Here is a 72,089-nt window from a genome sequence, read left to right as displayed (position 1 = left end):
ACTGAATCATTTGGATTCTTTGAAGGCAGGTTTAGTATTTGTGATTTGTCCATAGCCTGCTTCATGGTTTGCTCAATTCGTTTTCCAGTTCCAAACCTTCTCTTTTTCTGAGCTTCGCCAACACACTATTCTTTATCATCAAACTTTTGACTGTTACGGTTGCCTATAGTTTCTGCTGCTTCATTCAGCTTTTCCAAAAATTCGGAGAACTAATTCGTAGATTGGGGTGTTTTTCAGAAACTTCACATTCGAAGTATGTAAGTCTAGGAGATAGATGTTGTATGTACGCCTATAACTGTTGGCGTAGACACTATGCAAAATTTCAAAATACTGTTTGCTGATTTCCAGTAATTGGCATGAAAATTCTTGCTACTAGATACGGATGAGTAAATGATGGGGTTTCGATAAATATAATGATTTTCTGGAAAGTCAAAGATCAGTGAAGTTGTTGGTAAGTTTATTGCTAATATGGTGGAACATAAACGGTTCCCAGGTAACGTTGACAAAAGGGCAACGTATATATCGAGGTTATGATAAGAATGTTTCGACTTAAATGTCAAAGTTGTCTTGCTGGAATTGTGACAAAACTGTCTATTTTGAAAAGAGATCGAAAAGTTATTTTAGCTAATAAATGCCAAAGGGTTTGACATGGATACGTGTTTGAAATGTCCCGTTCATATTGATTATAAACTTTCCATATTAATTGATTTCGTCGCGAGGTTTTGACCTCTATATGAGACGTTTTTCAAAGACTGCATTCATTTTTAAAACAACCATAACCTTTATTTTATCAATAAAGGTTTAAAAAGTATTACGTAGATTATCAAATAATGATAATCTAAAATATACCATTTACACACGACCATTACATAATGGTTTACAATAAGAATATATTACATCAAAAATAAGTTTCTTGAATGCAGTTTTTACATAATATCATACAAGCATGGACTCCAAATCTTGTCCTTATTTTAGTATGCAACAGCGGAAGCTCTTAATAATCACCTGGGAATAAACATGCTTAAAACGTCAACAAAAATGTTGGTGAGTTATAAGTTTAACCTATATATTATCAAATCATAATAATAGACCACAAGATTTAATATTTCAATACATCCCATACATAGAGATAAAAATCATTCATACGGTGAACACCTGGTAACCGACATTAACAAGATGCATATAGAATATCCCCATCATTCTGGGACACCCATCGAACATGATAAAATCGAAGTACTAAAGCATTCCAAATTCCAGAATGGGGCTTGTTGGGCCTGATAGATCTATCTTTAGGATTCACGTCAATTTGGGGGTCTGTTCCCAAATTCTTAGGCTACCAAGCTAAAAAGGGGCATATTCGGCTTCGATCATTCACCCATATAAAGTAGTTTCATTTACTTGTGTCTATTTCGTAAAATATTTATAAAATTGCATGTATTCTCATCCCAAAATATTAGATTTTAAAAGTGGGACTATAACTCACTTTCACAGATTTTTACTTTGTTGGGAAGTAAGACTTGGCCACTGGTCGATTCATGAACCTATAACAAATATGTACATATATATCAAAGTATGTTCAAAATATATTTACAACATTTTTAATACGTTTTACTGTTTTAAGTTTATTAAGTCAGCTGTCCTCGTTAGTAACCTACAACTAGTTATCCACAGTTAGATATACAGAAATAAATCGATATATATTATCTTGAATCAATCCACGACCCAGTGTATACACGTCTCAGGCTAGATCACAACTCAAAGTATATATATTTTTGAAATCAACCTCAACCCTGTATAGCTAACTCCAACATTACTGCATATAGAGTGTCTATGGTTGTTCCAAATAACATATATACATGGGTCGATATGATATGTCAAAACATTTGCATACGTGTCTATGGTATCCCAAGGTTACATAATATATTAGAATACATGTATAATACAATATGAGTTAGCTAGGATATGATTAATATAGATTTGTTACCAATTTTCACGTAGCTACAACAAGCAAAAATATCCAATCTTGTTTTACCCATAACTTCTTCATTTTAAATCCATTTTGAGTGAATCCAATTGCTATGTGATGTCGTAGCGTGGGGGTACGTGATAGTACTATATTTTACTACGAAATACGTTACAAATTACACAAGTTTTTATTATTTACAGATGAGATATACCTAAACCTTGCTACAACACTATAGGCAGTGTACCTAATCGTAGAGTAGTATAGTTTTTAGTAAGTCCAGTTCGTTCCACAGGGAGACGACTTATTTTACACTATATTTTTAAACAACTATATTTGTACAAAATATATATTTTTATATATATTAATAATATAAAAGGGGGTTTTACCGTTTAATGACCGGTTTGTCGATTTTATATTTTAAGTGAAGCGTAAAGTAAATGATGATATTTAACTAACAATATAAAATAAATAACAATAATTAAAATGACAATAAATAAAAGTACGAGGAAATATGAAATAAAATATATTATGCTTATTTAAACTTCCGTAATCATGATGGTTGACATGTTGATTTTAGTTTTATGCCCATGGGTTAATTGTCCTTTGTCCTGGATTATTTAATATGTCCGTCTAGTTTTTGTCCATAACAGTCCATCGGTCATAAATTTAAAGTGCGAATGTCCTCGTCAAATTATCCTTATATCCGAAGTTAAATATTCCAACTAATTGGGGACTTAAACTGTAACAAGGTTTTAATACTTTGTTTAATAACTACACCAGGATATCGACTGCGTGTAATCCAAGGTTTAATACTTTGTTAACAATTACGCCAAGTGTCCTTGTACATAATTTCACCCCTGTTTTAATAATTCCATAGACTATTAATCCATTCCCGTGTCCGGTTAAATGAACGATTATTCGTACATATAAATATCCCGCCCATCGTGTCCGATCGAGTGTATATGGTTATTTATAGGGACGTCCAATTGTAAATCTTTATATTAAAATTAACAAACTATCATTTAGTTAAACAAACAAAAAGCCCATTAATATCCCATAGTCTAATTTCCACAAGTGTCGTTCTTTTGTCCAAACCCCAATTATGGTACAAAGTCCAATTACCCAATTTTAATATTTTTAGCCCAACATCATGATTACTTCGTCTTAAATAAGCATAATAATAACTTAAGTACGAGACATTAATTTAAAAAGGGAGAACATAACTTACATTGATTATTTAACGCGTAGTGTTACACGGACAGAGTTCCGGCTTAAAAACCCGTAAATAACCGTTACATAACCCAAACTAATCTAATATAAAACTAAACTAATTTATATTATAAATATATATATATATATATATATATATATATATATATATATATATATATATATATATATATATATATATATATATATATATATATATATATTATATATAAGAGAGAGATTGATATTGGGGATGGTTGAACTTGGCAGAAGCTCGTTCATTTTATAGGCCTTTTCTGAATTTTCAAACTCCGCGAGTCGTGGAGTTTTAAGCCTGCAAACTCCGCGAGTCGTGGAGTTTGAAAATCCAGCTCACACATTTTTGGAACCTTGTTTGTCGACATTATTAAATAATAATATAATATATAAATAATTTTAAGAATTATTTAAATATTATATTTTATTTATGTGCATAGTTGACTTGTAATTTTTGCACTGTTGCATCGCGCGTTGAGAGTAGACTCATGTCCCGGTTTCGGATTTTCGAACGTCCTTTCGTATAATTTAATATCTTGTACTTTGTGTTCCGCCACTTGTACTTTTGTCATTTTTAGACGTTTCTTATCAATAAATTGAACCACTTGGATTGTATCTTGTACATTTGAGTTTTTTGGACGTTGTCTTCAAATCTTCGTTTTCGCCTTTTGTCTTCGCACTTATTTATTTAAACAATTACAATGAAAATATAATACAATTACATATGAAAACCTATTATTTAGGAGGGAAATTGCTATGAAATATATGTTCCTTTTTAGCCTTATCAAATATCCCCACACTTGAGCGTTGCTTATCCTCAAGCAATACAGAACTTGAAATAAAAACATACATGAATCACTTTTTTATTCATCACACTTTGTACATCAGTGATTTTGATATGGCGGTATAAATAATGATAGTAACGATAGAACCATGGTTAAAGGTGGGTGTGTCATCTACAGTTGCCTCGGGTTTAGGTCAACGACATTTGCAATCAAATAGCCGATTTACTTTCGGTTTTCAAAGCAAAGTGCACATTTGAAAGGCGGTTTACAGTCCCACATGACTATGAAAATGTAGATCCTTAAGGAAATTGTATCTTTATGAAAACATTTGATCTTTTGAAAATTCAATCTAGCTTTTACCCTAGATAAGTTTTCCGGAATAACCCTTCACCGGTGTTTGCAAAATGATTTTTTTGTGGGTTTTGTGGGTTTCAGATTTGAAAATTTTAGCTCAAAACTTATGGTTTTGTGTTACCCACTTGCTAACCTTGTATTTGGAAAGCAACACGTCCAGTTTACTTGTCCCGTATATTACCTTTCGGTAAACTACCGTCCGGTTGTAAAGGAAAGTGATGAACAAGCAACTGTTAAGGCAATGTCCAGTGACTTGCTTTTGATTATGGTCTATAAACGTGTCGGATGCTAGTACTATCCTTTGTAGGAGCAATAGTAAATATCATCCTATGATTTTTCGGTCTGGCACAAGGTCCTGTCTCCGACCATGCTATGCAACCACCGTTCTTACGGTTGACACCTGATTTGGTTCAGGTGACCTAATGAATTCTAGGTGAATTCCTAGGATTTTACGTTCAATGGTAATGAACGCATTGAAAATAGGTTTTCAGAAAACAAATCAGTTTTAATTTGATCAAAATATTTTCTCGTTCAAGCTCGAGTTTAGATATCATCGAATTCCATGAGTTTGTAATTCTCAATCTTTAAGGTCAATCTCAAGGATTGAGTAATATCAGGCTTAAAAGCCGATTTTTAATCTTTAAGGAGATTATCCTTTCTGGGGGTCTGATTTATTAGTCTTATCAAGCTAATTTGCACGGTGCCCCCCCATTGTACGAGATAAATCCTTCTCATGGTTAGGATAAATCTGAACACCTGGCGACCCTGTTTGATGCTGAGGTCCGTGGATTTTCTGCTAATTTTAGTGATGACTTTTCTAGATTTTTCGTCAACCTACAGCTGGTCTGGATGACAATTTCTTGACCTAAATCAAGAAGCGCGTGTCTTTTTCGAAAGACTTTACTTTCTTTTAATGATGGAATTGATTCATCGTGTAGATCCATCTTTTCTTTTCTTTCATCGGGTAAAACAGTTAATTTTGTCCAAAACAAAAGCACCTGCAATAAACTTTACAGAAACATGTGCTAGATAGTTTTTAATTGAATAACTAGGTACATTCTCCCCACACTTAGTTTCTTTCTTTGCCTTTTTATCCTCCTTTATTCCATTTTAAATGAATTCAAGTGTTTTAGGGTGTTTCTCAATTTATGTCATTTCCGAGGTAACGATAATTTCGGTATTAACACCTAGTTTTCATTGTTCATAAATATGTATAAACATGATTTTGAATTCATTTAGTTGAAAATTTTTTCAAATTTTCACAAAATTTGGCAAATAAAAACAAGTGTAAACCCGAGAGAATTTATAACCCTTCCCCACACTTAAGATCATGCAATGCCCTCATTTGCATGAAATCAGACTATAATTATAAATTCATGAGGGTGATTAGTGTACAAAGTAGTTAAAGATACCATAAAATTGCAGGATGATAGATGGTGCACCTCATCGTTCATTCCTTCTTGTTTTATCACACATGTTTTTCTTCAAAAACGGTTGCTTTTCTGAACTGTTTGATAATTTTTGAAAATGCGTCTTTTACCCTAATCGTGCATTTTTATTAACGAGTTATGCACTAACCCGAACCCCTAATTTAACGTTAAGTGGGGTTAAACTTCCCCACACTTAGCTGACTACATGTGAAATCGGTAGAATAAGTTCCACGAATTAGAGTAGTGAGCCAGTTATTTACATCTCGGGTGGTATAAAATATATAAATGGGTTTAAAGTTTAGAACCACCCGATCGTCACTACTTAATTCTTTTTTAAGTGTAGCTTTTAGTAAATGGATATGTCTCTTTTCTGGTTCTTGGTCAAATGGATCGATATACACCGACATATATATTATAGGATGGACAATTCCTAACATTTCCTTCCTTTTATTCTCGGGATTAAAGGTTTCACCTCTATTACCCAATTGGGTGAAATCCGAGGTGTCATTATCTATTACAGCTCGTAGTTCATCTTTGGTGGATGACTCGTCTATTGAGAATATTGGGTTGGAAAGTTGTGGAATAGTAAATTTCGGGATCGAAGTAGATTCTTCTTCATTAACGGTACTTATCGGTCCCACTATTTTGATCTCGGGGGTAAAATTTTCAACGTTATCGTTTTTCCAAGAGTACCAATTTGTCACCCTTACTTCTTCTTCATTCATTGATTGGTCGATGATTTCGTCGGTAGAGGCTAATGTGTCGATATGTTGTGAAATTGGTAAAGCTGAATAAAAAGTATCATCGGGATAGTTGGTGATTTCGGAGCTCTCGAATTCATCAAAATTCGATGATATGAGATTTTCTTGCACACGACTCCTCAGATCAACAGGTGTGTAATCTGATAGAGTTTCAGCTTGCCTATTTACAAATTCTCTCATTTGTTCATTTTGAGCATCAAGTTCTTCGAGTTTGATTTTCATATAATCTAAAGAATTTTCAGGCACATAATTTTCCTCGTCTACTGGTTGTTGAGTTTGGATATATTCTTGGGAATAATCCCAATTAAAATTGTATTCCTCATAATCATTCCATTCAGGTTCCATGGGTGCGTAATTTTCCATAGGAACGTAATAATAACATTCCCATGTTGAATGATAATCTCCACAGATTTTACAACCAGTTATTGTTTCGTCATTCGTGATCCAAGATTGACTGAACGAATTGTCATCAACACCCGTTTGAGAGTATTGATTAAATTGATTTCGGATGTCATAAAGAGTTTCCAAAATATTCTCGAGATTTTCCATAATGCGCTTATTACCAAATTTTAGCTACAATGTGGTGCATTTACTTAATTATCCTATTAGTTATAAAAGAATAAAAATTATATAAGTTATCAAATTAATAGACTTTTCTGATTTTGCCCACGTTTCGAATAGCCAATAGATGCAGCAGGGAGCCAGAACCCTTTAAATCGGAAGCTCACAACTCAGCCACTAACAAATTCAACTATTACTACGAACCAGAAAATTTGAATGTCTATCAATTTAACCACTTAAAATAAATTTTCGTAATTTTAAGAAATTTAGGTAAGAAGTAGAATAAAAATCTATGTCCTAAAACTAGAATTGCGAGAAATAAGAAAGAAAAAGAGTGCGCGTCGAAAAAACGTCGAAAAATAAAAATAAGAAAGAAAAACGTCGAAACTTAAAAGTCTAAAAACTATATCTAAAAAGTTGCGCCTAAAGGTCTAAAGGTAAATGCAATTTTATTCAGAAAATGGCAATTACTTAAAGGCACTAAAATCTATTTAAAACTAAAGCGAAAAACGGCGTCACAAAATTCTAAAGCACCTAAATCTTAGTCTAAGGAATAAGCACTTAAGGGATTTTACGGCAAAGCCTAAGAATCTAGAAATAAAAATAAGCTACGGCAAAATACTAAATTTAAAACTAGCTACGAACAATAAAAATACAAATATTATGCTAAAAACAAATAAAAATAAACAAAAAATAAAAATAAACTTAAAGTTGTAAAAAGTACAATTTTTATAAAAATATTATTTTTATCTTTATTATTTTATAAAAGTATTAATTTTTATTTATAATAAAACTAATTAAAATACAAAATACAAAATACAAATTAATTTAAAAACTAAAACTAAATATTAATAATAATAAATTAAATAGGGTTTATAAATAATAACAATTAATAATATTCCGTAATTAATGCGAAATAGGGTTTCTGGTCAGGCTGGTCAGGGCGGCTCCGCGAGTCCCGGTTCCACGTACCAGCAATTCTCGGCGAGTCGCGGAGTTTGCAAAACGTTTTTTTATATTGTTTTTCTAAAAATATATATAAATATATTTATACAAAAATAAATTAAAAATATAGCGTTTCGCCGAGTTCCCCGGCAGCGGCGCCAAAAACTTGATGTCGTAGCGTGGGGGTACGTGATAGTACTATATTTTACTACGAAATACGTTACAAATTACAAAAGTTTTTATTATTTACAGATGAGATATACCTAAACCTTGCTACAACACTATAGGCAGTGTACCTAATCGTAGAGTAGTATGGTTTTTAGTAAGTCCAGTTCGTTCCACAGGGAGACGACTTATTTTACACTATATTTTTAAACAACTATATTTGTACAAAATATATATTTTTATATATAATAATAATATAAAAGGGGGTTTTACCGTTTAATGACCGGTTTGTCGATTTTATATTTTAAGCGAAGTGTAAAGTAAATGATGATATTTAACTAACAATATAAAATAAATAACAATAATTAAAATGACAATAAATAAAAGTACGAGGAAATATGAAATAAAATATATTATGCTTATTTAAACTTCCGTAATCATGATGGTTGACGTGTTGATTTTAGTTTTATGCCCATGGGTTAATTGTCCTTTGTCCTGGATTATTTAATATGTCCGTCTGGTTTTTGTCCATAACAGTCCATCGGTCATAAATTTAAAGTGCGAGTGTCCTCGTCAAATTATCCTTATATCCGAAGTTAAATATTCCAACTAATTGGGGACTTAAACTGTAACAAGGTTTTAATACTTTGTTTAATAATTACACCAGGATATCGACTGCGTGTAATCCAAGGTTTAATACTTTGTTAACAATTACGCCAAGTGTCCTTGTACATAATTTCACCCCTGTTTTAATAATTCCATAGACTATTAATCCATTCCCGTGTCCGGTTAAATGAACAATTATTCGTACATATAAATATCCCACCCATCGTGTCCGATCGAGTGTATATGGTTATTTATAGGGACGTCCAATTGTAAATCTTTATATTAAAATTAACAAACTATCATTTAGTTAAACAAATATAAAGCCCATTAATAGCCCATAGTCTAATTTCCACAAGTGTCGTTCTTTTGTCCAAACTCCAATTATGGTACAAAGCCCAATTACCCAATTTTAATATTTTTAGCCCAACATCATGATTACTTCGTCTTAAATAAGCATAATAATAACTTAAGTACGAGACATTAATTTAAAAAGGGAGAACATAACTTACATTGATTATTTAACGCGTAGTGTTACACGGACAGAGTTCCGGCTTAAAAACCCGTAAATAACCGTTACATAACCCAAACTAATCTAATATAAAACTAAACTAATTTATATTATATTATATTATATATATATATATATATATATATATATATATATATATATATATATATATATATATATATATATTATATATCAGAGAGAGATTGATATTGGGGATGGTTGAACTCGGCAGAAGCTCGTTCATTTTATAGGCCTTTTCTGAATTTTCAAACTCCGCGAGTCGTGGATTTTTAAGCCTGCAAACTCCGAGAGTCGTGGAGTTTGAAAATCCAGCTCACACATTTTTGGAACCTTGCTTGTCGACGTTATTAAATAATAATATAATATATAAATAATTTTAAGAATTATTTAAATATTATATTTTATTTATGTGCATAGTTGACTTGTAATTTTTGCACTGTTGCATCGCGCGTTGAGAGTAGACTCATGTCCCGGTTTCGGATTTTCGAACGTCCTTTCGTATAATTTAATATCTTGTACTTTGTGTTTCGCAACTTGTACTTTTGTCATTTTTAGACGTTTCTTATCAATAAATTGAACCACTTGGATTGTATCTTGTACATTTGAGTTTTTTGGACGTTGTCTTCAAATCTTCGTTTTCGCCTTTTGTCTTCGCACTTATTTATTTAAACAATTACAATGAAAATATAATACAATTACATATGAAAACCTATTATTTAGGAGGGAAATTGCTATGAAATATATGTTCCTTTTTAGCCTTATCACTATGGTTTCATATTGATCTTAAGTTTATGAATCTATACAAAAAAAAGTATAAGTTTATAGTCGGAAATACAGGTTACAAGTCGTTTTTGTAAAGGTAGTCATTTCAGTCGAAAGAACGACGTCTAGATGACCATTTTGGAAAACATACTTCCACTTTGAGTTTAACCATGATTTTTGGATATAGTTTCATGTTCATAAGAAAAATAATTTTCCCAGAAGAACAACTTTTAAATCAAAGTTTATCATAGTTTTTAATTAACTAACCCAAAACAGCCCGCGGTGTTACTACGAAGGCGTATATCCAGTTTTACGGTATTTTTCGTGTTTTCAGGTTTTAAATCATTAAGTTAGCATATCATATAGATATAGAACATGTGTTTAGTTGATTTTAAAAGTCAAGTTAGAAGGATTAACTTTTGTTTGCGAACAAGTTTAGATTTAACTAAACTATGTTATAGTGATTACAAGTTTAAACCTTCGAATAAGTTAGTTTTATATATATGAATTGAATAATGTTATGAACATCATTACTACCTCAGGTTTTGTGGATAAACCTACTGGAAATGAGAAAAATAGATCTAGCTTCAAAGGATCCTTGGATGGCTTGAAAGTTCTTGAAGCAAAATCATGACACGAAAACAAGTTCAAGTAAGATTGTTATAGTTATAGAAATTGAATGAATATGAGTATTACCTTGTATTAGAAAGATATCTTACTATAAATAAGAAAGATTTCTTGAGGTTGGATGATTACTTTACAAGATTGGAAGTAAGCTAGCAAACTTGGAAGTATTCTTGATTTTATGAAACTAGAACTTATAGAATTTATGAAGAACACTTAGAACTTGAAGATAGAACTTGAGAGAGATTAATTAGATGAATAAACTTGAAGAATGAAAGTGTTTGTAGGTATTTTTGGTCGTTGGTATATGGATTAGATATAAAGGATGTGTAATTTTGTTTACTTGTAAATAAGTCATGAATGATTATTAATATTTTTGTAATTTTATGAGATATTTCATGCTAGTTGCCAAATGATGGTTCCTACATGTGTTAGGTGACTCACAAGGGCTGTTAAGAGCTAATCATTGGAGTGTATATACCAATAGTAAATACATTTAGAAGCTGGGTATTGTACGAGTACGAATACGAGTGCATACGAGTAGAATTGTTGATGAAAATGAATGAGGATGTAATTGTAAGCATTTTTGTTAAGTAGAAGTAATTTGATAAGTGTCTTGAAGTCTTTCAAAAGTGTATGAATACATATTAAAACACTACATGTATATACATTTTAACTGAGTCGTTAAGTCATCGTTAGTCGTTACATGTAAGTGTTGTTTTGAAACCTTTAGGTTAACGATCTTGTTAAATGTTGTTAACCCATTATTTATTATATCTAAAGAGATGTTAAATTATTACATTATCATGATATTATGATGTATTAATATATCTTAATATGATATATATATACAATTAAATATCGTTACAACGATAATCATTACGTATATGCCTCGTTTCGGAATCCTTAAGTTAGTAGTCTTGTTTTTACATATGTAGTTCATTGTTAATATACTTAATGATATGTTTACTTATCATAATACCATGTTAACTATATATATATCCATATATATATATGACATCATATAGTTTTTACAATTTTTAACGTTCGTGAATCACCAGTCAACTTGGGTGGTCAATTGTCTATATGAAACCTATTTCAATTAATCAAGTCTTAACAAGTTTGATTGCTTAACATATTGGAAATACTTAATCATGTAAATAACAATTTCATTTAATATATATAAACATGGAAAAGTTTAAGTCACTACAGTACCTACCCGTTAAATAAATTTCGTCCCGAAATTTTAAGTAGTTGGAGGTGTTGACGTATCTTCTGGAAATAAGTGCGGGTATTTCTTCTTCATGTGATCTTCTCGTTCCTAGGTGAACTCAGGTCCTCTACGAGCATTCCATTGAACTTTAATAATTGGTATCTTGTTTTGCTTAAGTCTTTTATCCTCACGATCCATTATTTCGACAGGTTCTTTGATGAATTGAAGTTTTTCGTTGATTTAGATTTCATCTAACGGAATAGTGAGATCTTCTTTAGCAAAACATTTCTTCAAATTTGAGACGTGGAAAGTGTTATGTACAGCCACGAGTTGTTGAGGTAACTCAAGTCGGTAAGCTACTGGTCCGACACGATCAATAATCTTGAATGGTCCAATATACCTTGGATTTAATTTCCCTCGTTTACCAAATTGAACAACACCTTTCCAAGGTGCAACCTTAAGCATGACCATCTATCCAATTTCAAATTATATATCTTTTCTTTTAATGTCGGCGTAGCTCTTTTGTCGACTTTGGGCGGTTTTCAACCGTTGTTGAATTTGGATGATCTTCTGGGTAGTTTCTTGTATTATCTCCGGACTCGTAATCTGTCTATCCCCCACTTCACTCCAACAAATTGGAGACCTGCTCTTTCTACCATAAAGTGCTTCAAACGGCGCCATCTCAATGCTTGAATGGTAGCTGTTGTTGTAAGAAAATTCTGCTAACGGTAGATGTCGATCCCAACTGTTTCTGAAATCAATAATACATGCCCGTAGCATGTCTTCAAGCATTTGTATCGTCCTTTCGCTCTGCCCATCAGTGTGTGAATGATAGGAAGTACTCATGTCTAGACGAGTTCCTAATGCTTGCTGTAATGTCTGCTAGAATCTTGAAATAAATCTGCCATCCCTATCAGAGATAATAGAGATTGGTATTCCATGTCTGGAGACGACTTCCTTCAAATACAGTCGTGCTAACTTCTCCATCTTGTCATCTTCTCTTATTGGCAGGAAGTGTGCTGATTTGGTGAGACGATCAACTATTACCCAAATAGTATCAAAACCACTTGCAGTCCTTGGCAATTTAGTGATGAAATCCATGATAATGTTTTCCCATTTCCATTCCGGGATTTCGAGTTGTTGAAGTAGACCTGATGGTTTCTGATGCTCAGCATTGACCTTAGAACACGTCAAACATTCCCCTACGTATTTAGCAACATCGGCTTTCATACGTGGCCACCAAAAATGTTTCTTGAGATCTTTGTACATCTTCCCCGTTCCAGGATGTATTGAGTATCTGGTTTTATGAGCTTCTCTAAGTACCATTTCTCTCATATCTCCAAATTTTGGTACCCAAATTCTTTCAGCCCTGTACCGGGTTCCGTCTTCCCGAATATTAAGATGATTCTCCGATAATTTGGGTATTTCATCCCTTAAGTTTCCCTCTTTTAAAACTCCTTGTTGCGCCTCCTTTATTTGAGTAGTAAGGTTAGTGTGAATCATTATATTCATAGCTTTTACTCGAATAGGTTCTCTGTCCTTTCTGCTCAAGGCGTCGGCTACCACATTTGCCTTCCCCGGTGTAGTGACCCGAACTTTTCCATGTTTATATATATTAATTGAGATTGATATTTACATGACTAAATGTTTCCAACGTGTTAAGCAATCAAACTTGGTAAGACTTGATTAAATGAAATAAGTTTCATATAGACAATTGATCACCCAAGTTGACCGGCGATTCACGAACGTTACAAAATTGTAAAGCCTACATGTTGTGGTATATATAGACATATTTATATGGTTGACATGAGATTATGATGAGTAAGTATCTCACTAAGTATATTAACAATGTGTGATATACATAAGAAATGAGATTACTAAGTTAAGAAACTCGAAATGATATATATAATGATTATCGTTATGATAACGTCTACTAAATATATATGTATCATATTAAGATATTGATACACTATATTTAACATGATAAAATGAAATTTAAATATATCATTAAGTGTGTTAACAATGAACTACATATGTAAAAACAAGACTACTAACTCAAGAATTACGAAACGAGACTTATATGTAACGATTATCGTTGTAACGATATTTTAATGTATATATCATATTAAGAGATATTCATACATCATAATATCATGATAATATTATAATTTAACATCTCATTTGATATAATAAACATTGGGTTAACAACATTAATTGAGATCATTAACTTAAAGGTTTCAAAACAACACTTACATGTAACGACTAACGAAGACTTAACGACTACAATAGAATGTATATACATGTTGTGTTTTAATATGTATTCTTACACTTTTGAAAGACTTCAAGACACATATCAAAGTACTTCTACTAAAAAAAAATGCTTACAATTACATCCTCGTTCAGTTTCATCAACAATTCTACTCGTATGCACCCGTATTCGTACTCGTACAATACACAGCTTTTAGATGTATGTACTATTGGTATATACACTCCAATGATAAGCTCTTAGCAGCCCATGTGAGTCACCTAACACATGTGGGAACCATCATTTGGCAACTAGCATGAAATATCTCCTAAAATTACAAAAATATTAGTAATCATTCATGACTTATTTACATGAAACAAAATTACATATCCTTTATATCTAATCCATATACCAACGACCAAAAATACCTACTAACACTTTCATTCTTTAATTTTCTTCATCTAATTGATCTCTCTCAAGTTCTATCTTCAAGTTCTAAGTGTTCTTCATAAATTTCATTAGTATAGTTTCATAAAAATCAAGAATACTTCCAAGTTTGCAAGTCTACTTCCAAGCTTTCTAATCCATTCCAAGTAATCATCTAAGATCAAGGAACCTTTGTTATTTACAGTAGGTTATCTTTCTAATTCAAGAACTTTCAAGCCATCCAAGGATCCTTTGAAGCAAGATCCATTTTTCTCATTTCCAGTAGTTTTATACAGAAAACTTGAGGTTCGTGAATCGATCCGTGGTCAAGTCTTATTTCTGAGGAAGGAAATATCTGTGAAAGTGAGTTATAGTCCCACTTTTAAAATCTAATATTTTTGGGATGAGAATACATGTAGGTTTTATAAATGATTTACAAAATAGACACAAGTACGTGAAACTACATTCTATGGTTGAATTATCGAAATCGAATATGCCCCTTTTTATTAAGTCTGGTAATCTAAGAATTAGGGAACAGACATCTTAATTGACGCGAATCCTAAAGGTAGATCTATTGGGCCTAACAAACCCCATCCAAAGTACCGAATGCTTTAGTACTTTAAAATTTATATCATATCCGAAGGGTGTCCCGGAATGATGGGGATATACTTATATATGCATCTTGTTAATGTCGGTTACCAGGTGTTCACCATATGAATGATTTTTATCTCTATGTATGGGATGTGTATTGAAATATGAAATCTTGTGGTCTATTGTAACGATTTGATATATATAGGTTAAAGCTATAACTCATCAACATTTTTGTTGACGTTTAAAGCATGTTTATTCTCAGGTGAATACTAAGAGCTTCCGCTGTTGCATACCAAAATAAGGACAAGATTTGGAGTCCATGTTTGTATGATATTGTGTAAAAACTGCATTCAAGAAACATATGTTGATGTAATATATTTCTATTGTAAACCATTATGTAATGGTCGTGTGTAAACAGTATATTTTAGATTATCATTATTTGATAATCTACGTAATGTTTTTAAAACCTTTATTGATAAAATAAAGGTTATGGTTGTTTTAAAAATGAATGCAGTCTTTGAAAAACGTCTCATATAGAGGTCAAAACCTCGCAACGAAATCAATTAATATGGAACGTTTATAATCAATATGAACGGGACATTTCAGTTGGTATCCGAGCGTTGGTCTTAGAGAACCAGAAAATTTGCATTAGTGTGTCTTTTCGAGTTTGTTATGATGCATTAGTGAGTCTGGACTTCGACCGTCTTTTCTTTAAAAATGATTGCTTAACATTTTTGTTGGAAACTATATATTATTAACATGTAAATATTATGTGATATATTAATCTCTTAACATGTTTGATATTGTGTGATAGATGTCTACCTCTAGCACAAATCCCATTGACTCACCTAATAATAACGAAGAGTCGAATATATATTGGCAAGATTCACAAGTTCCTGAAGAACCGGAAGAAGAGGAAACGGAACCGGAAGAAGTGGAACCGGAAGAAGAGGAACCAGAAGAAGAGGAACCGGAAGAAGAAGAGGTTCCGGAGGGGGAATAGTAGGAACCACAGAAAACCGGTCAAATAAAAGAAAATCCTCAACCAATGGACCAAAGTTAATAATGGTCAATGGTGTTTCCGCTAAGGAAGCAAAATATTGGGAAAATTACCAATTTTTCGATGAATCGGATCCTGATGAGGATTCCGATGATGTTATAGAAATTACCCCGACCCAATTTAATGAGGCAAAAGAAAATAATAAAGGAAAAGGTCATCAAAATAGAGAAATCTGATTCCGACCCCGATGAACTTTATATGTACCGTCAACACCCGTATTTTCAATATCGTGACAATAACCCGGGAACCTCTAAACCACCAGGTTTTTCTAAATCAATGTAGAAAACGACGACTCGTATTAGAGGAACATCATATATCCCTAGAAGATTAGGAAAAAGAACCAAGTCTGAAGAAGAAGAAACCAGTGATTCAGATTAGAAGGGTGTGAGCATGTTGTGTAATAAATGTATTGTAGTGTGCTTGTACTTTTATGTTCTATGTAAAAATTGCTTGTATTGTTTGTTATTACAAATCTAATCCTTGTCTATTTTACAGTATAAAAATAAAATGGACGTTAAGGGTAGACAACCGAATATTTTAGAAGACCTACCAGAGGATATGATTGAGGAAATCTTGTCTAGAGTCGGTCAGAATTCATCAGCGCATTTAGTTATGGCGAAATTAACTTGTCAAACATTTGAAAGACTTTCCAGAAATGCCTTAGTTTATAAAAAGCTTTCCTTTGATAGGTGGGGTATATCACATTGGGGAGACTTTAAGTTACGCCGTGTTTTCTTTAAAGCGTTAAATGCGGGGAACCCAAATGCAATTTTACGCTACGGGTTAAGAACCTATTTTGACTCAACATATCCCAACATAGGATTTCATGAATTAGAAAGACCTTCTAACATGAAATATAAAGAAGCTTGTTATGCTTACGGGTTAGTGATGTTCGCTTCTTACCAAAGTGAGAAAAAGAACATCGGATTCCAGCTTTTAAATAAAACTTTTCCACAAGTGACGGATTCAGTAGTTGGGGTGAGAAACAAGGTTTTTAGATTATTATGGGGCTGTTGGACATTATGAAACCCTCGTCCTTTTGACGACATTACAACATGCTGCCTAGCCAATGGTCATAACGGTTATTTTCCACAAGACCAAGGATGGGAAGTCGTCTTAGTAAAACCAGAATGCATGACTTGTTTCTGGACTTATGAATTACGTGTCTTTATTTCCTTTGATGAACAACTTGCGTATTAACTAGATTTATCTTCAACACTGTCCTGTATCATAGTGTACTATATTTCATGTTATATGTAATATAGCGAAGTTGTAAGTTTGAAGAATATTTGTATGTGATATATTATTATAATCAGTTTTTCATATGGAATTGTAGTAGTTGAATTGTATATTAGCTACTAAGTATGAACTTAACGGGTAGGTAGTACCCGAATTTAAACTTATAAAATGCTAATATGAAGAAAAAACTTTTATAAATGAGTTCATATTATGCTACGAGATACCATTGACTACTATTAATATTCTGTATGATTAACTTGTTTCATTTAACTATTTTGAAGGAAATGGCACCGACTACTCGACACACCTTGAATATGAGCGAAGAGGAATTTTGTGCCTTTCTTGCTTCAAACATAGCCGCAGTACAGGCCGCGCTACATACCAACAATAACTCTGAATCTATCAATACAGCTAACGGCGCAAGAAATCGTGTAGGATGCTCCTACAAGGAATTCACTGCCTGCAAACCTTCAGAATTTGATGGGACCGAAGGACCAATCGGATTGAAACGGTGGACCGAGAAAGTTGAATCGGTGTTTGCCATAAGTTAGTGTGCTGAAGGAGACAAAGTGAAGTACGCTACGCATACCTTCACAGGTATTGTTTTAACATGGTGGAATACCTATCTAGAGCAAGTGGGACAAGATGCTGCTTACGTGCTACCGTGGTCAGCATTCAAGCACTTGATGAACGAGAAGTACCGTCCCAGAACCGAGGTCAATAAGCTCAAGTCAGAACTTAGAGGGTTACGAACACAGGGATTCGATATTACTTCTTACGAAAGACGATTCACAGAATTGTGCCTATTGTGTCCGAGAGCGTTCGAAGATGAGGAAGAGAAGATCGACGCGTTTGTGAAAGGGTTACCGGAGAGAATTCAAGAAGATATAAGTTCACACGAGCCTGCCTCCATACAAAAGGCATGTAGAATGGATCACAAACTAGTGAACCAGATTGAGGGAAGAATTAAAGAACAGGCGGCCGAAGAGGCCAACGTGAAGCCAGTCAAAAGAAAGTGGGAGGAAAACGGTGATAAGAGTCACCAAAACAACAATAACTATCCCAACAATCGTAACATCAATCGCAACTACAACAAACAGCACAACAACAACAACAACAACAACAACAACAACAACAACAACAACAACAACAACAATCATCCCAACAACAATAACAACCGCAATAACAACAACAATCAGAAGCAGCTATGCCAAAGGTGTGAAAAGTATCACTCGGGGTTCTGCACCAAATTTTGTAACAAGTGTAAAAGAAATGGTCATAGCGCGGCAAAGTGTGAGGTCTACGGACCAGGGGTTAACAGAATGAAAGGAACAAATGGTGTCGGAACGAGTAATGGCGGAGCAAGTAGTGTCAGAGCAAGTTATGCCAATGTAGTTTGTTATAAATGTGGAAAACCAGGCCACATTATTAGAAATTGCCCGAACCAGGAGAACACAAATGGACAAGGCCGCAGAAGAGTTTTCAATATTAATGCGGCAGAGGCACAGGAAGACCCGGAGCTTGTTACGGGTACGTTTCTTATTGACAATAAATTTGCTTACATTTTATTTGATTCGGGTGCGGATAGAAGCTATATGAGTAGAGATTTTTGTGCTAAATTAAGTTGTCCATTGACGCCTTTGGATAGTAAATTTTTACTCGAATTAGCAAACGGTAAATTAATTTCAGCAGATTATATATGCCAAAATCGAGAAATTAAACTGGGTAGCGAAATATTTAAGATTGATTTGATACCAGTAGAGTTAGGAAGTTTTGATGTAATAGTTGGCATGGACTGGCTGAAGGAGATGAAAGCAGAGATCGTATGTTACAAAAATGCAATTCGCATTGTACGAGAAGAAGGAGAACCCTTAATGGTGTACGGAGAAAAGGGCAACACGAAGCTACATCTTAATAGTAATTTGAAGGCACAAAAACTAATAAGAAAAGGTTGCTATGCTGTTCTAGCACACGTCGAGAAAGTACAAACTGAAGAAAAGAGCATCAATGATGTTCCCGTCGCAAAAGAATTTCCCAATGTATTTCCAAAAGAATTACCGGGACTACCTCCACATCGATCTGTTGAATTTCAAATATATCTTGTACCAGGAGCTGCACCAATAGCTCGTGCTCCTTACAGACTCGCACCCAGCGAGATGAAAGAACTGCAAAGCCAACTGCAAGAACTATTAGAACGTGGTTTCATTCGACCAAGCACATCACCATGGGGAGCTCCTGTTTTGTTTGTCAAGAAGAAGGATGGTACATTTAGGTTGTGTATTGACTACAGAGAGTTGAATAAACTTACCATCAAAAACCGTTATCCACTGCCGAGAATTGACGACTTATTTGATCAACTACAAGGCTCGTCGGTTTATTCAAAAATCGATTTACGTTCTGGATATCATCAAATGCGAGTAAAGGAGGATGATATTCCAAAAACTGCTTTTAGAATGTGTTATGGTCATTACGAGTTTATGGTTATGCCATTTGGATTGACTAACGCACAACTGTGTTCATGGACCTTATGAACCGAGTGTGTGGGCCATATCTTGACAAGTTTGTCATTGTTTTCATCGATGACATACTTATTTACTCAAAGAATGATCAAGAGCACGAAGAACATTTGAGAAAAGTGCTAGAAGTATTGAGGAAAGAAAAACTGTACGCTAAGTTTTCGAAGTGTGCATTTTGGTTGGAAGAAGTTCAATTCCTCGGTCACATAGTGAACAAAGAATGTATCCAGGTGGACCCGGCAAAGATCGAAACCGTTGAAAAGTGGGAAACCCCAAAAACTCCAAAGCATATACGTCAATTTTTAGGATTGGCTGGTTAGTACAGAAGATTCATCCAAGATTTCTCCAAAATAGCGAAACCCTTGACTGTATTAACGCATAAAGGGAAGAAATTTGAATGGAAGGATGAACAAGAGAAGGCGTTTCAGTTATTGAAGAAAAAGCTAACTACGGCACCTATATTGTCATTGCCTGAAGGGAATGATGATTTTGTGATTTATTGTGACGCATCAAAGCAAGGTCTCGGTTGTGTATTAATGCAACGAACGAAGGTGATTGCTTATGCGTCTAGACAATTGAAGATTCACTAGCAAAATTATACAACTCACGATTTGGAATTGGGTGCTGTTGTTTTTGCATTAAAGACTTGGAGGCATTATTTATATGGAGTCAAAAGTATTATATATACCGACCACAAAAGTCTCCAACATATATTTAATCAGAAGCAACTGAATATGAGACAACGCAGGTGGATTGAAATGTTGAATGATTATGATTTTGAGATTCGATACCACCCGGGGAAGGCGAATGTGGTAGCCGACGCTTTGAGTAGAAAGGACAGAGAACCAATACGGGTAAAAGCTATGAATATAATTATTCGTACTAACCTTACTACTCAAATAAAGGAGGTGCAACAGGGGGTTGTAAAAGAAGGAAAGTTGAAGAATGAGATACCCAAAGGATCAGAGAAACATCTTAATATTCGGGAAGACGGAAACCGATATAGGGCTGATAGAATTTGGGTACCAAGGTTTGGAGATGTGAGAGAAATGGTACTTAAAGAAGCACATAAAACCAGATATTCAATACATCCCGGAGCGGGGAAGATGTATAAAGATCTCAAGAAACACATTTGGTGGCCGGGTATTAAAGCTGATACTGCTAAATATGTAGGAGAATGTTTGACGTGTTCTAAGGTCAAAGCTGAACATCAGAAACCATCAGATCTACTACAACAACCTGAAATCTCGGAATGGAAATGGGAAAACATTACCATGGATTTCATTACTAAATTGCCAAGGACTACAAGTGGTTATGATACTATTTGGGTAATAGTTGATCGTCTCACCAAATCAGCACACTTCCTGCCAATGAGAGAAGATGATAAAATGGAGAAGTTGGCGCGATTGTATTTGAAGGAGGTTGTCTCTAGACATGGAATACCCATCTCTATTATCTCTGATAGGGATGGTAGATTTGTTTCAAGGTTCTGGCAGACATTGCAACAAGCATTGGGGACTCGTCTAGACATGAGTACTGCCTATCATCCACAAACTGATGGGCAGAGCGAAAGGATGATACAAATGCTTGAAGACATGCTACGAGCATGTGTTATTGATTTCGGAAACAGTTGGGATCGACACCTACCGTTAGCAGAATTTTTCTACAACAATAGTTATCATTCTAGTATTAAGATGGCGCCGTTTGAGGCACTTTATGGTAGAAAGTGCAGGTCTCCGATTTGTTGGAATGAAGTGGGGGATAGACAGATTACGGGTCCGGAGATAATACAAGAAACTACCGAGAAAATCATCCAAATTCAACAACGATTGAAAACCGCCCAGAGTCGACAAAAGAGCTACGCGGACAGTAAAAGAAAAGATATAGAGTTTGAAATTGGAGAAATGGTCATGCTTAAGGTTTCACCTTGGAAAGGCGTTGTTCGATTTGGTAAACGGGGGACACTAAATCCAAGGTACATTGGACCATTCAAGATTATAGATCGTGTCGAACCAGTAGCTTACCAACTGGAGCTACCTCAACAACTCGCGGCTGTACATAACACTTTCCACGTCTCGAATTTGAAGAAATGTTTTGCTAAAGAAGATCTCACTATTCCGTTGGACGAAATCCAAATCAATGAAAAACTTCAATTCATTGAAGAACCCGTCGAAATAATGGATCGTGAGGTTAAGAGACTTAAGCAAAACAAGATACCGATTGTTAAGGTTTGATGGAATGCTCGTAGAGGACCTGAGTTCACATGGGATCATGAAGATCAGATGAAGAAGAAATACCCGCATCTATTTCCAGAAGATTCGTCAACTCCTTCAACAGCTTAAAATTTCGGGACGAAATTTATTTAACGGGTAGGTACTGTAGTGACCCGAACTTTTCCATGTTTATATATTTTAATTGAGATTGATATTTACATGACTAAATGTTTCCAACGTGTTAAGCAATAAAACTTGTTAAGACTTGATTAAATGAAATAAGTTTCATATAGACAATTGATCACCCAAGTTGACCGGCGATTCACGAACGTTACAAAATTGTTAAAACTACATGTTGTGGTATATATAGACATATATATATGGTTGACATGAGATTATGATGAGTAAGTGTCTCACTAAGTATATTAACAATGTGTGATATACTAAGAAATGAGATTACTAAGTTAAGAAACTCGAAATGATATATATAACGATTATCGTTATGATAACGTCTACTAAATATATATGTATCATATTAAGATATTGATACACTATATTTAACATGATAAAATGATATTTAAATATATCATTAAGTGTGTTAACAATGAACTACATATGCAAAAACAAGACTACTAACTCAAGAATTACGATACGAGACTTATATGTAACGATTATCATTGTAACGATATTTTAATGTATATATCATATTAAGAGATATTCATACATCATAATATCATGATAATATTATAATTTAACATGTCATTTGATATAATAAACATTGGGTTAACAACATTAATTGAGATCGTTAACTTAAAGGTTTCAAAACAACACTTACATGTAACGACTAACGAAGACTTAACGACTACAATAGAATGTATATACATGTTGTGTTTTGATATGTATTCTTACACTTTTGAAAGACTTCAAGACACATATCAAAGTACTTCTACTTAACAAAAATGCTTACAATTACATCCTCGTTCAGTTTCATCAATAATTCTACTCGTATGCACCCGTATTCGTACTCGTACAATACACAACTTTTAGATGTATGTAGTATTGGTATATACACTCCAATGATCAGCTCTTAGCAGCCCATGTGATTCACCTAACACATGTAGGAACCATCATTTGGCAACTAGCATGAAATATCTCATAAAATTACAAAAATATTAGTAATCATTCATGGCTTATTTACATGAAAACAAAATTACATATCCTTTATATCTAATCCATATACCAATGACCAAAAACAACTACAAACACTTTCATTCTTCAATTTTCTTCATCTAATTGATCTCTCTCAAGTTCCATCTTCAAGTTCTAAGTGTTCTTCATAAATTCCATAAGTATAGTTTCATAAAAATCAAGAATACTTCCAAGTTTGCAAGTCTACTTCCAAGCTTTCTAATCCATTCCAAGTAATCATCTAAGATCAAGGAACCTTTGTTATTTACAGTAGGTTATCTTTCTAATTCAAGAACTTTCAAGCCATCCAAGGATCCTTTGAAGCTAGATCCATTTTTCTCATTTCCAGTAGTTTTATCCAGAAAACTTGAGGTTCATGAATCGATCTGTGGTCAAGTCTTATTTCCGAGGCAGGAAATATCTGTGAAAGTGAGTTATAGTCCCACTTTTAAAATCTAATAATTTTGGGATGAGAATACATGCAGGTTTTATAAATGATTTACAAAATAGACACAAGTACGTGAAACTACATTCTATGGTTGAATTATCGAAATCGAATATGCCCCTTTTTATTAAGTCTGGTAATCTAAGCATTAGGGAACAGACACCCTAATTGATGAGAATCCTAAAGATAGATCTATTGGGCCTAACAAACCCCATCCAAAGTACCGGATGCTTTAGTACTTTGAAATTTATATCATATCCGAAGGGTGTCCCGGAATGATGGGGATATTCTTATATATGCATCTTGTTAATGTCGGTTAACAGGTGTTCACCATATGAATGATTTTTATCTCTATGTATGGGATGTGTATTGAAATATGAAATATTGTGGTCTATTGTAACGATTTGATATATATAGGTTAAACCTATAACTCATCAACATTTTTGTTGACGTTTAAAGCATGTTTATTCTCAGGTGAATACTAAGAGCTTCCGCTGTTGCATACTAAAATAAGGACAAGATTTGGAGTCCATGTTTGTATGATATTGTGTAAAAACTGCATTCAAGAAACATATGTCGATGTAATATATTTCTGTTGTAAACCATTATGTAATGGTCGTGTGTAAACAGTATATTTTAGATTATCATTATTTGATAATCTACGTAATGTTTTTAAAACCTTTATTGATAAAATAAAGGTTATGGTTGTTTTAAAAATGAATGCAGTCTTTGAAAAACTTCTCATATAGAGGTCAAAACCTCGCAACGAAATCAATTAATATGGAACGTTTATAATCAATATGAACGGGACATTTCATCCGGGTGGTAACGAATCTCAAAGTCGTAATCATTCAGCAATTCAATCCACATGCGCTGCCTCATGTTCAGTTGTTTCTGATTAAATATGTGTTGAAGACTTTTGTGGTCGGTATATATAATACTTTTGACCCCATATAAGTAGTGCCTCCAAGTCTTTAATGCAAAAACAACCGCACCTAATTCCAAATCATGCGTCGTATAATTCTGCTAGTGAATCTTTAATTGTCTAGACGCATAAGAAATTACCTTCATTCGTTGCATTAATACACAACCGAGACCTTACTTTGAGACGTCACAATATATCACAAAATCATCATTCCCTTCAGGTAATGACAATATAGGTGCCGTAGTTAACTTTTTCTTCAACAATTGAAACGCTTTTTCTTTTTTATCCTTCCATTCAAATTTCTTCCCTTTATGCGTTAATGCAGTCAAGGATTTTGCTATTTTGAAAAAATATTGGATGAACCTTCTGTAGTAACCAGCTAGTCCTAAAAATTGGCGTATGTGTTTCGAATTTTTTGGGGTTTTTCACTTTTCAACGGTTTTAATCTTTGATGGATCCACCTGAATACCTTCTTTATTCACTATATGATCGAGGAATTGAACTTCTTCTAACCAAAATGCACACTTTGAAAACTTAGCGTACAATTTTTCTTTTCTTAGCAACACTAGTACTTTTCTCAAATGTTCTTCGTGCTCTTGATCATTCTTCGAGTAAATAAGTATGTCATCGATGAAGACAATGACAAACTTGTCAAGATATGGCCCACACACTCGGTTCATGAGGTCCATGAATACAGCTGGTGCGTTAGTCAATCTAAACGGCATAACCATAAACTCGTAATGACCGTAACGCGTCCTAAAAGCAGCCTTCAGAATGTCATTCTCCTTCACCCGCATTTGGTGATACCCAGAACGTAAATCAATCTTCGAATAAACTGACGAGCCTTGTATTTGATCAAATAAATTGTTGATTCTCGTTAATGGGTAACGGTTCTTGATGGTAAGTTTGTTCAACTCTCGGTAGTCGATACACAACCGGAATGTACCATCTTTCTTCTTGACAAACAGAACAGGAGCTCCCCATGGTGATGTACTTGGTCGAATGAAACCACGCTCTAAAAGTTCCTGTAATTGACTTTGTAATTCTTTCATTTTGCTGGGTGCGAGTTTGTATGGAGCACGAGCTATTGGTGCAGCTCCTGGTACAAGGTCTATTTGAAATTCAACGGATCGATGTGGGGGTAATCCCGGTAATTCTTTCGAAAATACATCGGGAAATTCTTTTGCGACTGGAACATCACTGATGCTCTTTTCTTCAGGTTTAACTTCCTTGATGTGTGCTAGAATGATGTAACAACCTTTTCTTATTAGTTTCTGCGCCTTCAAACTACTAATAAGATTTAATTTTGCGTTGTTCTTTTCTCCGTACACCATTAAAGGTTTTCCTTTTTCACGCACAATGCGAATCGCATTTTTGTAACAAACGACCACTGCTCTCACCTTTTTCAACCAGTCCATACCAATTATTACATCAAAACTCCCTAACTCGACTGGTATTAAATCAATTTTAAACGTTTCATCCCCCTGTTTAATTTCTCTATCACGACATATATTATCTGCTGAAATTAATTTACCGTTTACTAATTCGAGTAAAAATTTACTATCCAAAGGCGTCAATGGGCAACTTAATTTAGCACAAAAATCTCTACTCATATAGCTTCTATCCGCACCCGAATCAAATAAAACATAAGCAGATTTATTATCAATAAGAAACGTACCCGTAACAAGCTCCGGGTCTTCCTGCGCTTCTGTCGTATTAATATTGAAAATTCTTCCGCGGCCCTACTCATTAGTATTCCCCTGATTCGGGCAATTACTTCTAATGTGGCCCGGTTTTCCACATGCATAACAAACAAATGCGGCATTACTTGTTTCGTCACTATTTGTTCCTTTAGTTCTGTTAAACTTTGGTCCGTAGACCTCACACTTTTTCGTACCATGGCCAGTTCTTTTACACTTGGTGCAAAATGTCATGCAGAACCCATTCTGGTGGTACTCTTCACACCTTTGGCATTTTTGGTTTTTGTTGCCGTTGTTGTTATTGAGGTTGTTGTTGAGATTGTTGTTGTTGTTGGAATGGTTGTTGTAGTTGTTGTTGTTGTTATTGGGACGTTTGTTGTAGTTATTGTTAGGATTGCGGTTATTGTTGCGATTGTTGTTGCGGTTGTGGTTGTAATTGTTGTTGTTGTTGTATTGGTGACCCATGTCACTGGTTTCTTCCCACTTTCTCTTGAGTTGTTTCGTATTAGCTTCTTCGGCCGTCTGCTCTTTAATTCTTCCCTCAATCTGATTTATGAGTTTATGAGCCATTCTACTTGCCTTTTGTATGGAAGCGGGCTCGTGTGAACTCACATCTTCTTGAATCCTTACTGGTAACCCTTTTACAAACGCGTCGATCTTCTCTTCTTCATCTTCGAACGCTCCCGGACACAATAGGCACAACTCTGTGAATCGTCGTTCATATGTGGTAATGTCGAACCCTTGTGTTAGTAGCTCCCTAAGTTCTACCTTGAGTTTATTGACTTCGTTTCTAGGACGGTACTGCTCGTTCATCAATTGCTTGAATGCTGACCACGGTAGTGCGTAACCAGCATTTTGTCCTACCTGTTCAAGATAGGTGTTCCACCACGTTAACGCGGTACCTGTGAAGGTATGCGTAGCGTACTTAACTTTGTCCTCTTCAGTACACTTACTTATGGCAAACACCGATTCGACTTTCTCGGTCCACCGTTTCAATCCAATTGGTCCTTCGGTTCCATCAAATTCCAAAGGTTTGCAGGCAGTGAATTCTTTGTAGGAGCATCTTACACGATTTCTTGTGGAATTAGTTCCACTGCTAGATCCAGAGTTATTGTTATTTTGCATCGCAGCCTGTACTGCGGCTATGTTTGCTGCAAGGAAAACACGGAAGTCTTCCTCACTCATGTTCAAATTCTGACGAGTCACCGGTGCCATTTCCTTCAAAAATAGGCAAAAGAATTGAGTTAATCATATAGATTTTAAGAGTAGTCAATAGTATCTCGTAGTATTATATGAACTTATTTATAAAAGCTTTTTCTTCATATTAGCATTTTATAGTTTATATTCGGGTAGTACCTACCCGTTAAGTTCATACTTACTAGCTACTATACAACTCAACTACTACGTTTCTATATGAAAAACTTATTACAATAATATTTCGCGTTCAAACTTTATACAAAATATTACAAACTTACAATACCGCTATTATACATATAGGATGAAATATAGCACATAATAATTTTGCTACCCGGCATCTATTAAGGCAATTCTAGTTAATACGCAAGTTGTTCAGCAAAAGAAATAAAGACACGTAATTCATAAGTCCAGAAACAAGTCATGCATTCTGGTTTTACTAAGACGACTTCCCATCCTTGATCTTGTGGAAAGTAACCGTTATGACCATTGGCTAGGTAGCATGTTGTTATGTCGTCAAAACGATGAGGGTTTCGTAATGCCCAACAGCCTCGTAGCAATCTAAAAACCTTGTTTCTTACCCCAACTACTGAGTCCGTCACTTGTGAAAATGTTTTATTTAAAAGTTTCAACCCAATGTTCTTTTTCTCCATTTGATGAGAAGCGAATGTTATTAACCCGTAAGCATAACATGCTTCTTTATGTTGTATGTTAGAAGCTTTTTCTAAAGAACGGAGTCCTATGTTGGGATATGTTGAGTCAAAATAGGTTCGTAACCCGTAGCGTAAAATTTCATCTGGGTTTCCCGCACTAAATGCCTTAAAGAAAACTTGGCGTAACTTAAAGTCTCCCCAATGTGATATACCCCATATTTCAAAGGAAAGCCTTTTATATACTAAGGCATGCCTGGAATGTCTTTCAAATGTTTGACAAACTAATTTTGTCGTAACTAATTGTGCTGATGAATTCTGCCAGACTCTAGACAAGATTTCATCAATCATATCTCCTGGTAGGTCTTCTAAAATTTTTGGTTGTCTATCCTTAACGTCCATTTTGTGTTTTTATACTGTAAAATAGACAAGGATTAGATTCGTAAAAGATAATTAACAAACAATACAAGAAATTTTTACATAGAACATAAAAGTACAAGCACACTACAATACATATAATACACAACATGATTACAACCCTCTAATCTGAATCACTGGTTTCTTCTTCTTCGGACTTGGTTCGTTTTCCTAATTTTCTAGGGATATATGGTGCTCCTCTAATACAAGCCGTCGTTTTCCACAATGGTTTAGAAAAACCTGGTGGTTTAGAGGTTCCCGGGTTATTGTTATAATTTAGGAAATACGAACGTTGCCGATACATATAAAGTTCATCGGGGTTGGAATCAGGTTTCTCTATTTTTATACCTTTTCCCTTATTATTTTCTTTTACTATATTAAATTGGGTCGAGGTAATTTCTATAACATCATCGGAATCCTTATCGGGATCTGATTCATCGGAAAATTGGTAATCTTCCCAATAATTTGCTTCCTTGGCGGAAACACCATTGACCATTTTTAACTTTGGTCCGTTGGTTGAGAATTTTCTTTTATTTAATCGATTTACTGTAGGTATCAACATTTCTTCCTCCGAAACTTCTTCTTCTTCCGGTTCCTCCTCTTCCGGTTCCTCCTCTTCCGGTTCCTCTTCGGGAATTTGTGAATCTTCCCAAAGTTTATTCGACTCTTCATTATTATTAGGTGAGTCGATGAGATTTGTACTAGTGGTAGACATCTATCACACAATATCAACATATTAAGAGTTTAATATATCACATAATAATTATATATTAATAATATATAGTTTTCGACAAAAGTGTTAAGCAATCGTTTTTAAAGAAAACACGGTCGAAGTCCAGACTCACTAATGTATCCTAACAAACTCGATAAGACACACTAATGCAAATTTCTGGTTCTCTAAGATCAACGCTCGGATACCAACTGAAATGTCCCGTTCATATTGATTATAAACGTTCCATATTAATTGATTTCGTCGCGAGGTTTTGACCTCTATATGAGACGTTTTTCAAAGACTGCATTCATTTTTAAAACAACCATAACCTTTATTTTATCAATAAAGGTTTAAAAAGCATTTCGTAGATTATCAAATAATGATAATCTAAAATATACCGTTTACACACGACCATTACATAATGGTTTACAATAAGAATATATTACATCAAAAATAAGTTTCTTGAATGCAGTTTTTACATAATATCATACAAGCATGGACACCAAATCTTGTCCTTATTTTAGTATGCAACAACGGAAGCTCTTAATAATCACCTGAGAATAAACATGCTTAAAATGTTAACAAAAATGTTGGTGAGTTATAGGTTTAACCTATATATTATCAAATCATAATAATAGACCACAAGATTTCATATTTCAATACATCCCATACATAGAGATAAAAATCATTCATACGGTAAACACCTGGCAACCGACATTAACAAGATGCATATAGAATATCCCCATCATTCCGGGACACCCATTGGACATGATAAAATCGAAGTACTAAAGCATTCCAAATTCCATAATGGGGCTTGTTGGGCCCGATAGATCTATCTTTAGGATTCACGTCAATTTGGGGGTCTGTTCCCAAATTCTTAGGCTACCAAGCTAAAAAGGGGCATATTCGGCTTCGATCATTCACCCATATAAAGTAGTTTCATTTACTTGTGTCTATTTGGTAAAATATTTATAAAATTTCATGTATTCTTATCCCAAAATATTAGATTTTAAAAGTGGGACTATAACTCACTTTCACAGATTTTTACTTCGTCGGGAAGTAAGACTTGGCCACTGGTCGATTAACGAACCTATAACAAATATGTACATATATATCAAAGTATATTAAAAGTATATTTACAACATTTTTAATATGTTTTACTGTTTTAAGTTTATTAAGTCAGCTGTCCTCGTTAGTAACCTACAACTAGTTGTCCACAGTTAGATGTACAGAAATAAATCGATATATATTATCTTGAATCAATCTACGACCCAGTGTATACACGTCTCAGGCTAGATCACAACTCAAAGTATATATATTTTTGGAATCAACCTCAACCCTATATAGCTAACTCCAACATTACTGCATATAGAGTGTCTATGGTTGTTCCAAATAACATATATACATGGGTCGATATGATATGTCAAAACATTTGCATACGTTTCTATGGTATCCCAAGATTACATAATATATTAGAATACATGTATAATACAATATGAGTTAGCTAGGATATGATTAATATAGATTTGTTACCAATTTTCACGTAGCTACAACAAGCAAAAATATCCAATCTTGTTTTACCCATAACTTCTTCATTTTAAATCTGTTTTGAGTGAATCCAATTGGTATGGTTTCATATTGATCTTAAACTTATGAATCTATACAGAAAAAGTATAAGTTTATAGTCGGAAATATAGGTTACAAGTCGTTTTTGTAAAGGTAGTCATTTCAGTCGAAAGAACGACGTCTAGATGACCATTTTGGAAAACATACTTTCATTTTGAGTTTAACCATGATTTTTGGATATAGTTTCATGTTCATAAGAAAAATAATTTTCCCAGAAGAACAACTTTTAAATCAAAGTTTATCATAGTTTTTAATTAACTAACCCAAAATAGCCCGCAGTGTTACTACGACGGCGTATATCCAGTTTTACGGTGTTTTTCGTGTTTTTATGTTTTAAATCATTAAGTTAGAATATCATATAGATATATAACATGTGTCTAGTTGATTTTAAAAGTCAAGTTAGAAGGATTAACTTTTGTTTGCGAACAAGTTTAGATTTAACTAAACTATGTTCTAGTGATTACAAGTTTAAACCTTTGAATAAGGTAGTTTTATATATATGAATCGAATGATGTTATGAACATAATTAATACCTCAGGCTTTGTGGATAAACCTACTGGAAGTGAGAAAAATAGATCTAGCTTCAAAGGATCCTTGGATGGCTTGAAAATTCTTGAAGCAAAATCATGACACGAAAACAAGTTCAAGTAAGATTTCCACTCGAAATAAGATTGTTATAGTTATAGAAATTGAATTAAAGTTTGAATATGAGTATTACCTTGTATTAGAAAGATATCTTACTGTAAATAATAAAGATTTCTTGAAGTTGGATGATCACTTTACAAGATTGGAAGTAAGCTAGCAAACTTGGAAGTATTCTTGATTTTATGAAACTAGAACTTATAGAATTTATGAAGAACACTTAGATCTTGAAGATAGAACTTGAGAGAGATCAATTAGATGAATAAAATTGAAGAATGAAAGTGTTTGTAGGTATTTTTGGTCATTGGTATATGGATTAGATATAAAGGATGTGTAATTTTGTTTACTAGTAAAGAAGTCATGAATGATTACTAATATTTTTGTAATTTTATGAGATATTTCATGCTAGTTGCCAAATGATGGTTCCCACATGTGTTAGGTGACTCACAAGGGCTGCTAAGAGCTAATCATTGGAGTGTATATGCCAATAGTAAATACATTTAGAAGCTGGGTATTGTACGAGTATGAATACGAGTGCATACGAGTAGAATTGTTGATGAAAATGAATGAAGATGTAATTGTAAGTATTTTTATTAAGTAGAAGTACTTTGATAAGTGTCTTGAAGTCTTTCAAAAGTGTATGAATACATATTAAAACACTACATGTATATACATTTTAACTGAGTCGTTAAGTCATCGTTAGTCGTTACATGTAAGTGTTGTTTTGAAACCTTTAGGTTAACGATCTTGTTAAATGTTGTTAACCTATTGTTTATTATATATAAAGAGATTTTAAATTATTACATTATCATGATATTATGATGTATTAATATATCTTAATATGATATATATACAATTAAATGTTGTTACAACGATAATCATTACATATATGCCTCGTTTCGGAATCCTTAAGTTAGTAGTCTTGTTTTTACATATGTAGTTCATTGTTAATATACTTAATGATATGTTTACTTATCATAATACCATGTTAACTATATATATATATATATATATATATATATATATATATATATATATATATATATATATATATATATATATATATATATATATATATATGACATCATATAGTTTTTACAAGTTTTAACGTTCGTGAATCACCGGTCAACTTGGGTGGTCAATTGTCTATATGAAACCTATTTCAATTAATCAAGTCTTAACAAGTTTGATTGCTTAACATGTTGGAAACACTTAATCATGTAAATAACAATTTCATTTAATATATATAAACATGGAAAAGTTCGGGTCACTACATTGTTAAACTATGACTTTGGTTTCGAGAGTTTTTCAGATGCATGACTGTGGGTAACATGTGGTTGGATCATCATCTTGATTGTTCATTATTTGAAGTGTTTTCAGGAATTTCAAAGGGTTTGAGCATAGATAGTAATCATTAATATACAGATGATGTTCTAGCACAGTTTTGAAGTCAAAGTATAGCTTTGAAAGATGTAAGGATCTAAGAGTGATAATACCGGTTAAATCTTGACTTGGATTTTGATTTGTCAGAATCAGAATGCGTAATTAAATTTGGATGAGAATGGTTGTTTTGATTTCTATAAAAGAATATATATTGTTGTGAAAGTAGGGAGTATAGTTGATGATTATTGAATCAGATTCGAAGAATACAACATATTAATTGTGAATTTATATATCTCTCGGGTATTACCTACCCGTTAATTTTTTTTTTTCACAATTAATATTTTGTACAAAAGAATTTTTATTACAGTCTTTATGAAAATATATATGTGTATATTTTCTTCAGATGTAATATAGATTTAATGAGTTAATATCAAACTCATTTGATTTACGGTTGCAACTAGAATTGCATAATCTCTAAAAAAACTTTAGAAATTACATCACTTTACGGAGTATTTCTTCAATAATATTATGAATTTATACTTTGCGTGATGTTGGTGTTCGTGGAATTCTTGTGAACTTCGCAAGATACGAATGATGTTATCTGAAAAGTTTCGAGTACATCGATGATGAAAGTGTAAAATCAAACATATATTTGAATAATACGCTTGATTATTATGAAATGGAATTCATTAAATTGAAACAGAGATTGTAGTTAACAATGGTTAAGGCGTTGTCGAAGGATGTACATCATAGCATATTAGTAGTATGAATTAACCTAGTAGTTAAGATTCACACATAATAGCTTAGTACGGAAAGATTTATTATGGTTTAAAAATTTATATATATAAGATATACATATAAATTCTTTCGTGGCAATGAGTTAATACTTCATAACTCGTTGATACAAGATATGTGTTATTGATTCGAATGGTGTCCACGGTGATTCTTGAACTGGCGGAGCTTTTGATGTTATAGGCGCTGCTGATTCTGATGATGCTGATGGCACTGACTGTGCTGGTGATGTTAACGGTACTGTTGATGCTGCTGGTAAAACAACTCTAGCTTGTAAATCACGCATCATTCTTGTCAGGGTTTCTACTCTTCCTTCTATCATTTTGGTTCACTCATCTGATTTCTGGTTAGGGTTAGAATATATAATCTCTAAGACTTTAGAGATTACATAATCGCTGCAGAAGGTTTCTTTAATGAAGTTATGAATCAATACTTCATCGTTTATTGTTATTGGTATTCCTTGATATCTACCGAGCGTATGACATGGGTGTTCGTAGGATAGATTGTAAAGTTGAGGTTTACGATGCGGTAGTGGTTGGAGGTGGTAATGGTACTGTTGGCATTGATGATGGTGGTACTGGTTATGCTGCTGGTGCTGCTGCTGGTGTTTGTAACCTTTGTACCATATTCTCCAAAGCTACTACCCTAGCGCGAAGCTCGTTGACTTCTTCTATTACACTGGGGTGATTGTCGGTTCGGACTAGTGGATAAATAAAATCTAGAATTTGATGTAGTATATAATCGTGACGAGATACTCTGGAAATGAGAGAGAAAATGGTGTTTCGGACAGGTTCGCCGGTAAGTGCTTCAGGTTCTTCGTTAAGAGGGCAATGTGGTGGATGGAAGGGATCACCTTCTTCTTGTCTCCAATGATTGAGGAGGCTACGAACCCATCCCCAATTCATCCAGAATAGATGATGGCTGATTGGTTAATCCATTCCGGTCACACTGCTTTCGGAGCTTGAGTGAGATTCCATTTCAGAATCCGAGGAACTTGAACTAATGATGAATTCCATTTTGTATGATTGAATAAAGGATTTTTCGATATGAAATGATTTTCCGGCTATCGGATGATATTCTAATTACATAGAATATCTATATATAGAGAGCAAAAGATTTCGTAGATTACGGAGGAATTTACAGAATATGTCCGGCAAAGTTTACAGTAATAGATACGATAAGATATGATTTAGAAAATACGCTAAGATATGAATTTTGTCTATAAACTATTCATGCAATCAATGCAGCAAGACGTGTCTAGACTAAGAATGATAAGCAGGTAATTTCCTAAGGGTGATAGTAGGTAATTTTCGACACAAAATGATAAGCAAAACTTTTGACATGCAGACACGGTCGAAGTCCAGACTCACTAATGCATCCTAACGACTTATCAGTTAGACACACTAATGCAGACCTGGTTCGCTAAGACCACCGCTCTGATACCACATGTAACGACCCGTCCTAATCCATAAGAACGAATACAATAACATATGATTACATCGCGAGGTATTTGACCTCTATATGATACATTTTTACAAACATTGCATTCGTTTTAAAAGACAAACTTTCATTACATTGAAAGTTGACAGGCATGCATACCATTTCATAATATCCATCTATAAATGATCTAATCTGTCATTTACTTAATCATAATCTTTACTGAACTCAACGACTCGAATGCAACGTCTTTCGAAATATGCCATGAATGACTCCAAGTAATATCTTTAAAATGAGCTAATGCACAGCGGAAGATTTCTTTAATACCTGAGAATAAACATGCTTTAAAGTGTCAACCAAAAGGTTGGTGAGTTCATTAGTTTAACATAAATAATCATTTTCATCATTTTAATAGACCACAAGATTTTCATTTTCATTTCTCATAAATATACGTCCAATGCATAGAGACAAAAATTATTCATATGGATTGAACACCTGGTAACCAACATTAACTAGATGCATATAAGAATATCCCCTATCATTCCGGGACATCCATCGGACATGATATAAAACAACATCGAAGTACTAAAGCATCCGCAACCATGGATGGGGTTCGTTAGGCCCAATAGATCTATCTTTAGGATTCGCGTCAATTAGTAGATCGGTTTACTAATTCTTAGGTTACCAAGCAAAAGGGGCATATTCGGCTTCGATCATTCAACCATATAATTTAGTTTCGATTACTTGTGTCTATTTCGTAAAACAGTTATAAAAATATCGCAAGTATTCTCAGCCCAAAAATATAAAGGGTAAAAAGGCAAATGAAACTCACCTAATATATTTTGTAGTAAAAATACATATGACTATATTGAACAATGCAGGGTTGGCCTCGGATTCACGAACCTATATCATTTGTATATCTATTAAAACATATAATCGTAATCGAACAAGTTTATATATATTATTATTAATAATATACTTGTTATCTCATATGTTATATAGATATAGATAAATTTAATATAATTAGTTTATATATTTTATATAGCTAATATAACAATTTATTTTAGGGTTTATACATGATAAAAATATATATTTATCTATATAATGTTAATATGTAGTTATATGAGATGTTAATATCGTTATAGTATATGTACTAAATATATTTTGTATAAAAATATTTATTTGGTAAAAATGATAGTTTTGATATTAATGAGTTACTAATAATAATAACTTTATTAATAATGATAATATTAATAATAATAATGATATCGTTAATTATGATAATAATAATCCTAAACATGTTAATAATAATAACACACATATTAGTAATGATATTAATTTTAGTAATAACAATATATATCATCATTGTAATTATAATCGTATTAATAATAAATTATATTTACTACTTGTATTAGTAATAATAATGATAGTAGTAATAATAATAATGATAATAATAATAATAATAATAATAATAATAATAATAATAATAATAATAATAATAATAATAATAATAATAATAATAATTACATAACAATAGTAATCATAAAAAAATATAAAAGGTTTATACCCTTTAAAGGCTGCTGTAATAAAAAGAAGTGCTCCCGACGGGACTCGAACCCGAGACCTCTAGCTAACCCAAATACATGACCAAACTAACTGAGCCAATCTGTTTTTCTGAATCAACTGATTCTTATATTTATTTAATCCCTTTACCCGTGATCTTCTTCCTTTTTAAACATCCAATCGACCAGAGATGATTTACAACCCAAACATATTACTAGTTGAATTTAAAACTCGTATTTTAAATAGAAACAAAATGTTTGGGGGAATTTTAATTGACAGAAAAACAAAGAAAAAAAAAAAATACCTGCAGCAAGAACACATCGATGACAACTCAATGCTTGATTTTAAAATTCAAATCATTTTAGCTCATGATATCTACATGAAATATGTTCTAAATCCTATTTATAAACTTTCCAAATCCTCAATTTCACCTTAATCGTAACAGAAAACTTCAATTTAATCGAAGAACAAACTTTGACTTTTTTTGTAAAACAACTTTGACCCAAAATTCTCACTCGATATTATGAATTGGGTTTTTAAAATTTACAGATAGTTTCAAGACTTGAATTAGAGACCTTTTGCATTTACACATTTAAAAATAAATTTTGAATTCGTGATTTTCAGAAATTGGAACTTGAACAGAGCAGTATCTGTTCTTCCTTTTCTTTTTTTTTTATTTCGATTAATTTAAAGACTTTAAATGACTTTGTGTGATTGATAGAAGTTGTAGTAGATCGAATGAGTTGTATATCACTTGAATTGATCAATCATAAAGGACATGTGGTTCTCAATCAGACAATTTAGAGCAGAGAAAAAAATAAAAGGACGATCGCTTTTTTTTAACATATTCTGTTTGTAATCACTAATTGAAGTCGACTGATAGCTAATTTAAAGACAGAAACAAAATCCCGTACGTTTTGATGTTTACATGAAACTAATTTTTCCTTTTGATTTATACATTCTCATTAATAAATAAATAGATATATTAAAAATAATAATAACAATAATAATAACAATAATAATAATAATAATAATAATAATAATAATAATAATAATAATAATAATAATAATAATAATAATAATAATCTAAATAATTATAATAATTAATAATAATTTTAACAACTATATTAATAATGATCAAGAATGATATTATTAGTGATTTATGATAATTTGTATTATCTTTATGATAATATTTGTAATATTTTTGATAATATTTGTAATTATAATCATAAAAGTAATAATATTAATAGTAGTGTTACTCATTATGACTAATAACTTTTAACTTGCAACTAAATAATAAATTTAATCATTCTTATAGTAATATTTATATTTTAAGTATTTATTGCGAATTTTTGATAGTCATAACCCTAAAAGAATTTTATTATTTAATATTACTGATATTGATTGATATTAATAATAATAAAAATAGTAATTATGTCAATAATTTTAGTAATTAAATGTATCCAATTATATGTATAATATTAATAATACCGATATTAATCTTATTAATAAGTAATAACAACTATCTTTCAATTTGTAAACATATTAATATTACTGATGATATTGTTAATAATACTAATCATAATAATATTAGTAATAATACAATAATTTATTTATATCTATATATTTTCATATTAATCTAACTAATATAGATTTTAATATGGAAAGTAATAAATATATTGTTATAACAAATATATTTTATAACTATACTTATTATCTTAAATTTTATTATTATGTATTATTATTTATGTAATATATATATATATATACTCATCTTGATAATAACTTAATAATTCTATATATTATTTTGTATTCTCTAATTCTAATTGATTAAAGTGTATTTTATTAATTCAAATTATATATATATATATATATATATATATATATATATATATATATATATATATATATATATATATATATATATATATATATATATATATATATATATTCAATTATAGGTTCGTGAATCGTCGGGTAATAGTCAAAGTTCAAATGTTTTCCATATCAACAGTTCAAAGATTTTTGAGGCTCACATTACAGATTCTGCTTATCGTGTCGAAATCATATAAAGATTAAGTTTAAATTTGATCAGAAATTTTTGGGTCGTCACAGTCCACCAGGAAATTGTAGGGCATGTCTAATAGCATCGACGGTGACGGAGCAAGTTAGGGTTTCAGTGACCATGCCATGAACACATGGTGTACCTTGTGGAGTGCTGGTCATGGTAGCTGTGTACCAAAATCTGCCTAAACAGGCCGGATATAATCTGGACGGAACTCCGGTGATTGCTCTAGCAAGTGGGAATTGCCTTATGTAATAAATCATCGTGTCATAGCCCATGTTGGCTTTAGACTTAGGGATTGAGAGGGCATGAGCAGCATTGCCTCTTGATAGGCTAATAAGTGCATGATCTGGTGCATTTTCAGCCTGTACAAGGCTTGGATGCAGGTTGAATAATGGTGCCTGCTCCTCTGGTGCCGGTGGTGGTGGTTGTTGTTGCAGTACTGGTTACTGTTGCTGTTGTAGTTATTCCTCAGGTTGATTCTCAATAGGTTGTGATTGTTGTTGTTGGTCTGCCATTGATGAATTTAGAAGATGAATGATTGAATGATTTGAAGATTTAGGGATTTTTGAGAGAAAAAGGTAAATTTGAAAGTTTAATAACCGAAGGTTATTATGGAAAATGAATCACCCTATTTAACCTTTCTGTTTGGTGAAAAAGTGCAGGAGAGAGAAAATGGCAACTGTCATCTGCAGGCGCGTGGGCAGATTTGACAGACTGGCATGTTTTCGAGGGGACACAGACTGTTGACATGACGTTTAATCAGCTTGAATACTCATACCTCCCATTACGCATTAAATGCAGTAGGTTTTAATTCAAAATTGAAGTTAAAGACCACAAAATAAAGTTTGTATTAAATACAAAAATTCTTTGTTACATTTAATATGTCATGTATTTAATTTAAATCATTGGGAGTAAATGAGTTTCAGTTTTAAGGTATCATTTTAGTATCGTGAGCTATTTATTACTTCATTTTAGACATTGTATAACCATGACATAAAAGACCTTGTTGTGCTGATTGTTTGACATGTAGGCTGTGACGACCTGGAAATTTCCGACCAAATTTAAACTTGATCTTTATATGATTTCGACAAGATAAGAAAAGTCTGTAATGTTGAGTCTAAAGTTTTGAACTGTTTTCACGAATTCATTTACCTTCGACCGCTTCCAATGATTCACGAACTATAAATTGTAAATAAATATGTAACATAATATGCAAGATAATAATGTTGATTTTGAAGTAAATCTATATATAAACATATATGATTTCTGTACATGATTATTATTCCATGTATATTGTAATGTATATAAATTTAATATTCAATATAGGTTATTATGTACATATTATAATTACCAAATATTACATAATCAATAATAGGTAATATAATAAATTACAAGTTAAAAATATAGTTGTTATATCAATATTATTATTTTCATTATTATTGTTAACATTAAAATTTACATTAGTATTAATATCAGTAATAGTAATGTTATTATACATATGTAAATTTGATACAAGTAACATGTTATATCTATATTAGTACTAATATTATTATTAAATATTGTTACCACTATCAAATTTAGTTTTATTAATAATATTATTAATAATATTTAATATTATTAATAATATTAATGTATTTATCATTAATATATATTAGGTATCAATTAAAATTAGATGACCACAAATTTGTTATAACTCACTGTATGAATTTTTTACTTATCTATTAAACATTCATCGAATCCATTATAATTACTAATCAAATTCTGTTTAAAATCAACATCAAGCTTTATAGATTTTGTCTTCAATCTAATTTTGTTACCAATCCTTGTCAATCTGTAATCCATCACTACCTAATACAATTCAATTAACCTGATAGAATACAAAATCAGTTACAGATACATATCAGCTTTTAATATTTTATTTGGATCCGTGTTGAAAATCGACACCCACACCTTTATGATAAAGTAAGCGACCAATTAAAACTATTGAGGAAATCATTTGATCTTCCACTAATTTATCAACTACACAAACCCTCAACCTCTTCATCACTACTTTGCAAATCACCACTTGTCATTTCTATTTTCTTACTTCCTGATAACCACCACAGCCCAAGTAATCGGCCACCATCACCATCGAATGTTACTACATATTTCTGTTTAAATCGATCATCACCTCTTAACCCACTACTATTGATTGAATTCATACTATTATCATTACGAAAGTTAGGCAACTGCTACCTCCATTCTCTTATGTTATTCGACAAAACTTGCAACCTAATTACTTGTCTGTTATGAATACAAAACCAAAACTAAACCACCCTAGTAATCACCACTTTACTCGAGTAACATGCTGCTGTATACAACCTTTAAATCACCACCCTACCCATCATAATACACCACCTTCCATCATTGCATACCCTACAGACACAACCCAATATCACCACATTATAACCCCTGTTTATCTTATGTTTTCCCCAATTACACAAAACAAATTGTATATAATATAACTCGAGAATACAGTGCATATTGCACCTTCATACCATCGGTTCCCAAGTTCAACCGGTACACCGGTTAAACTATCCATATATTTTTTTTCTCGCTTTTGATCTTGTTTCAACTATGGAGTTTCATAACAATGAAAAAGATGATGATGAACAAACTGTTACCTCTGCAGTTTACCTTCTGTTTCTGTTTCTGCCCCCGTCACTTGCAACACCATAAAATGCCATTTTGAACCTGCAACTTTCTTCTTTCGATCATGAACAACCAACAGCCACCACCATTAATTTAACTGCTATTATTGCCTTATTCTCTTTTTCCCTGCTTCTTGATCAAACCCAACTACAACAAAGCCAAATCATTTTGTTCTTTTCTTTCTTTCTGTTTGCAATCAATAACGAGAAATGATTGTGATTTTTATAATCAAAATATACATAATGATTATGATTTTAATAATGATGTTGCTTTATGATAATGGATGATGACGGTATGATGATGGGATGATTATAATATCCATTAATGTCTCATTTCTGTTTAAAATCCTTCCTAACGACAAAGCATCTGAGCGGATTACTCGAATGAACTATAGACTCATTAATGGGCTGTTAAATTTGGCTTGATAACTTATAAATCTTGTTATGATAATGGACTAAGTTAATTGGGCCAGCTAAGTCGATTATTGGGCCTGTTGTGGGCTGGAACTTCTAAAGGAACCGAAGCCCCATTACCCATCTGTTGTATCGAGTTGATATAAACAAAACCGGGGGAAATTGAGTTTTTTTGTGTGATCCGTATTCAATATGATTAAATGAACTATTGATAATGATAATTAATAAATGAAGAAGGAAGAATACAAAAGCTGGTTAAATAGAATCGTGTTATGGTTTTAATCAGAAAAACTGAAATGGAGGAATGGTTAAGGGTGTTGATGAGTGAGCGAGAGGTCTCGGGTTTGAGTCCCGGCTCGGGCGATTTATTATTTTTAAGCTATAAAGGTAGTTTTCATAATCATTATTATTATTATTATTATTATTATTATTATTATTATTATTATTATTATTATTATTATTATTATTATTATTATTATTATTATTATTATTATTATTATTATTATTATTATTATTATTATTATTATTATTATTATTATTATTTTATTTCTATTATTATTATTATTAATTATAACAAACAAATATTATTTATATAAAAATATAATTACTACGTATATCATAATCATATTATATACCACCGCCAATTTATCTGGACCAGGGAAGTTGGAATCAACTACGTTTGCTGACCGACCACTCAGCCATCGACACTGCTACCGGAAATTATAACATTCCGACCAGTTAACGATTTCTCTATCCCTTTGTGTTTTTTCTATATTTTTATTTGCTACCTCCTTCCTGTTTACGTAGTGGCTTATCTGAAAGCTTTCTTATTCATATACGGTGTATATTTATATTTATTTTATATCTATATCTACTATATTGCATATCTGTGAGTTGGGGTATTTTTGGTAAAATCTGTTACTTTTATTTTTGGTAAAATCTTTACTGTAATTTTTATTTATATATACTCTATTATTAACATTGTCATATTCTAGCTTTACTGTAATTTTTTATACTTTACTATTATTATTAACATAGTCTTATTTTAGCTTTTACTTAGGTCATCTTTTGGTGTATAGGTTAATATAGATCATACACATACCTATGGTCACTTGAGGTCATGTCCTCCTAGTTTCGGGGTGGGTAGGCTTAGAGGGGTTAGAGGCGGTAGTAGGGTAGCCACCCTTGGTAAGATTAGAGTGGGTAGTTGGAATATAGGAACCTTGACGGACAAGAGGATTGAGCTCGTTGATACCTTAATCAAGTGTAATGTGGACATAGGGTGTGTGCAAGAGACTAGATGGAAGGGTGAAGGGGCGGTAGATATTAAGGAGTATAGGTTGTGGTACTCGGGTTATAGGATAGCACGGAACGAGGTAGGTATCTTTTTGGGAAATCTACATAAGGATAACGTTGTTGACGTGGGTAGGTTTTGCGATAGGATTATGTCGGTTAGTCTAATTATTAAGGAGGAAACTTTCACGGTCATTAGCGCGTACGCACCTCATGCGGGTTTAAGAGATGCGGAAAAGAAGAGTTTTTGGGAATTGTTAGATGAGGTAGTGAGGGGGTGCCTGGGCGGATCATCGACTAATTATAGGGGGTGATCTGAATGGACACATGGGAGTGGAGGCAGAAGGTTACAAGGGAGCCCATGAGGGTTTTGGGTTTGGTCCTAGAAATGAAGAAGGACGCTCAATCCTTGAGTTTGCCATTACTCACGAGTTGGTTGTAGCTAACTCTTTTTTCAAGAAGAAGGATGCTCAATTAGCCACCTTTTTTAGCGGGGGCCGTTGCACCCAGATTTACTTTTTTGCTCCTTCGTAAAGGGGAACTTAGGACATGTAGGGACTGTAAGGTCCTTTCAGCATATACGTGCTCCTCCCAGCACAGATTGTTGATCATGGACCTAGTTACCCAGGGAAGAGTTGGTAGGAGGGCTAAGGTTGTGCAACATAGAATCCTTTGGAAGAACCTACATGGAGTGAAGGCGGAGACATTTAGAATGACTTTTGCCGATAGATTGAGTGTAGAAGGGGATAACGTAGCCCCTACTGACGTAGACCAGTTATGGAACCGCATGGCGTCCACTATCAGAGAGGTGGCAAAAGAAGCTTTAGGGGTGGCAGTAGGGACATCGAGAGCCCATAAGAGTAGTAGAGAATCGTGGTGGCTTAGTGAAGATGTCCAAACGAAAGTATCGTTAAAGCAGATGAGGTTTAGGGAGCTCATTACTTTTGGAGAAGGGACACCTGCAGAGAGATCTAGGGTAGAAGAAAGATATAAAGAAGCCAAAAGAGAAGCAAAGAAGGCCGTAGCAATTACAAAAGACAAAGCTTATGAAGATTTATATAGGAAACTAGACTCTAAAGAGGGAGCCAATGACACATATAGAATAGCTAAAGCTAGGGAGCGAAGAGGCAGGGACTTAGTTAACGTTAAATATATCAAGGATGAAGCAGGTCAAAGTATAGTGAGAGAACACCTCATTAGGAAAAGATGGGAAGAGTATTTTTCATCCCTTTTCGGTAGCGATAGACCTGAGCGGAACGGGGAACTTCACGACGAGGTTCGTGAATATCAAAAAAACTATTTTTGCACGAGGATTACCCACGAGGAAGTTAGAACGGCCCTACGAAAGATGGGGAGAAACAAAGCAGTAGGACCAGACCAAATCTCGATCGAGGCGTGGAGGTGCCTAGGAGACGATGGGGTTAGATGGTTGACAAACCTTTTCAGTACGACGTTTAGAAGTGCAAAGATGCCTATGGAATGGAGACTCAGTGAGGTTATTCCCATTTACAAGAACAAGGGAGATGCGCAAATATGTGGTAATTACAGAGGCATTAAGTTACTTAGTCATACTATGAAGCTTTGGGAGAGAGTGATTGAGACGAGGCTCCAACGCGAGACAAAGGTTTCAGAGAACAAATTTGGTTTCATGCCAGGATGCTCGTCCATGGAGGCGATTCACATCGTTAGAAGCCTTATGGAGAAGTTTAGGGAAAACAAAAGAACCTACACATGGCGTTCTTAGACTTGGAAAAGGCTTATGACTGTGTTCCGAGCGAGCTGATTTGGAAGACTCTTAATGTTAGGGGTGTCCCAAGTAGATATATAAGAACGATTAGAGATATGTACGAGGGGGCGAAGACTCGTGTATGTACGACGGTAGGAAACACTGAGTTTTTCCCTGGTAGAGGTAGGCTTAAATCAGGGATCGACCCTTAGCACATATCTTTTCGCTTTGATCCTAGACGAACTAACTCTGAGGATACAAGATGACATCCCATGGTGCCTAATATTCACCGACAATATTGTATTAGTTTTGGATTCCCATGATGAGCTTAACAGATGAAATGTCCCGTTCATATTGATTATAAACGTTCCATATGAATTGATTTCGTCGCGAGGTTTTGACCTCTATATGAGACGTTTTTCAAAGACTGCATTCATTTTTAAAACAGCCATAACCTTTATTTTATCGATAAAGGTTTAAAAAGCATTACGTAGATTATCAAATAATGATAATCTAAAATATACCGTTTACACACGACCATTACATAATGGTTTACAATAAGAATATATTACATCAAAAATAAGTTTCTTGAATGCAGTTTTTACATAATATCATACAAGCATGGACTCCAAATCTTGTCCTTATTTTAGTATGCAACAGCGGAAGCTCTTAATAATCACCTGAGAATAAACATACTTAAAACGTCAACAAAAATGTTGGTGAGTTATAGGTTTAACCTATATATTATCAAATCATAATAATAGACCACAAGATTTCATATTTCAATATACATCCCATACATAGAGATAAAATTCATTCATATGGTGAACACCTGGTAATCGACATTAACAAGATGCATATAAGAATATCCCCTATCATTCCGGAAAATCCTTCGGACATGATAAAAACGAATTCGAAGTACTAAAGCATCCGGTACTTTGGATGGGGTTCGTTAGGCCCAATAGATCTATCTTTAGGATTCGCGTCAATTAATAGATCGGTTTACTAATTCTTAGGTTACCAAGCAAAATGGGCATATTCAGCTTCGATCATTCACCCATATAATGTAGTTTCATTTACTTGTGTCTATTTCATAAAACATTTATAAAACTGCATATATTCTCATCCCAAAATATTAGATTTTAAAAGTGGGACTATTACTCACTTTCACAGATTTTTTTACTTCGTCGGGAAGTAAGATTTAACAACCCGTCCTAATCCTCCTGGACAAAGTCATCAACATTTGGTTCAATTACGACGATCGACTCCAAATAGTGTCCTTAACATGAGCAAATGCACAGCAGAAGACTTAATTCGTACCTGAGAATAACATGCTTTAAAACGTCAACATAAAGTTGGTGAGATATAGGTTTGATGCTAGCAGTGTTATAACTATGGACCACAAGATTTCATATATTTAAACATAATATACTTGCAAGTGTATGTAAAAGTAGTTGAGCACTTGGTAACCATACTTAACATTTAAATCATCGCAGCATATTCTTAAATAATCGCTACACCGTACCAAGTGTAGTATACAGAAACGAAGTACTGTGCAACCGTTGAAAACGGGTCGTCCAGCCCGGTTGGGGTTGTCAGGCCCGATAGATCTATCAACAGGATTCGCGTTTACATTCCTCATGTAAATATTAGCTACCAAGTATAAAGAAATATGCCATGGTACAACTCAACATAGAATTTATTTTTGATCACTTGTGTCCATCACGTAAATCATAAAATGCATGTATTCTCATCCCAAAATATTTAGAGTTTAAAAGGGACTATATACTCACCATACTGTATTTTGTAGTAAAAATACATATAACATCATTTAACATGTGCAAGGTTGGCCTTCGATTCACGAACCTATAACATTTATATATATTAACACACATATACACATAATCAAACAAATTTATATATCATTAATGATATACTCGTTATCTTAATAGATTATATATGTTGCTAATAATTTAATTAATGTATTTATTTTATATGCTTTTAAATAACCAATTAATATTTATTATAAAAATATTAATAAAGTTTTTGTTAAATATAATAATATTAATGTTAAAATAATAATATTAATGATAATGAAAATAATAATAATGGTAATGATAATTCTAATACTAATAATGATAGTTTTTATGATGATAATTTTAGTAAAAATGATAATTTTAATAATAATAATAATAATAATGAAAATTTTAAAATGATAATAATTATAAGTTAACAATAATAATAATTAAGTAACTACCTTAATGAAGTAATCCTTAAAAATAATGCCCAAGTCCGGGTTTGAACCCGCGACGTCCCGCTAACCAGATAATATCCTTAACCATTGAGCTACTAGTTCAATCATCATCATAATATTATGATCATCATAATTATTATACCCGTCGCTTTATAATCCTCACTATCATCTAACCCGTTATCATTGTTATCAAAACTTAATCCCGATTATCGTCATCATCTATCATAACATCATTATTATCATAATCATAAACATCATCATCCATCATTAACTTCATCACCAATTCTCACGGTCACCATTATTATTAATATCGAATTATTATCTCAACCTCATTATACGCGTGTTATAATCAAAACCTCATCATTCGTATATAATTATTATCATCATAGTATCATCTTGTGAGCCACCATCATCATTGATAAGGCTAAAAAGGAACATATATTTCATAGCATTATCCCCCAAGAAAGACAAGATTTTAGTTGCAATTGTTCCATTTTCAAGTAATATTCGTTTATTTTAAATAAGTGCGAAGACAAAAGGCGAAAACGATGATTTGAAGACAAAAAGGTCCAAAAAGCTAAAAAGTACAAGATACAATTAAAAAGGTTCAAATTATTGATGAAGAACGTCTAAAAATGACAAGAGTACAAGTTACAAAACGCAAAGTACAAGATATTAAATTGTACGCAAGGACGTTCGAAAATCCGAAACCGGGACATGAGTCAACTCTCAACGCTCGACGCAATGGTGTAAAAATTACGAGTCAACTATGCACAAGAATAAAATATAATATTTAAATAATTCATAATAAGAATAATATTAAATAATAAAAAGTTGTTAATTGAGCATAGTTCAGGGGTCGTAAATGAAAATTTCAATTCTAATTTGCCTATAAAAGGCTATGTAATTCGATCGATATAATATAACCTTTTCTATCAAAAATCTATCTTTCTATATTTCTATCGATCCATCTATCTATTATCAATATCAATTATCAATATCTATATCTAAAAATCTCTATCATAATGTTAATGTAATAAGATATAACAATAATCTTAATTTTAATTTTAAATTATGATAATAATAAGATTTATGATAGAGATCGTTTGAGTGTGTAAGTCGAAATTCTGTCCGTGTAACGCTACGCTATTTTTAATCATTGTAAGTTATGTTCAACCTTTTTACATTAATGTCTCGTAGCTAAGTTATTATTATGCTTATTTAAAACGAAGTAATCATGATGTTGGGCTAATTACTAAAATTGGGTAATTGGGCTTTGTACCATAATTGGGGTTTGGACAAAAGAACGACACTTGTGGAAATTAGACTATGGGCTATTAATGGGCTTTATATTTGTTTAACTAAATGATAGTTTGTTAATGTTAATATAAAGATTTACAATTGGGCGTCCCTATAAATTACCATATACACTCAATCGGACACGATGGGCGGGGTATTTATATGTACAAATAATCGTTCATTTAACCGGATACGGGGATGGATTAATAGCCACTAGAATAATTAAAACAGGGGTGAAATTATGTACAAGGACACTTGGTATAATTGATAACAAAATATTAAAACCTTGGGTTACACTCAGTCGACATCCTGGTGTAATTATTAAACAAAGTATTAAAATCTTGTTACAGTTTAAGTCCCCAATTAGTTGGAATATTTAACTTCGGGTATAAGGATAATTTGACGAGGATACTCGCACTTTATATTTATGACTGATGGACTGTTATGGACAAAAACCAGACTGACATATTAAATAATCCAGGACAAAGGACAATTAACCCATGGGCATAAAACTAAAATCAACACGTCAAACATCATGATTACGGAAGTTTAAATAAGCATAATTCTTTTATTTCATATTTAATTTCCTTTATTTTATATTTAATTGCACTTCTAATTATCGCATTTTTATTGTTATTGTATTTAATTGCACTTTTAATTATCGTACTTTTTAATTATCGCAAGTTTATTTTATCGCACTTTTATTATTCGCAATTTCATTATCGTTATTTACTTTATGCTTTAATTTAAGTCTTGTATTTATTTTTAATATTTTACATTTGGTTTTAACTGCGACTAAAGTTTTAAAATCGACAAACCGGTCATTAAACGGTAAAAACCCCCCTTTATAATAATAATACTACTTATATTATATATTTTTGTAAAAATATAGTTTTATAAAAATATAGTGTTAAACTTCACTGCGTCCCTGTGGAACGAACCGGACTTACTAAAAACTACACTACAGTACGATTAGGTACACTGCCTATAAGTGTTGTAGCAAGGTTTAGGTATTTCCCATCCGTAAAAATAATAAAACTTGTGTAAAATTTCGTCGAATTTCGTATTTAAATTAATACTATTTCATATACACCTCGCACGACATCAAGTTTTTGGCGCCGCTGCCGGGGACCGCTAAAACGCTATATTTTTAATTTATATTTGTGAAAATATAAGTTTGTAAAAAAAAAAAAACGTAAAAAAAAACGTAAAAAAAAAAAACGTAAAAAAACAAAAAAACGTAAAAAAAAAAACACGAGTTTTGAATCTGCATCAGCTTTTGAACTTGCATTCAATTTTGAATCTGCAATCCCATTTTGAGCCTGCATATAAAAAAAAAAAAATTTATTAAAAAAAATTATATTTTTTTAAGATTTTATCTATAAAAAAAATGTTTTTTTTTAGTTTTATTACCTTTAGATTTTTAGACTATAGTCGCAACTTTTAGTATTAAGTTTAGTTTTGCCATAGTTATTTTCTTATTTTTATTTTTCGACGCCTTTTACCTATGTATCAATTACAATTCTAATTAGTAATCTCTATTTGTAGTTTTAATTTTAAGATAGTGATAGTTATAAGGTTGGATTAATCGCGTGTTTTTAAAGTCTTATAAGCCACTCTTCGCCTTTTTCGTTTTTCGACACTTTTCGACGCGCAATCTATTTCTTCCTTATTTCTCGTCATTCTAGTTATAGGACATAGAATTTTATCTACATCTAATCTAATATTTCTTAAACGGAAAGAGAAATTATTTAAGCGGTTAAGTTAATAGACGTTGACATTTTTCTGGTTCGTAGTAATAGTTGGATTTGTACGTGGACCGGGTTGTTGGAGCCAAACAGTCCTCAATTATATTGAGACCAAACGAATCCTGCCCCTCTGCTGCATCTTTTGGCTATTCGAAACGTGGGCAAAAATCAGAAAAGTCTATTAATTGGACAACTTATATAAGTTTTTCTTATTATTTTTTTATAACTAATAGGATAATTCTGTGAATGCACCGAGCAAGACGTTCGCCGCCGGTCATACGTTCACCACCTGTAACTCGATCAAGACATCGTTTAACAAATATAACTGCCGTTGATTTTTCTTTAGACTCGTCATCAAGTCGACCGAGTACTTCAACTCAAATTTCCGATAATCCAGTTTTTGAAACCAATATCACAATTGAGAATCCGGAGAATACTCAGGGACAATTCCGAGACCCTGATCCATTAATTATTCCTCCGGAACCACCAATCATTCAAACAGAGATTGTTGAGGAAGAAACCATTAAATCAGAAACCTCTAGTGATTCAGATACAACACTTCCAATCATGGAAAATCTAGAACCTCTAAGTATGGAAGACCGAATGAGAGCTACACGCACGGGCCAAGGTCATGCCATTATTAAACCAGAAGTTAATGCTCCAGATTATGAAATCAAAGGACAAATTCTACATATGGTAACTAACCAATGCCAATTCAGTGGTGCGCCGAATGAAGATCCGAATGAACACCTTCGTACGTTCAATAGAATTTGTACACTATTCAAAATCCGAGAAGTGGAAGACGAACAAATCTATCTCATGTTATTTCCCTGGACTTTAAAGGGAGAAGCCAAAGATTGGTTAGAATCGTTACCTGAAGGGGCGATTGACACATGGGATGTTTTAGTTGAAAAATTTCTTAAACAATTCTTTCCGGCATCCAAAGTCGTGAGACTTCAAGGAGAAATTGTTACGTTCGCGCAAAATCCAAATGAAACATTATATGAGGCGTGGACAAGATTCGGAAGGATGTTGAGAGGATGTCCTCAACACGGATTAGATACTTTTCAAATAGTACAAATCTTCTATAAAGGCGTAGACATCGCCACACAAAAAGACATCGACATAACCGCTGGTGGATCCATTATGAAGAAAACCGCAACTGAAGCTTACAAAATTATTGATAACACAGCCTCCCACTCGCATGAGTGGCACCAAGAAAAAGATATCTTTCGATCATCTAAAGCGGCTAGAGCCGATTCTAGCCATGACTTTGATTCCGTTTCCGCAAAAATAGATGCTTTCGAAAGACGAATGGAAAAGATGAATAAAGATATTCACGCAATACGAATCAGTTGTGAGCAATGCGGTGGACCACACTTATTGAAAGATTGTCACATTGAACCAACGATGGAACAACGAGAGAATGTTTCCTATATGAACCAAAGGCCGGGAAATAATTATCAAAATAATTATCAACCGCCAAGGCTAAACTTAAATCGAAATCAAAACATTCTTTACAATCCAAAAGGACCCGAAAATAACTGGTATAACCAACAAGGTCCGAATAACCAACCGACTCAAAACAACACGTTCAATCAACAAAGACCTAGCTTGTATAAACCACCACAACAACCCGAAGAGAAAAAGCCAAATCTAGAAGAAATGATGGCAAAGCTGATTGAATCTCAAACACAATTCATTACATCTCAAACCCAAACGAACGAGAGGTTTGATCAGTCATTAAGAACTCAACAAGCTTCCATTTTGAATCTTGAAAAACACGTAGGTACTCTTGCTAGCATGATGAGTGAGAGGGAACAAGGAAAGCTACCGAGTAATACTGAAGTAAATCCTCGGAATGAGAATGTTAATATGGTTTCAACGAATTCTGAAAAACCAGCACCAGAAGATGGGAAGGTTTTAGATGAGAGTAACAATGAAGAAGTTACACCACCACCACCCGAGTATGTAAAGCCAGTGGTGGCACCATACAAACCACCCATCCCGTTTCCAAGAAAAGGAGTTGAGTATGAGCAAGTGATAGGTAATAAAGATTGTGATACCTCTGGAAAGAAGAAGAAGAAAAAGAATAAGAAAGTGCAAGAAACAAAAGTCGTAAATATAAACCCGGTGAAGACAGTTCCACCAAAACCTCCACCTAGGGTAGGTGATCCGGGTGAATTTATTGTTCCTTGTCTACTTAGTGATTGTGTCATGTATGATGCACTAGCAGATTTAGGTGCAAGTGTAAGTGTTATGCCTCTTTCCTTATATAAGAGATTAGGTGTAGGTAAGTTAAGTCCAACGGATATGAGTGTTCGACTCTTTGATCAAACCATTAAGCACCCAGTTGGAATTGCTGACAACCTACCCGTTCAAGTAGGCAATTTAACCTTTCTAGTCGAATTTATTGTCATTGACATAGAAGAGGACCCAAACATTCCTCTAATTTTAGGTCGGCCATTCTTAGCGTCCACCAAGGCGTTATTTGATGTAGGAAATGGAAGAATGACACTTAAAAGTGGTGACAAATCGATCACCTTTATGATTCGAAAGTCTAAATCTCCACCAGCCAAAACCGTTGAACCAGTAAAAACAATTGGTAAGAACCATGTGGTTTTACCAACTACAACGGTAATACTTAGCAATAATGAAACGCCTAAGTGTGGGGAAAATGAAGTAACACCTAATGATGACATGATAACAAAGAACCCCGTTGTTGATACGAAATTAAATGATCCCGTTATTAATAGTTCAATGAAGAAACTTATTAAACGGATTCGCGATGCTAGAACCAAGGGGAACTTTTAGTTATGTAACCGATTAGTATCCAATCTATCACCTAAAGAAAAGGAGAAACTAGTTGAAATTGTGGATATTACACAGGAATCCGACCAATGGCTTAAAGAAAAAGTCACGGATATGCAAGTTGATTATGGACCAAGAGAAATTAACGATGAAGTTAATCACAATTTTGACACCACGGCTACCTAAGTATGGGGATATTCAAATGTTCTAAAAAGAAAATGCTATCTAGAGTTAGTTGTTCTGTTCTCGTGTAGTTCCGAGAATGGAACCCGATTGGTCTTTTCTGCTAGCAGACACTAAAGAACTAGTTTTCTCCCTCCATTCTGAATTTTTGTTTTGTAGGTTTTTGTATGAAATTAATATGCATTTTAATTTAAGTTTTTAAAAAACAAAATTTACTTTAATTCATTAAGTTTAAAAAATGATTTCTAAAATTCGTCGTGAGTTAAAGACTAGGTCGTTGAGCCGAAATTGCTTTACCCGAGGGCGGGGCGACAAATTTTGTTATCATTTAATTTTATTGATTTAAAGTATGCCAAAAATATTATACTTTATAAATTTTTGAAAAGTGGGGTTATAAACCAAACTTCAAAAATATATATGTATATATGTTTGTATTTTATGTTATGTACACAACAGGGTAAAACAGCGCACTTTCAAAGACTGTCATTAAGTTCAACAAAAAGCTACTAATTTTGATAACAAGGCACAAAATATCAAATGTGATGTAAAATAATATGCTTACAAACTGGGTATTTTTAATCACTTTTCTACACTAATCACCCTCATGAATTTATAATTATAGTCTGATTTCATGCAAATGAGGGCATTGCATGATCTCAAGTGTGGGGAAGGGTTATAAATTCTCTCGGGTTTACACTTAGTTTATTTGCCAAATTTTGTGAAAATTTGAAAAATTTTCAATTAAATGAACTCAAAATCATGTTTATACATATTTATAAACGATGAAAACTAGGTGATAATACCGAAATTATCGTTACCTCGAAAAGGACATAAATTGAGAAACACCCTAAAACGCTTGAATTCATTTAAAATGAAATAGAAGAAAATAAAAAGGCAAAGAAAGAAACTAAGTGTGGGAAGAATGTACCAAGTTATTCAATTTAAAACATATATCACATATTTTTGTACAAGATTATTGCAGGTACTTTTGCTTTGGACGATACTAATCAGTTTTACCCGGTTTACTGTAATACATTTGAAAGAAAGATGGATCTACACGATGAATCAATTCCATCATTAAAAGGAAGTAAAGTCTTCCGAAAAAGACACGCGCTTCTTGATTTAGGTCATGAAGTTGTCGTCCAGACCAGCTGTAGGTTGACGAAAAATCTAGAAAAGTCATCTCTAAAATCGGCTGGAAATCCACGGACCTCAGCATCAAACAGGGTCGCCAGGTGGTCAGATTTATCCTAACCATGAGAAGGATTTATCTCGTACAATGGGGGGGCACCGTGCAAATTAGCTGGATAAGACTAATGAATCAGATCCCCAGAAAGGATAATCTCCTTAAAGATTAAAAATCAGCTTTTAAGACTGATATTACTCAATCCTTGAGATTGACCTTAAAGATTGAGAATTCAAACTCATGGAATTCAATGATATCTACACTCGAGCTTGAACGAGAAAATATTTTGATCAAAAATACAAACCGATTTTTTTTTCTGAAAATCCATTTTCAATGCGTTCATTACCATTGAACGTAAAATCCTAGGAATTCACCTGGAATTCATTAGGTCACCTGAACAAAATCGGGTGTCAACCGTAAGAACGGTGGTTGCATAGCATGGTCGGACACAGGACCTTGTGCCAGACCGAAAAATCATAGGATGATCTTTACTATTGCTCCTACCAAGGATAGTACTAGCATCCGACACATTTTTAGACCATAATCAAATGCATGTCATTAGACATTGCCTTAACAGTTTCTTGTTCATCGCTTTCCTTTACAACCGGATGGTAGTTTACCGAAAGGTAATATACGGAACAAGTAAACTGGATGTGTGCTATTCGATACCGGGATAGCAGTGGATTACACGAGCCTAAAAGTTTTAGCAAAAATATTGATCCACAAATATATTTTGCAACACCAATGATGGATCAAATCAGAAAACTTGTCTAGGGTAAAATCTAGCTTGAATTTTCAAAAGATCAAATGTTTTCATAAAGATCCAATTTCCTTAAAGGATCTAAATTTTTATAGTCATGTGGGACTGTAAACCGCCTTTCAAATGTGCACTTTGCTTTGGAAACCGAAAGTAAATCGGCTATTTGATTGCAAGTGTCGTTGACCTAAACCCAAGGCAACTGTGGATGACACACCCACCTTTAACCATATCGTTACTATCATTGTTTATACCGCCATATCAAAATCACTGATGTATAAAGTGTGAAGAATAAAGAAGTGATTTGTATGTTTTTATTTCAAGACTATATTGCTTGAGGACAAGCAACGCTCAAGTGTGGGGATATTGATAAGGCTAAAAAGGAACATATATTTCATAGCATTATCCCCCAAGAAAGACAAGATTTTAGTTGCAATTGTTCCATTTTCAAGTAATATTCGTTTATTTTAAATAAGTGCGAAGACAAAAGGCGAAAACGACGATTTGAAGACAAAAAGGTCCAAAAAGCTAAAAAGTACAAGATACAATTAAAAAGGTTCAAATTATTGATGAAGAACGTCTAAAAATGACAAGAGTACAAGTTATAAAACGCAAAGTACAAGATATTAAATTGTACGCAAGGACGTTCAAAAATCCGAAACCGGGACATGAGTCAACTCTCAACGCTCGACGCAACGGTGTAAAAATTACGAGTCAACTATGTACAAGAATAAAATATAATATTTAAATAATTCATAATAAGAATAATATTAAATAATAAAAAGTTGTTAATTGAGCATAGTTCAGGGGTCGTAAATGAAAATTTCAATTCTAATTTGCCTATAAAAGGCTATGTAATTCGATCGATATAATATACCCTTTTCTATCAAAAATCTATCTTTCTATATTTCTATCGATCCATCTATCTATTATCAATATCAATTATCAATATCTATATCTAAAAATCTCTATCATAATGTTAATGTAATAAGATATAACAATAATCTTAATTTTAATTTTAAATTATGATAATAATAAGATTTATGATAGAGATCGTTTGAGTGTGTAAGTCAAAATTCTGTCCGTGTAACGCTACGCTATTTTTAATCATTGTAAGTTATGTTCAACCTTTTTACATTAATGTCTCGTAGCTAAGTTATTATTATGCTTATTTAAAACGAAGTAATCATGATGTTGGGCTAATTACTAAAATTGGGTAATTGGGCTTTGTACCATAATTGGGGTTTGGACAAAAGAACGACACTTGTGGAAATTAGACTATGGGCTATTAATGGGCTTTATATTTGTTTAACTAAATGATAGTTTGTTAATGTTAATATAAAGATTTACAATTGGGCGTCCCTATAAATTACCATATACACTCAATCGGACACGATGGGCGGGGTATTTATATGTACGAATAATCGTTCATTTAACCGGATACGGGGATGGATTAATAGCCACTAGAATAATTAAAACAGGGGTGAAATTATGTACAAGGACACTTGGTATAATTGATAACAAAATATTAAAACCTTGGGTTACACTCAGTCGACATCCTGGTGTAATTATTAAACAAAGTATTAAAATCTTGTTACAGTTTAAGTCCCCAATTAGTTGGAATATTTAACTTCGGGTATAAGGATTATTTGACGAGGATACTCGCACTTTATATTTATGACTGATGGACTGTTATGGACAAAAACCAGACGGACATATTAAATAATCCAGGACAAAGGACAATTAACCCATGGGCATAAAACTAAAATCAACACGTCAAACATCATGATTACGGAAGTTTAAATAAGCATAATTCTTTTATTTCATATTTAATTTCCTTTATTTTATATTTAATTGCACTTCTAATTATCGCATTTTTATTGTTATTGTATTTAATTGCACTTTTAATTATCGTACTTTTTAATTATCACAAGTTTATTTTATCACACTTTTATTATTCGCAATTTCATTATCGTTATTTACTTTATGCTTTAATTTAATTCTTGTATTTATTTTTAATATTTTACATTTGGTTTTAACTGCGACTAAAGTTTTAAAATCGACAAACCGGTCATTAAACGGTAAAAACCCCCCTTTATAATAATAATACTACTTATATTATATATTTTTGTAAAAATATAGTTTTATAAAAATATAGTGTTAAACTTCACTGCGTCCCTGTGGAACGAACCGGACTTACTAAAAACTACACTACAGTACGATTAGGTACACTGCCTATAAGTGTTATAGCAAGGTTTAGGTATTTCCCATCCGTAAAAATAATAAAACTTGTGTAAAATTTCGTCGAATTTCGTATTTAAATTAATACTATTTCATATACACCTCGCACGACATCAATCATCCTTTATACATAACATCTATCCTAAATCTTAATATCATTATTCTAATGAGCCGACCCAAACATATATAAAGTGGATCGGTTTTAATAAAATATATATAGATGGTACGAAATTTCCTTGGATACCCAATAAACAAATCCTGTGCATTACCCATTTGTCGATCACTGTACTTCTTAGTCCCACTTGCTTATTAAATAAAACGCCATATGTAGGAACAAAGAAAAAGCAAGAAACAATGATAGAAATCAGGATATATATATATATATATATAATAGTGTTTGGGACATCGTTTGGTTCGATCAGGAAGGAAGAAATAGTGGTGCAGAAAAATATAAAGTGCAAATGGTAATTATTTGGTTTCGATAGAATGATGAAGGTGGTTAAAGCTTGTTTGTGGTGGTTGTTTGTGTTGAAGTGAATTTGTGGTGATCGATGATGGCCTTGTGGTGATTAATTTGCTTTTGATGAAGATGATCATGGTGGGCTTGCAGGTGGGTTTCGAATTGTTGCAGGTTTGTTACGTGAGTGATAGTGATCGAAGGATAACATAAGACTGACATAGTAAGGATAAGGGTGATCAATGGTGTTTGTTTGGTTGTCGTTTTATGGTTTCGAGCATTATCAATAACGAGTAGCAGGACTAGTTGATCAAAAGTATTTTGTTGGTGGTTAGGACTACTATAGCTATCGACCATAAACAAACACATAAATAGTGACGGGTTGTTCTCGGACTAGAATAGGATAGAGAGAGGGTAGATGATGACGGTTTTCATGATGAGAGTGGTTCTCGATGGAGTCTTTGGTCAGTAACAGGAACCGATAGAAATAATACTGCAGCAAGTGGTTTTTGCTTTTATGGAAACAGACGACAAAACTTAATAATGGTGAGATGGATTGAGCCTTGTGTTAGAGAAAGAAATAGAAAGTAGAATGAGTTGTAGAGTATATTTGGGTGCGGTTTAGTATTGTAGGCAAAACAGAAAAATATACCGTAGCAACTATAGTGGTGAGTTGCTCGATTCAAACAGAAACCGGATGCAATTACAGCAACATGATTTTACTTGTCATGGTTTGGTGGTTATTCGGGTTAGAACCAGGAGAGAGAGAATGAGGTTGATGATGGTTTCATGGGTGATTGTCGTTGGCGGTTTAGGGTGATAATCAAGCGGGTTTTGGGTTTACGTTCAAGAAGAAGAGAAGGAGAGAGGAGGAAGAGAGTGGTTTCGTTAAATAGATTTTGTTTTTAATTCCTATCTTTTAGCAGCTTCAATATTTAGCTTGATTGATCGTGGGTGTGGGTGGTAATCTAGATTGAGTCTCGGCTACCCGAGGTAACCGAAAGGTGATAGTTTAGAGAAGGTGATCAAAGGTGGTTTTGTTGGATGTTTTGAAGTTGTAACAAAAAGAAAGAAGGAAATTATATAGAGGATCATTACAGCTGTATTTATTAATTGATGATTGTTTGCTAGCTTAATTAACTCAACACAATTGCCATAAATTTCAAAGATTTAAAAGTAGAAGTTGACATTAATTTGTACGGGATTATGTTTGTACACTGTGATTAATTGAAATCGTTTGTACCCACTTGACATAAAGTAACTTATAATACAGATTAATAGATATGTAAAACAGATTTGGATCCTTTTTCCTTGATTTTATATATATAATTAATTTTAATAATAATAATTCTATTAGTAATTAATAATAATAATACTATAACAAATATATTTTTAACTTGTATTTATATTTAATGATAATATATGTTAAATGTTTATTATGTATATATTTTATATATATTATCATATAATCATAATTATTAATAAGAATCATATATATGCATTTTAATAAAACTTAATTATTATTATTTTACATTTTTAATTACGCACAATTGTTCGTGAATCGTCGGGAATAGTTAAGAGGTCAATTGAATATATGAACACAGTTTCAATGTTTTCGAGACTCAACATTTCAGATTTTGCTTATCGTGTCGAAAACATATAAAGACTAAGGTTTAAATTTAATCGGAAATTTCCGGGTCATTACAGTACCTACCCGTTAAAGAAATTTCGTCCCCGAAATTTGATAGATGTCGTCATGGATAACAATAGGAATGTTTTCATGACGAATATGAGGTAATAATGGAGTTTTATCATTATTGAGAGATATAGATAAAACGATTCGATCATGTGAAGCGTACGAGTGAAGTTATCACAAAAGTGAAATGAGTAGATATATATATATTCGTTTCAACCGATGACGTAGTTACCATTAATTTCCGGGATTTAAGGGATTTAAAGAAACTCTTACGTAATAAAATTTGGTTCTCCGGCGATCAGAATCTTCTTTGATTTAATGCGGCAATCTGTTTTGATTTCTCTGTCGGATACTTCACTATAAATCCACTCCTTCGTTTCCTTATTTTTCACAACTCACATCTTTTACTCTTTCTTCTTAATTCCTACTGTAAGACGTTCGCCAATATGCTCCATCCCATTCTGATCCTTGGTATATTATTAATCTTCACACCTGTCATTCTTCTTTTTCATCTACCACCAGAAGAATCTATTTACTTTTACTATACTCTTGTGTTTATAGTGTTTCTAGTTCTCCTGTGTCTCTATATTGCTATCTGCATCGATATACACGGTTAGTAATTTTGGGGTTATTATCGAGCTTTGTATTCTTCATTATTTTTCGGAGCTTCATGCTTTCGTTTTCTCCTCCCGACTTCGAGTCTAGCGAGTAATGGTCCGGAATTCGTAGGTATGAAATTTGAAATGAACATAGCTAATGCTCTAAGAATGAAATGGTAATGGAACGATTTTGATTTGTCGAATTACCAGAATATCCTGGAAAAGACCGAATCATCAAGAAATATTTTCTTGCTATTTTTAGAAATTGAATAGAATGTAAGAGTCGTGTAACATAGCACATGATGATGGTACTGTGAATCATCACATTCCATTAGAAACTCAACATGACTTACTGTAATATAATGACGTTGATCAAGTGTCATTATATTATACTAATTCATGCTTCTGTTCCCAACACTACTTCAAAACGTTCATACTTCAATCTCGAAGGTTTCAGATTTTAGAATCTAACATAGTTTCTTTTATGTTGCAGATATTATGGAGAGATAAATGATCTCAGATAAGAATAGTTATGAGAATATCTCCAGAAACATGGAGAATATGTATAATGAGAGATACGAAGGTTTCTTATAATATTTAAGATAAGATGATGATGAAGAATAAGATCCGTAAAGGTTTAGAGTCAGGAGCAAGGTATTCGTTAATGACTTCAGCAGGTACTGAATCATTTGTATTCTTTGAAGTCAAACTTATTCTTTGTGATTTGTCCACGGCTTCCTTCATAGTTTCGCATAATCCGCTTTTCAGTACTAAATTTTTCTATTGAGCGTTTCCAACACTCCATTCTTTATCATCAACTTTTGGCCATTAAGACCATTCACAACATGCTGCTTCGTCAGCATTTTCAAAGTTAACGAATCTGGGTCATCGGTTATCAAACCGAGATGGTTTCAGGAGAAATGTGTTTTTAGATGATTAAACGCTGATGGTAATATGGTGGAATATAAAAGGTTCTCCGGTAACAGTAGAAGAGCACGCATATATATATATATATATCAAAATTATAATGAGGTTGTTTTGGATGAAAAGTCGGAGTTGATTTGCTGAAGCTGTGATAAAATTGGCTAATTTGGAAAGGGATTGCACAATTATTTTGGGTAATAATAACACTAAAGGAATTAACACAGCTATGTGTTAAACGTTTACTCAGTTTTTGAGGGTTTTTCATATGCATAACTATATGCATCAATCCTTTCTTCTGTAGAGAAAATGCGGCTGGTTCATCCTCTTGATTGAGATGTTTTCAAGAATCATGAAAAGATTTGAACGCGGATTGTAACTGTCGAGGTACAAATGAGGTTTAGGATGAAATCAAGTGGCAAACTTGAAGGATTATTTAGTTTCATATGTTATAATCAACATTTTAATTCATTTTAATTGTCCAAAGTTAGCAGTCCAATAGTCCGATTGTCCAATGGTCCAATAATTTCATATATAAATTAAATATATAATATTCGAATTAATTTATATGTATCGTGACCCGTGTACTGGTCTTAGTGTTGATCACAACTCAAACCATATATATATTTTGGAATCAACTCCAACCCTGTATAGCCAACTCCCACATTCACATATAGAGTGTCTACGGTTGTTCCAAAATATATGTACAGATGGGTCGATATGATAGGTCGAAACCTTGTACACATGTCCCGTTATTTAAAGTGCGTAAAATAAATAAATATATCATGACCCGTGTACATGTGTCCCGATTTAAAGTGCGTAAAAGTAAATAACAGAAATAAAATTGCGATAAATAAAATGTAATACGGAATTAACAGTTAGCTGGGAACAGTTAGCTAGGAACAGTTAGCGTGAAATCTTAACAATATTTCAATTAGTTAATCCGTTTGTTTCTAACAAATTTTATTTGTCCAATGTTTTCTTCGTTATGCCACTTGTTGAATTTTGATAGATCAAAATCTAAATATGTAATTTGAATGGAAATGGTTATTTTGTGATGAACGGATACGTATATCGGTGGTTGTAAGTAGGATAGTAAATGACTGTTGAATCAGATTTGAGGAATGTACAGTGTAACTTATTAATGTGAAATCTAAATATTCCTCGGGTACTACCTACCCGTTAAAATATTTTCATCATTATTAGTTTATATGAAAGAAATTTTTAATTACAATCTTTATGAAAATATACTTACATATATATTTTCTTCAGATGTAATCATGGATTTAATGAGTCAATAAGATATTAAACTCATTTGATTTATCGTTAGTACTTGATTACATGGTCTCTAAAACATTAGAGATTACATAATCGTCATTTCGAACGAAGATAAATGAGGTAGAACGATACGTAAAGCGAAGATAATCGATGTAGAATTATATGTAAAACGAAGATCATACTCGAAGTACAGATGGTAATATTGAGGTGTGTGATGTTGATATCCAAGGTACAAATTGTGATGTTGAGGTTTACGACGCGGTTGTGGTTGATGGTGATATGGGTACTGTCGGCGTTGATGATGGTGGTACGGATTATGCTGCTGGTGCTGCTGCTGGTGTTTGTAACCTTCGCACCATATTCTCCAAAGCCGTCACGCGTGCGCGAAGTTCATTAACTTCTGCTAGTACACCGGGATGATTGGTGGTTGGGGTGAGCGAATGAACAAGATCTGAAATATGGGATAGTATATAATCGTGACGAGATACTCTAGAAATGAGAGAGAAAATGGTTTCTCAAACAGGTTCGCCGGTAAGTGCTTCAGGTTCATCGCAAGAGGGCAATTTGGTGGATGGAAGGGATCACCCTCTTCTTGTCTCCAATAATTTAGTATATTACGAACCCATCCCCAATTCATCCAGAATAGATGATGGGAGATTGGTTGATCCATTCCGGTGACGCTGCCTTCGGAGCCCGAATGGAAATCCATATCGGCGTAGCAGTCGGAGTCGGAGGAATTTGAACTAGATGCGGAATCCATCTTGTATAGTCGGGGAAATGAATTTTTGGTATGGAATAGATTATAGGAGTTAGATTTGGTATTCTTTAATACATAATTTACATATGTATATATAATACCAAAATCCCATAAATTACGGAGAATCTTTGAAAAGATGTCAGCCAAAAGTAATAATAACATATACGCTAAGATATGAATTTTGTCTATACACTATCGATGCACTAAATGCAGTAAGACGTGTCTAGACTTAAGAATGATAAGCAGACAATTCCCTAAGGATGATAAGTAGATGATTTCCGACTAGATATGATAAGCAAAACTTTTGACATGTAGACACGATCAAAGTCCAGACTCACTAATGTATCCTAACAACTTATCAGTTAGACACACTAATGCAGACCTGGTTCGCTAAGACCACCGCTCTGATACCAACTTTAACAACCCGTCCTAATCCTCCTGGACAAAGTCATCAACATTTGGTTCCATTACGACGATCGACTCCAAATAGTGTCCTTAACATGAGCAAATGCACAGCGGAAGACTTAATTCGTACCTGAGAATAACATGCTTTAAAATGTCAACATAAAGTTGGTGAGATATAGGTTTGATGCTAGCAGCGTTATAACTATGGACCACAAGATTTCATATATTTAAACATAATACACTCGCAAGTGTATGTAAAAGTAGTTGAGCACTTGGTAACCATACTTAACATTTAAATCATCGCAGCATATTCTTAAATAATCACTACACCGTACCAAGTGTAGTATACATAAACGAAGTACTGTGCAACCATTGAAAACTGGTCGTCCAGCCCGGTTGGGGTTGTCAGGCCCGATAGATCTATCAACAGGATTCGCGTTTACATTCCTCATGTAAATATTAGCTACCAAGTATAAAGAAATATGCCATGGTACAATTCAACATAGAATTTATTTTTGATCACTTGTGTCCATAACGTAAATCATAAAATGCATGTATTCTCATCCCAAAATATTTAGAGTTTAAAAGGGACTATATACTCACCATACTGTATTTTGTAGTAAAAATACATATAACATCATTTAACATGTGCAAGGTTGGCCTTCGATTCACGAACCTATAACATTTATATATATTAACACACATATACACATAATCAAACAAATTTATATATCATTAATGATATACTCGTTATCTTAATAGATTATATATGTTGCTAATAATTTAATTAATGTATTTATTTTATATGCTTTTAAATAACCAATTAATATTTATTATAAAAATATTAATAAAGTTTTTGTTAAATATAATAATATTAATGTTAAAATAATAATATTAATGATAATGAAAATAATAATAATGGTAATGATAATTCTAATAGTAATAATGATAGTTTTTATGATGATAATTTTAGTAAAAATGATAATTTTAATAATAATAATAATAATAAAAATTTTAAAATGATAATAATTATAAGTTAACAATAATAATAATTAAGTAACTACCTTAATGAAGTAATCCTTAAAAATAATGCCCAAGTCCGGGTTTGAACCCGCGACGTCCTTCTAACCAGATAATATCCTTAACCATTGAGCTACTAGTTCGATCATCATCATAATATTATGATCATCATAATTATTATACCCGTCGCTTTATAATCCTCACTATCATCTAACCCGTTATCATTGTTATCAAAACTTAATCCCGATTATCGTCATCATCTATCATAACATCATTATTATCATAATCATAAACATCATCATCCATCATTAACTTCATCACCAATTCTCACGGTCACCATTATTATTAATATCGAATTATTATCTCAACCTCATTATACGCGTGTTATAATCAAAACCTCATCATTCGTATATAATTATTATCATCATAGTATCATCTTGTGAGCCACCATCATCATCATTTATACATAACATCTATCCTAAATCTTAATATCATTATTCTAATGAGCCGACCCAAACATATATAAAGTGGATCGGTTTTAATATAATATATATAGATGGTACGAAATTTCCTTGGATACCCAATAAACAAATCCTATGCATTACCCATTTGTCGATCACTGTACTTCTTAGTCCCACTTGCTTATTAAATAAAACGCCATATGTAGGAACAAAGAAAAAGCAAGAAACAATGATAGAAATCAGGATATATATATATATATATATATATATATATATATATATATATATATATATATATATATATATATATATATATATATATATATATATATATATATATATATATATATATATATATATATATATATATATATATATATATAATAGTGTTTGGGACATCGTTTGGTTCGATCAAGAAGGAAGAAACAGTGGTGCAGAAAAATATAAAGTGCAAATGGTAATTATTTGGTTTCGATGGAATGATGAAGGTGGTTAAAGCTTGTTTGTGGTGGTTGTTTGTGTTGAAGTGAATTTGTGGTGATCGATGATGGCCTTGTGGTGGTTAATTTGCTTTTGATGAAGATGATCATGGTGGGCTTGCAGGTGGGTTTTAAATTGTTACAGGTTTGTTACGTGAGTGATAGTGATCGAAGGATAACATAAGACTGACAGAGTAAGGATAAGGGTGATCAATGGTGTTTGTTTGGTTGTCGTTTGATGGTTTCGAGCATTATCAATAGCGAGTAGCAGGACTAGTTGATCAAAAGTATTTTGTTGGTGGTTAGGACTACTATAGCTATCGACCATAAACAAACACATAAATAGTGACGGGTTGTTCTCGGACTAGAATAGGATAGAGAGAGGGTAGATGATGGCGGTTTTCGTGATGAGAGTGGTTCTCGATGAAGTCTTTGGTCAGTAACAGGAACCGATAGAAATAATACTGCAGCAAGTGGTTTTTGCTTTTATGGAAACAGACGACAAAACTTAATAATGGTGAGATGGATCGAGTCTTGTGTTAGAGAAAGAAATAGAAAGTAGAATGAGTTGTAGAGTATATTTGGGTGCGGTTTAGTATTGTAGGCAAAACAGAAAAATATACCGTAGCAACTATAGTGGTGAGTTGCTCGATTCAAATAGAAACCGGATGCAGTTACAGCAACATGATTTTAGTTGTCATGGTTTGGTGGTTATTCTGGTTAGAACCAGGAGAGAGAGAACGAGGTTGATGATGGTTTCATGGGTGATTGTCATTGGCGGTTTAGGGTGATAATCAAGTGGGTTTTGGGTTTACGTTCAAGAAGAAGAGAAGGAGAGAGGAGGAAGAGAGTGGTTTCGTTAAATAGATTTTGTTTTTAATTCCTATCATTTAGCAGCTTCAATATTTAGCTTGATTGATCGTGGGTGTGGGTGGTAATCTAGATTGAGTCTCGGCTACCCGAGGTAACCGAAAGGTGATAGTTTAGAGAAGGTGATCAAAGGTGTTTTTGTTGGATGTTTTGAAGTTGTAACAAAAAGAAAGGAGGAAATTATATAGAGGATCATTACAGCTATATTGATCAATTGATGATTGTTTTCTAGCTTAATTAACTCAACACAATTGCCATAAATTTCAAAGATTTAAAAGTAGAAGTTGACATTAATTTGTACGGGATTTTGTTTGTACACTGTGATTAATTGAAATGGTTTTTACCCACTTGACATAAAGTAACTTATAATACAGATTAATAGATATGTAAAACAGATTTGGATCCTTTTTCCTTGATTTTATATATATAATTAATTTTAATAATAATAATTCTATTAGTAATTAATAATAATAATACTATAACAAATATATTTTTAACTTGTATTTACATTTAATGATAATATATGTTAAATGTTTATTATGTATATATTTTATATATATTATCATATAATCATAATTATTAATAAGAATCATATATATGCATTTTAATACAACTTAATTATTATTATTTTACATTTTTAATTACGCACAATTGTTCGTGAATTGTCGGGAATAGTCAAGAGGTCAATTGAATATATGAACACAGTTTCAACGTTTTCGAGACTCAACATTTCAGATTTTGCTTATCATGTCGGAAACATATAAAGACTAAGGTTTAAATTTAATCGGAAATTTCTGGGTCATTACATAAGACTTGGCCACTGGTCGATTCACGAACCTATAACAAATATGTATATATATATCAAAGTATGTTCAAAATATATTTACAACATTTTTAATACGTTTTAATGTTTTAAGTTTATTAAGTCAGCTGTCCTAGTTAGTAACCTACAACTAGTTGTCCATAATTAGATATACAGAAATAAATCGATATATATTATCTTGAATCAATCCACGACCCAGTGTATACACATCTCAGGCTAGATCACAGCTCAAAGTATATATATTTTTGGAATCAACCTCAACCCTGTATAGCTAACTCCAACATTACTGCATATAGAGTGTCTATGGTTGTTCCAAATAATATATATACATGGGTCGATATGATATGTCAAAACATTTGCATACGTGTCTATGGTATCCCAATATTACATAATATATTAGAATACATGTATAATACAATATAAGTTAGCTAGGATATGATTTGTATAGAATTGTTACTATATTTCCCGTAGCTACAACAATCAAAAAATATCCAATCTTGTTTTACCCATAACTTCTTCGTTTTAAATCTGTTTTGAGTGAATCAAAGTTTCATGGTTTCATATTGAACTCTATTTTATGAATATAAACAGAAAAAGTATAGGTTTATAGTCGAAAATATAAGTTACAAGTCGTTTTTGTAAAGGTAGTCATTTAAGTCGAAAGAACGACGTCTTGATGACCATTTTGAAAAACATACTTCCACTTTGAGTTTAACCATGATTTTTGGATATAGTTTCATGTTCATAAGAAAAATCATTTTCCCAGAATAAAAACTTTTAAATCAAAGTTTAACATAGTTTTTAATTAACTAACCCAAAACTGCCCGTGGTGTTACTACGACGACGTATATCCGATTTTACGGTGTTTTTCGATTTTAAATCATTAAGTTAGCATATCATATAGATATAGAACATGTGTTTAGTTGATTTTAAAAGTCAAGTTAGAAGGATTAACATTTGTTTGCGAACAAGTTTAGAATTAACTAAACTATGTTCTAGTGATTACATGTTCAAATCTTCGAATAAGATAGTTTTATATGTATGAATCGAATGATGTTATGAACATCATTACTACCTCAAGTTCAGTAGGTAAACCTACTGGAAGTGACAAGAAATGATCTAGCTTCAAAGGATCTTGGATGGCTTGAAAGTTCTTGAAGTAGAATCATGACACGAAAACAAGTTCAAGTAAGATTATCACTCGAATTAAGATAGTTATAGTTATAGGAATTGAATCAAAGTTTGTATATGAGTATTACCTTGATTTAGAATGATATATTACTATAAAAACAAGGATTTTTTGAGGTTGGATGATCACTTTACAAGATTGGAAGTGAGCTAGTAAACTTGGAAGTATTCTTGATTTTTTGAAACTAGAACTTGTAGAATTTATGAAGAACACTTAGAACTTGAAGATGGAACTTGAGAGAGATCAATTAGATGAAGAAAATTGAAGAATAAAAGTATTTGTAGGTGTTTTTGGTGGTTGGTATATGGATTAGATATAAAGGATATGTAATTTTGTTTTCATGTAAATAAGTCATGAATGATTACTAATATTTTTGTAATTTTATGAGATATTTCATGCTAGTTTCCAAATGATGGTTCCCAAATGTGTTAGGTGACTTAAATGGGCTGCTAAGAGCTGATCATTAGAGTATATATACCAATAGTACATACATCTAAAAGTTGTGTATTGTACGAGTACGAATACGGGTGCATACGAGTAAAATTGTTGATGAAACTGAACGAGGATGTAATTGTAAGCATTTTTGTTAAGTAGAAGTATTTTGATAAGTGTCTTGAAGTCTTTAAAAAGTGTATGAATACATATTAAAACACTACATGTATATACATTTTAACTGAGTCGTTAAGTCATCGTTAGTCGTTACATGTAAATGTTGTTTTGAAACCTTTAGGTTAACGATCTTGTTAAATGTTGTTAACCCATTGTTTATTATATCTAAAGAGATGTTAAATTATTACTTTATCATGATATTATGATATATTAATATATCTTACTATGATATATATACAGTTAAATGTTGTTACAACGATAATCGTTACATATATGTCTCGTTTCAAAATCATTAAGTTAGTAGTATTGTTTTTACATATGTAGTTCATTGTTAATACACTTAATGACATATTTAATTATCATTTTTCATGATTAAACATAGTGTATCAATATCTTAATATGATTCATATGTATTTAGTAAGACGTTGTTATAACGATAATCGTTATATATATCGTTTCGAGTTTCTTAATTCAATAAACTCAATTTTTATGTATATAACTCATTGTTAAAATACCTAATGAGATATTTACTTATCATAATATCATGTTAACTATATATATAATCATATATATGTCATCATATAGTTTTTACAAGTTTTAACGTTCGTGAATCACCGGTCAACTTGGGTGGTTAATTGTCTATATGAAACCTATTTCAATTAATCAAGTCTTAACAAGTTTGATTGCTTAACATGTTGGAAACACTTAATCATGTAAATATCAATTTCATTTAATATATATAAACATGGAAAAGTTCGGGTCACTACAGTACCTACCTGTTAAATAAATTTCGTCCCGAAATTTTAAGCAGTTGGAGGTGTTGACGTATCTCCTGGGAATAAGTGCGGGTATTTCTTCTTCATCTGATCTTCTCGTTCCCAGGTGAACTCGGGTCCTCTACGAGCATTCCATCGAACCTTAACAATTGGTATCTTGTTTTGTTTAAGTCTCTTAACCTCACGATCCATTATTTCGACGGGTTCTTCGATGAATTGAAGTTTTTCGTTGATTTGGATTTCGTCTAACAGAATAGTGAGATCTTCTTTAGCAAAACATTTCTTCAAATTCTAGACGTGGAAAGTGTTATGTACAGCCGCGATTTGTTGAGGTAACTCAAGTCGGTAAGCTACTGGTCCGACACGATCAATAATCATGAATGGTCCAATATACCTTGGATTTAATTTCCCTCGTTTACCAAATCGAACAATGCCTTTCCAAGGTGCAACATTAAGCATGACCATCTCTCCAATTTCAAATTCTGTATCTTTTCTTTTAATGTCGGCGTAGCTCTTTTGTCGACTTTGGGCGGTTTTCAACCGTTGTTGAATTTGGATGATCTTCTCGGTAGTTTCTTATATTATCTCCGGACTCGTAATCTGTCTATCCCCCACTTCACTCCAACAAATTGGAGACCTGCTCTTTCTACCATAAAGTGCTTCAAACGGCGCCATCTCAATGCTTGAATGGTAGCTGTTGTTGTATGAAAATTCTGCTAACGGTAGATGTCGATCCCAACTGTTTCCGAAATCAATAACACATGCTCATAGCATGTCTTCAAGCATTTGTATCGTCCTTTCACTCTGCCCATCAGTTTGTGGATGATAGGCAGTACTCATGTCTAGACGAGTTCCTAATGCTTGCTGTAATGTCTGCCAGAATCTTGAAATAAATCTGCCATCCCTATCAGAGATAATAGAGATTGGTATTCCATGTCTGGAGACGACTTCCTTCAAATACAGTCGTGCTAACTTCTCCATCTTGTCATCTTCTCTTATTGGCAGGAAGTGTGATGATTTGGTGAGACGATCAACTATTACCCAAATAGTATCAAAACCACTTGTAGTCCTTGGCAATTTAGTGATGAAATCCATGGTAATGTTTTCCCATTTCCATTCCAGGATTTCGGATTGTTGAAGTAGACCTGATGGTTTCTGATGCTCCGCTTTGACCTTAGAACATGTCAAACATTCCCCTATGTATTTAGCAACATCGGCTTTCATACCTGGCCACCAAAAATGTTTCTTGAGATCCTTGTACATCTTCCCGGTTCCAGGATGTATTGAGTATCTGGTTTTATGAGCTTCTCTAAGTACCATTTCTCTCATATCTCCAAATTTCGAGTAGAGGGTGAGACGATCTTATCTAGGCGCGGATTCTATACCCGCGGGTGGAGTAGTGACTTCCCTCTAATCTAGGGTTCGAGGAATGATTGTCTACACTCCACCTCCCTCATACCTTACTCTCGTGGGATTGGGTATTGTTGTTGTTGTTGTTGTTGTGATAAAACATTAATGTATAATATTTATAACATACTTACAATATTAATATATTTTACTAAATTAACTAAAGAGTATTTGCTATATAGGTAAATAATAAATTATAATAAGTTAATACTAAAAATACTTAAATATAACATATAACTTATTAAATATAACAAGTATAGTATATAAAAGTTGTTTTACTATTTTACACATTTATTATATGTGTTAATATTATTTGATATATCAATAATTGATATAGGTTCGTGAATCCGAGGTCAACCCTACACTTGTTAAATGACGTCATATGTATTTTTACTACAAAATACAGTATGGTGAGTTCATTTGATTCCCTTTTACTCTTTACATTTTTGGGACTGGGAATACATGCGCTACTTTTACAACTGCTTTATTAAATGCTTTTGATATACATTTTGAACTGCGAATACATGAAATGCTTTTATAAATGTTTGACGAGATAGACACAAGCAAAACATTCCTCGAATGAATTATGTGGACGTGATAATTGCCACCATTGAATTATTTGGACGTGATAATTGCCACAATTGATATGAATATTTTTCTCCTGATTATTATTGCTTGTTAACCTAAGAATTAGGGAACATCATTAATTTTGAGAATTAGTGCATGCCTAATTGACACGAATCCTAAAGGTAGCTACCGAGT

At 32.9% G+C, this 72,089-nt stretch overlaps 2 protein-coding genes across 2 annotated transcripts; both read left to right on the top strand.

Moving 5' to 3' along the window:
- Nucleotides 1-39,369: 39,369 nt before the first annotated feature.
- On the top strand, nucleotides 39,370-43,689 carry LOC139860183 (uncharacterized). The gene is made up of 2 exons (XM_071848955.1): nucleotides 39,370-39,450; nucleotides 43,162-43,689. The coding sequence occupies exons 1-2, from the start codon at nucleotides 39,370-39,372 to the stop codon at nucleotides 43,687-43,689; spliced, it is 609 nt and encodes a 202-aa protein (XP_071705056.1).
- Nucleotides 43,690-43,985: 296 nt separating this feature from the next.
- On the top strand, nucleotides 43,986-45,440 carry LOC139860182 (uncharacterized). Its single transcript, XM_071848954.1, has 2 exons — nucleotides 43,986-44,913; nucleotides 45,283-45,440. Exons 1-2 carry the CDS (start codon nucleotides 43,986-43,988, stop codon nucleotides 45,438-45,440), a joined length of 1,086 nt encoding a protein of 361 aa, XP_071705055.1.
- The last annotated feature ends 26,649 nt before the right edge of the window (nucleotides 45,441-72,089 follow it).

This window comes from Rutidosis leptorrhynchoides, chromosome 7 (assembly GCF_046630445.1).
Source record: "Rutidosis leptorrhynchoides isolate AG116_Rl617_1_P2 chromosome 7, CSIRO_AGI_Rlap_v1, whole genome shotgun sequence".
Classification (NCBI taxonomy): Eukaryota; Viridiplantae; Streptophyta; class Magnoliopsida; order Asterales; family Asteraceae; genus Rutidosis; species Rutidosis leptorrhynchoides.
This window is presented reverse-complemented; position numbering and strand designations above follow the sequence as displayed.

What these genes read in the sequence shown, in the direction of transcription:
- LOC139860182 (XM_071848954.1), top strand. Translation starts at nt 43,986, where the DNA reads ATGGACCTAGTTACCCAGGGAAGAGTTGGTAGGAGGGCTAAGGTTGTG. An exon ending in GGGAGATGCGCAAATATGTG is followed by an intron (nt 44,914 to 45,282) that starts GTAATTACAGAG and finishes TTTCCCTGGTAG; the next exon opens with AGGTAGGCTTAAATCAGGGA.
- LOC139860183 (XM_071848955.1), top strand. Translation starts at nt 39,370, where the DNA reads ATGGTGCCTGCTCCTCTGGTGCCGGTGGTGGTGGTTGTTGTTGCAGTA. An exon ending in CTGTTGTAGTTATTCCTCAG is followed by an intron (nt 39,451 to 43,161) that starts GTTGATTCTCAA and finishes TTTGGTGTATAG; the next exon opens with GTTAATATAGATCATACACA.